The sequence below is a fragment of the Amblyraja radiata genome, chromosome 30, assembly GCF_010909765.2.
Source record: "Amblyraja radiata isolate CabotCenter1 chromosome 30, sAmbRad1.1.pri, whole genome shotgun sequence".
Classification (NCBI taxonomy): domain Eukaryota; kingdom Metazoa; phylum Chordata; class Chondrichthyes; order Rajiformes; family Rajidae; genus Amblyraja; species Amblyraja radiata.
This window is the reverse complement of record NC_045985.1, coordinates 9,930,399-10,002,487: the sequence shown is the minus strand read 5'-3', so window position 1 is coordinate 10,002,487 and position 72,089 is coordinate 9,930,399. Positions and strand designations below refer to the sequence as shown.

The following is a 72,089-nucleotide window of genomic DNA, read 5'->3' as shown; positions in this document are numbered from 1 at the left end:
CAAGCAGGGGCCATGTCCAGTCCTGAATCTATTCAACATCATCCACTGCTTCCTTGGGAGATTGGTGCCAGGGACCGGTAGGGTGGGGTCTGACGCCAGATGTTTATTTGGGACGTCCTTGGACTCCCATTCCTTTTTCCAAGCTGATTGGATGGTGAAATCAGCTGGTGGTGGGTTCTTCCAAATTGGTCGTCTAGATGGAAGTCGAGCAGTGGGTGGGTTGAAGATGTCCATGTGAATTGGCAGGTGAGGGGTGTTTTTGGTCTTTTGGAGCATCCTTTGAGTGAGGACTACTCGCCAGATGTGTGGAGGGGCTATGTTGGATAGGACAGGGAGCCAGGGGAGTAGTGTTGAGCGGATTGTTCCTGTGATGATCCTCATTGTTGAGTTCAATTGGGTGTCCACATGGTGTGTGTGGGATGACCTGGACCAAACAGGGGCACAATATTCGGCTGAAGAAAATGCAAAGGCTAGTGCTGAAATGCGCAGTGTGGGGGCTGCTGCCCCCCACTTTGAGCCAGCAAGCTTACTGAGGAGATTAAGAAGGAACTGCAGATGCTGGAAAATCGAAGGTAGACAAAAAATGCTGGAGAAACTCAGTGGGTGAGGCAGCATCTATGGAGCGAAGGGAATGGGCGACGTTTCGGATTGAAACCCTTCTTCGCTCCATAGATGCTGCCGCACCCGCTGAGTTTCTACAGCATTTTTGTCTACCTTCGATTTTCCAGCATCTGCAGTTCCTTCTTAAACATTGTTAGCTATGAACTAGGTGAAAACGAGTTACCATGAAACTCACCCAGAGCGTAAGAAGATTTAAAAAATGCACATATTTCCAACTCCTCCCCCTTCTGTCGTGGGGTAGACTGACTCCCCCCCCCCCCTTCCCCCCTCCCCCCCTCCCCCCTCCCCAATCTTTGTACACCCCCAATCCTTTCCACTGGTCACTTTAATTTCATGCTTCATGTATTTTGTGTTTTATGAATGTTGGGAGATCAATTTCCCTCCTGGGATAAAGAAAGTTCTATCATATATCTTATCGTAAATGTAGTCAGGGCCCTGTGCTCTCTTTGTATTGCCCTGGATGGTTACTCTAGAGAGGAGGAAACAAGGAACTGCAGATGCTGGTTAAACAAAAGAAAAGGGGACCAATTGCTGGAGTAACTCAGCAGGTCAGGCAGCATCTCTGTGAAACATGGATAGGTGAAGTTTCAGGTCATAGAAACATAGAAAATAGGTGCAGGAGTAGAGGCCATTCGGCCCTTCGAGCCTGCACCGCCATTCAATATGATCATGGCTGATCATCCAACTCAGTATCCCATCCCTGCCTTCTCTCCATACCCCCTGATCCCTTTAGCCACAAGGGCCACATCTAACTCCCTCTTAAATATAGCCAATGAACTGTGGCCTCGACTACCTTCTGTGGCAGAGAATTCCACAGATTCACCGCTCTCTGTGTAAAAAATGATTTCTCATCTCGGTCCTAAAAGATTTCCCTCTTATCCTTAAACTGTGTGACCCCTAGTTCTGGACTTCCCCAACATCGGGAATAATCTTCCTGCATCTAGCCTGTCCAACCAATTAAGAATTTTGTAAGTTTCTATAAGATCCCCCCTCAATCTTCTGAATTCCAGCGTGTACAAGCCGAGTCTATCCAGTCTTTCTTCATATGGAAGTCCTGCCATCCCAGGAATCAGTCTGGTGAACCTTCTCTGTACTCCCTCTATGGCAAGAATGTCTTTCCAAGAAGGTCGGGATCCTTCGTCAGACCCGGATTCGATCCTGACCTCGGGTGCTGTCTGTGAGGAGTTTGCACGTTCACCCCGTGACCGTGTGGGTTTTCCCAGGTGCTCCAGTTCCCACCCACCTCCCACAAGAAGTGTAGGTTTGTAGGTTAATTGGCCTCTGTAAATTGCCCCCTAGTGCATGCAGGGAGTGGGTGAGAAAGTTGGGTGAGTTAGAACTCGTTTAAACGGGTGATCGATGGCTGGTGAGGACTCGGTGGGACAAAGGGCCTGTTTCCAGGGATACAACCAGTTTCCCCAGCTGTATCTCCAAACTAAACTTTAAGCAAGTTTTCCTGAAGATAAAAACTTGGTTGACTTAGGGTGACACTGTGGCGCAGCGGTAGAGTTGCTGCCTTACAGCGCCAGAGACCCGGGTTCGATCCTGACCATGGGTGCTGTCTGTACGGATGTTTGCACGTTGTCCCACGGGAGCACCGGTTTCCTCCCACATCCCAAAGATGTACAGGTATGTAGGCTAATTAGCTTGGTGAAGTTGTAAATTGTCCCTAGTTAGAAAAAATGCTGGAGTAACTCAGCGGGACAGGCAGCATCTCTGGAGAGAAGGAAAGGGCGACGTTTCGGGTCAAGACCATTCTTCAGACTCCTCCTCTCTCCGACGATCAGTCTGAAGAAGGGTCTCGACCCGAAACGTCGCCCATTACTTCTCTCCAGAGATGCTGCCTCACCCGCTGAGTTACTCCAGCGTTTGGTGTCTACCTTTGATTTAAACCAGCATCTGCGGTTCTTTCTTACACATTGTAGATTTCTTTAGTGTGTGTGGGATAGCGTTAGTGTGCGGGGATCGCTGGTCGGCGCGGACTCGGTGGGCCGAAGGGCCCGTTTCCGCGGTGTATCTGAAAGACCTAATAGTCAGATCTAATAGTTAAGTCTAAAATGGAGTTGTTCTTCTACAAAAGCATGGACTAGTAGAACAAAAGAATGGCTCGGTGCCAAGTCTGAATTACTTTGTAAATTACGTGGAACACAATATGGAGGACAGGTTGTCTTTTTAATAAAGACATTAAGATGGAATCCTGCAGTAATAACATGTGCTTCTTCAAGGCCATAAAGAAGGCAAGATTGAAAAAAAATAGCTGACGCTCCAGAGATAAGGAATAATATTGGATGAGCTCGATTTGGACCCAGCTTTCCTATATTGTGAAAGGCTACAGAATCTTTCAGTCATGCCATATTCAGACTTGGTAGGAGTGTGTTACTGATAAGAAAAATGTATAATTGTGCAAACTCGCCTTTGTTCTGTGAGTGGAAGCACGAGAAGCACTGAGCAACGTTTGTGCTCATTGTAATCTCGCCACTTCCGTCTGACGAATCAATTAAGATTGCCATGGTCTACCTTCAACGTTTGTTGGTATCTGCTTTTTAAGAAACAAACTTTCACATATCTCTGAACTAAACTGGAGTGTCTATCATTATCTTTCCCCAGAGAAAGTGCATGTCATACTGTCGGGTTTGGGAATTCCAAGGAGGTAATGTTGTGGAACTAACTAAAGGACACGTGATATTAATAATCTCAGCCAGAAACACTGACAATTTCCCCTTCTTTCACAGATGGGGCCTGAATCAAAGGATGAGTGGACTTTCTGGAGACATGCAATGTTGACATTAGGCAATACAAGGGGTTGAAGTCACAGCCTCAACAGAGTCAGCAGCCCGAACATGTAACAAATGGCTCTTTACATTGGGAAATAAAAACAGCCGGATTTTCCAGAACAGTCACGCGATACTTTCACAACCGTTTGTTTCCCACTTCGTCAATGAATTGACCTATAAAACTCACACATTTCTTTGCATTCCTGAAGTTGGGTTACTCTACGGTTATGCAGCATTTTCAATGCAATAACCACACAGGAATTTAAAAAATCACAAGGCTATTTCAACAGAGTCATTCGCAGCTTGGCATTTATCCAACCTCTCCAACAGAACAAATCCCAAACAGCACTTTGCAGAAACCAGCTTCCATGTTGAGGCGAAGAAGAGAACACAAGAGTGGGGAAGTTTACTTTCAGAGATACAGCGCGGAAACATAGTCCCCCCCATTTCAGGGCACCATAATGTTTGGGACACGTGGCTTCACAGACATTTGTGATTGCTCAGGTGTGTTTAAATACCTCCTCGATGCAGGTATAAGAGAGCTCTCAGCACCTAGTCTTTCCTCCAGTCTTTCCATCACCTTTGGAAACTTTTATTGCTGTTTATCAACATGAGGACCAAAGTTGTGCCAATGAAAGTCAAAGAAGCCATTATGAGACTGAGAAACAAGAATAAAACTGTTAGAGACATCAGCCAAACCTTAGGCTTACCAAAATCAACTGTTTGGAACATCATTAAGAAGAAAGAGAGCACTGGTGAGCTTACTAATCGCAAAGGGACTGGCAAGCCAAGGAAGACCTCCGCAGTTGACAGAATTCTCTCTATTATAAAGAAACATCCCCAAATACCTGTCTGACAGATCAGAAACACTCTTCAGGAGTCAGGTGTGGATTTGTCAATGACCACTGTCCGCAGAAGACTTCATGAATAGAAATACAGAGGCTGCACTGCAGGATGCAAACCACTGGTTAGCCTCAAAAATAGGATGGCCAGGTTACAGTTTGCCAAGAAGTACTTAAAAGAGCAACCACAGTTCTGGAAAAAGGTCTTGTGAACAGATGAGATGAAGATTAACTTCTATCGGAGTGATGGCAAGAGCAAAGTATGGAGGAGAGAAGGAACTGCCCAAGATCCAAAGCATACCACCTCATCTGTGAAACACGGTGGTGGGGGTGTTATGGCCTGGGCATGTATGGCTGCTGAAGGAACTAACTCACTTATCTTCATTGATGATACATCTGCTGATGGTAGTAGCATAATGAATTCTGAAGTGTATAGACACATCCTGTCCGCTCAAGTTCAAACAAATGCCTCAAAATTCATTGGCCGGCGGTTCATTCTACAGCAAGACAATGATCCTAAACATACTGCTAAAGCAACAAAGGAGTTTTTCAAAGCTAAAAAATGGTCAATTCTTCAGTAGCCAAGTCAATCACCCGATCTGAACCCAATTGAGCATGCATTTTATATGCTGAAGAGAAAACTGAAGGGGACTAGTCCCCAAATCAAGCATAAGCTAAAGATGGCTGCAATACAGGCCTGGCAGAGCATCACCAGAGAAGACACTCAGCAACTGGTGATGTCCATGAATCACAGACCTCAAACAGTTGTTGCATGCAAAGGATATGTAACAAAATACTAAACATGACTACTTTATTTACATGACATTGCTGTGTCCCAAACATTATGGTGCCCTGAAATGGGGGGACTATGTATAAACACAGCTGTAATTTCTACATGGTGAAACCAAAATGTATAAAAATTTTAACCACACTTTAACCACATGTGCACTTTAACTACATGTGATTTTTTTTCTTTTACAAATCTCAAATTGTGGAGTACAGAGGCAAATAAATAAATGATGGGTCTTTGTCCCAAACATTATGGAGGGCACTGTAATACGCTGAGAGATTGGGAAGTGTTATGTTCTCAGGGACCTGGGTATCCTTGAAATTGTAGAAGGCAAATGATATGACACAGAGTGCTGGTGTAACTCAGCGGCTCAGGCAGCATCTCTGGAGAACATGGATAGGTGACGTTCAGGTCGGGATCCTTCTTCAGATTATCAGAGCCTATCATAGAAACAGAAAAACAGGTGCGGGAGTAGACCATTCGGCCCTTTCAGCCAGCACCGCCATTCAACATGATCATGGCTGATCATCTAAAATCAGTACCCCGTTCCTGCTTTTTCCCCCATATCCCTCGATTCCTTTAGCCCCAAGAGCTAAATCTAACTCTCTCTTGATCCATGTTCTTCTGACCCTTGACAGACACAAAAAGCTGGAGCAACTCAGCAAGACAGGCAGCATCTCTGGAGAGAAGGAATGGGTGACGTTTCGGGTCGAGACCCTTCCTCAGCAGTCTGAGTTACTCCAGCTTTTTGTATCTATCTGCGGTTTAAACCAGCATCTGCTGTTTAAACCTGAATCACACCCTCCTCAAGGAGGCTAAACCATGAACCCACCTCAACCTATTTACTCCCTCATCTCTCTCCTCACATTTAAACTCTGATCTCTCTCCTCAACATATTTAAACCCCGATTTCACCCTCCACACATTAATTAAACCCACCTCCTCAAGCTGTTTAAACCTGAATCACACCTTCCTCAAGGAGGCTAAACCATGAATCCACCTCATCAGCCCATTTACACCCTGATCTCTCTCCCCAACCTATTTAAACTCTGAACTCCCTCTCCTAACATTTAAACCCTGATCTCTCTCAACATATTTAAAACCTGATTTCATGCTCCATAGATTAATTAAACCCTGATCTCCCTCTCTCTCCTCACATTTAAACCCTGATCTCTCTTTTCACATTTAAAACCTGATTTCACCCTCCACAGATTAATTAAACCCTGATCTCGCTCTCCTCACATTTAAACCCTGATCTCTCTCAACACATTTAAACCCTGATCTCTCTCTACTCACATTTAAACCCTGATCTCTCTCTTCTCAACTTATTTAAACCCTGATCTCGCTTTCCACAACACATTTAAACCCTGATCTCTCTCCTCAACATATTTAAACCCCGATTTCACCCTCCACAGATTAATTAAACCCAAGGTACACAAAAATGCTGGAGAAACTCAGCGGGTGCAGCAGCATCTATGGAGCGAAGGAAATAGGCGGGGTTTCGGGCCGAAACCCTTCTTCAGACTGATGGGGGGTGGGGGGGGGGGGGAGAAGGAAGGAAAAAGGGAGGAGGAGGAGCCCGAGGGCGGGGGGATGGGAGGAGACAGCTAGAGGGGCGTAGACAGCAAGGGCTAGCAAAATTGGCAGAATTCAATGTTCATGCCATCCGGACGCAAGCAACCCAGGCGGAATATGAGGTGCTGTTCCTCCAATTTCCGGTGTCGCTCACTCTGGCAATGGAGGAGACCCAGGACAGAGAGGTCAGATTGGGAATGGGAGGGGGAGTTGAAGTGCTGAGCCACCGGGAGTTCAGGTAGGTTATTGCGGACTGAGTGGAGGTGTTCGGCGAAACGATCGCCCAACCTCCGCTAGTCTCCCCGATGTAAATCAGCTGACATCTAGAGCAGCGGATGCAGTAGATGAGGTTGGAGGAGATACAGGTGAACCTTTGTCGCACATGGAACGACTGCTTGGGTCCTTGAATGGAGTCGAGGGGGGAGGTAAAGGGATAGGTGTTGTATTTCTTGCGGTTGCAACGGAAAGTGCCCGGGGAGGGGGTGGTATGGGAGGGAAGGGAAGAATTGACAAGGGAGTTGCGGAGGGAGCGGTCTTTGCGGAAGGCAGACATGGGGGGAGATGGGAAGTTGTGGCGAGTGGTGGGGTCACGTTGGAGGTGGCGGAAATGGCGGAGGATTATGTGTTGTATTTGCCGGCTGGTGGGGTGAAAGGTGAGGACTAGGGGGACTCTGCCCTTGTTGCGAGTGCGGGGATGGGGAGAGAGAGCAGTGTTGCGGGGTATGGATGAGACCCTGGTGCGAGCCTCATCTATGGTGGCGGAGGGGAATCCCCGTTCCCTGAAGAACGAGGACATTTCCGTTGCCCTGGTGTGGAACGTCTCATCCTGGGAGCAGATGCGGCGTAGGCGGAGGAATTGGGAGTAGGGGATGGAGTCTTTACAGGGGGCAGGGTGGGAAGACGTGTAGTCCAGATAGCCATGTGAGTCAATTGGTTTGTAGTGTATGTCGGTCAGAAGTCTGTCCCCTGCGATGGAGATGGCGAGGTCAAGGAATGGTAGGGAAGAGTCGGAAATGGCACGATAATTAAACCCACCACCGCAAGCTGTTTAAACCTGAATCACACCCTCCTCAAGGAGGCTAAACCATGAACCCACCTCCTCAACCTATTTACTCCCTGATCTCTCTCCTCACATTTAAACCCTGATCTCCTTCTCCTCAACCTATTTAAACCCTGATCTCTCTCTCCTCAACACATTTAAACCCTGATCTCTCTCTCCTCAACCTATTTAAACCCTGATCTTTATCCTCAACACATTTAAACCCTGATCTCTCTAACATTTAAACTCTGATCTCTCTCCACGACCTATTTAAACCCTGATCTCTCTCTCCTCAACCTATTTAAACCCTGATCTCTCTCTCCACAACACATTTAAACCCTGATCTCGCTCTCCACAACACATTTAAACCCCGATTTCACCCTCCACAGATTAATTAAACCCACCTCCTCAAGCTGTTTAAACCTGAATCACACCTTCCTCAAGGAGGCTAAACCATGAACCCACCTCATCAGCCCATTTACACCCTGATCTCTCTCCCCAACCTATTTAAACTCTGAACTCCCTCTCCTAACATTTAAACCCTGATCTCTCTCAACATATTTAAACCCTGATTTCATGCTCCATAGATTAATTAAACCCTGATCTCCCTCTCTCTCCTCACATTTAAACCCTGATCTCTCTTTTCACATTTAAACCCTGATTTCACCCTCCACAGATTAATTAAACCCTGATCTCTCTCTCCTCACATTTAAACCCTGATCTCTCTCAACACATTTAAACCCTGATCTCTCAACACATTTAAACCCTGATCTCTCTCAACACATTTAAACCCTGATCTCTCTCCACAACCTATTTAAATCCCGATCTCTCTCTCCTCAACACATTTAAACCCTGATCTCCCTCTCTTCAACCTATTTAAACCCTGATCTCTCTCTCTTCACATTTAAACTCCGATCTCTCTCTACTCACATTTAAACCCTGATCTCTCTCTTCTCAACTTATTTAAACCCTGATCTCGCTTTCCACAACACATTTAAACCCTGATCTCTCTCCTCAACATATTTAAACCCCGATTTCACCCTCCACAGATTAATTAAACCCAAGGTACACAAAAATGCTGGAGAAACTCAGCGGGTGCAGCAGCATCTATGGAGCGAAGGAAATAGGCGGGGTTTCGGGCCAAAACCCTTCTTCAGACTGATGGGGGGTGGGGGAGGGGGGGAGAAGGAAGGAAAAAGGGAGGAGGAGGAGCCCGAGGGCGGGGGGATGGGAGGTGACAGCTCGAGGGTTAAGGAAGGGGAGGAGACAGCAAGGGCTAGCAAAATTGGGAGAATTCAATGTTTATGCCATCCGGACGCAAGCAACCCAGGCGGAATATGAGGTGCTGTTCCTCCAATTTCCGGTGTCGCTCACTCTGGCAATGGAGGAGACCCAGGACAGAGAGGTCGGATTGGGAATGGGAGGGGGAGTTGAAGTGCTGAGCCACCGGGAGTTCAGGTAGGTTATTGCAGACTGAGCGGAGGTGTTCGGCGAAACGATCGCTCAACCTCCGCTAGTCTCCCCGATGTAAATCAGCTGACATCTAGAGCAGCGGATGCAGTAGATGAGGTTGGAGGAGATACAGGTGAACCTTTGTCGCACCTGGAACGACTGCTTGGGTCCTTGAATGGAGTCGAGGGGGGAGGTAAAGGGACAGGTGTTGCATTTCTTGCGGTTGCAACGGAAAGTGCCCGGGGAGGGGGCGGTACGGGAAGAATTGACAAGGGAGTTGCGGAGGGAGCGGTCTTTGCGGAAGGCAGACATGGGGGGAGATGGGAAGATGTGGCGAGTGGTGGGGTCACGTTGGAGATGGCGGAAATGGCGGAGGATTATTTGTTGTATTTGCCGGCGGGTGGGGTGAAAGGTGAGGACTAGGGGGACTCTGCCCTTGTTGCGAGTGCGGGGATGGGGAGAGAGAGCAGTGTTGCGGGGTATGGATGAGACCCTGGTGCGAGCCTCATCTATGGTGGCGGAGGGGAATCCCCGTTCCCTGAAGAACGAGGACATTTCCGTTGCCCTGGTGTGGAACGTCTCATCCTGGGAGCAGGTGCGGCGTAGGCGGAGGAATTGGGAGTAGGGGATGGAGTCTTTACAGGGGGCAGGGTGGGAAGACGTGTAGTCCAGATAGCCATGTGAGTCAGTTGGTTTGTAGTGTATGTCGGTCAGAAGTCTGTCCCCTGCGATGGAGATGGCGAGGTCAACGAATGGTAGGGAAGTGTCGGAAATGGCACGATAATTAAACCCACCACTGCAAGCTGTTTAAACCTGAATCACACCCTCCTCAAGGAGGCTAAACCATGAACCCACCTCCTCAACCTATTTACTCCCTGATCTCTCTCCTCACATTTAAACCCTGATCTCCTTCTCCTCAACACATTTAAACCCTGATCTTTATCCTCAACACATTTAAACCCTGATCTCTCTCTCCTCAACCTATTTAAACCCTGATCTTTATCCTCAACACATTTAAACCCTGATCTCTCTAACATTTAAACTCTGATCTCTCTCCACGACCTATTTAAACCCTGATCTCTCTCTTCTCAACCTATTTAAACCCTGATCTCTCTCTCCTCAACCTATTTAAACCCTGATCTCTCTCTCCACAACACATTTAAACCCTGATCTCCCTCTCCTCAACCTATTTAAACCCCGATTTCACCCTCCACAGATTAATTAAACCCACCTCCTCAATCTGTTTAAACCTGAAACACACCTTCCTCAAGGAGGCTAAACCATGAACCCACCTCATCAGCCCATTTACACCCCGATCTCTCTCCCCAACCTATTTAAACTCTGAACTCCCTCTCCTAACATTTAAACCCTGATCTCTCTCAACATATTTAAACCCTGATTTCATGCTCCATAGATTAATTAAACCCTGATCTCCCTCTCTCTCCTCACATTTAAACCCTGATCTCTCTTTTCACATTTAAACCCTGATTTCACCCTCCACAGATTAATTAAACCCTGATCTCTCTCTCCTCACATTTAAACCCTGATCTCTCTCAACACATTTAAACCCTGATCTCTCTCAACACATTTAAACCCTGATCTCTCTCAACACATTTAAACTCTGATCTCTCTCCACAAACTATTTAAATCCCGATCACTCTCTCCTCAACACATTTAAACCCTGATCTCCCTCTCCTCAACACATTTAAACCCTGATCTCCCTCTCCTCAACACATTTAAACCCTGATCTCCCTCGCCTCAACACATTTAAACCCTGATCTCTCTCTCTACAACCTATTTAAACCCTGATCTCTCTCTCCACAACCTATTTAAACCCTGATCTCTCTCTCCTCAACCTATTTAAACCCTGATCTCCCTCTCCTCAACTTATTTAAACCCCGATTTCACCCTCAACGCGATACCATGCGTCATACGGGATCTGCCAACCCTTACCTCATTTACCAAACATCTAAAAACATGGTTACTGCAAAATCAAAATTGCAATCATAATCTACCTTAAAATTATCATATGGTACTCTTTTATTGCTACTTTTTTACTTTATTGTTTGTTTTGTTTTTGTTTTTGTCTTTTGTTTTTACCTTGTTTGGGATGTGTTTACCTTGTGTTGGGACTAAAGATGGAAATTAGCTACTGGCTACAATCTTGCATATTACATGCCATTGTTTATTAATATGCACTGTCCCTAATAAAATCAATTCAATTCAATTCAATTAAACCCACCTCCTCAAGCTGTTTAAACCTGAATCACACCTTCCTCAAGGAGGCTAAACCATGAACCCACCTCATCAGCCCATTTGCACCCTGATCTCTCTCCCCAACCTATTTAAACTCTGAACTCCCTCTCCTCACATTTAAACCCTGATCTCTCTCAACAACAAATTTAAACCCTGATCTCTCTCTCTCTCCTCAACCTATTTAAACCCTGATCTTTATCCCCTCAACACATTTAAACCCTGACCTCTCTAACATTTAAACTCTGATCTCTCTCTCCTCAACCTATTTAAACCCTGATCTTTATCCCCTCAACACATTTAAACCCTGATCTCTCTAACATTTAAACTCTGATCTCTCTCCACGACCTATTTAAACCCTGATCTCGCTCTCCACAACACATTTAAACCCTGATCTCTGTCCTCAATTTATTTAAACCCCGATTTCACCCTCCACAGATTAATTAAACCCACCTCCTCAAGCTGTTTAAACCTGAATCACACCTTCCTCAAGGAGGCTAAACCATGAACCCACCTCATCAGCCCATTTACACCCTGATCTCTCTCCCCAAACTATTTAAATTCTGAGCTCCCTCTCCTAACATTTAAACCCTGATCTCTCTTTTCACATTTAAACCCTGATCTCTCTCAACAACACATTTAATCTGTGATCTTTATCCCCTCAACAAATTTAAACTGTGATCTCTCTCCACAACCTATTTAAACTGTGATCTCTCTCCACAGATTAATTAAGGCCTGGTCTTGCTCCCCTTCAAGGGGTTTAATCGGTGAATCCCAGCCTGGCCGCTGGGCCCCGGACCCCGACCCTCTCCCCTCCTCCCCGCTGCTCCGCTGCTCCAGCTCCATCTCCAGCTCCATCCCCGGCTCCATCCCCGGGCCCGGCTCCCACTCATCCATCCACCCATCCACCCATCCACCCACCCACTCACTCTTCCACCCACCCACCCATCCACCCACCTGTCGCGGCCGCGTCGCTTCTCTCTGTCGGGGCCGCCTGTTTACTTCAGGCCGGAGACTCACGGACCCGCCCCGTCCAACCCCGCCCCACAGCGCCGCCCCAACCCACATGGCCGGGAGGAGTAATCACACCCCCAGTCCACAGCGCCCCCACATGGCCGGGAGGAGTAATCACACCCCCAGTCCACAGCGCCCCCCCAACCCACATGGCCGGGAGGAGTAATCACACCCCCAGTCCACAGCGCCCCCACATGGCCGGGAGGAGTAATAATATCCCCAGTCCACAGCTCCCCCCAACCCCCATGGATGGGAGGAGTAACTACACCCCCTGTCCACAGCGCCCCCCCATGGATGGGAGGAGTAATAACACAGGAGTAATAACACAGGACTAGGAGTAACAACACCCCCATGCCACAGCGCCCCCCATGGATGGGAGGAGTAACACCCACCCCCATGCCACAGCGCCCCCCATGGATGGGAGGAGTAATAACACCCCCAGTCCACAGCGCCCCCCAACCCCCATGGATGGGAGGAGTAACAACACCCCCAGTCCACAGCACCTCCCCAACCTCCCCCCCCTCATGACAGGGAGGAGTAATCACACCCCCAGTCCACAGCGCCCCCCAACCCCCATGGGAGGGAGGAGTAATAACACCCCCAGTCCACAGCGCCGCCCTAAGACAGGGAGGAGTAATAACAAGTGTTCAAGAAGGAACTGCAGATGCTGGAAAATCGAAGGTAGACAAAAATGCTGGAGAAACTCAGCGGGTGCAGCAGCATCTATGGAGCGAAGGAAATAGGCAGAAGGGTTTTCGGCCCGAAACGTTGCCTATTTCCTTCGCTCCATAGATGCTGCTGCACCCGCTGAGTTTCTCCAGCATTTTTGTGTACCTAGGAGTAATAACACCCCCAGTCCACAGCGCCGCCACCCCGCCGGGAGGAGTAACAATACCCCAGTCCACTGCGCTACCCCATGCAAGGGGTAGCCATGCCATGACTCTCAGTCTGAAGAAGGGTCTCGACCCGAAAAACGTCACCCATTCCTTCTCTTCAGAGATATTGCCTTTCCCGCTGAGTTACTCCAGCTTTTTGTGTCTATCTTAAACCAAAATACGTTGGCCCTCACATTCAGATGCCTGTGGGGCTGTTTCCTCCTAATCTGAGGATAGACATTCTTGCCATAGAGGGAGTACAGAGAAGGTTCACCAGACTGATTCCTGGGATGGCAGGACTTTCATATGAAGAAAGACTGGATAGACTCGGCTTGTACTCGCTAGAATTTAGAAGATTGAGGGGGGATCTTATAGAAACTTACAAAATTCTTAAGGGGTTGGACAGGCTAGATGCAGGAAGATTATTCCCGATGTTGGGGAAGTCCAGAACTAGGGGTCACAGTTTAAGGATAAGAGGGAAGTCTTTTAGGGCCGAGATGAGAAAAACATTTTTCACACAGAGAGTGGTGAATCTGTGGAATTCTCTGCCACAGAAGGTAGTTGAGGCCACAGTTCATTGGCTGGATTTAAGAGGGAGTTATATGTGGCCCTTGTGGCTAAAGGGATCAGGGGGTATGGAGAGAAGGCAGGTACGGGATACTGAGTTGGATGATCAGCCATGATCATATTGAATGGCGGTGCAGGCTCGAAGGGCCGAATGGCCTACTCCTGCACCTATTGTCTATGTTTCTATGTTTCTATTTTCTATGTTTCCTTTCCCGTGAGGTATGGTGGAACTTCCAAACAGGGTGCACCTTACATTTTGTGTTTAATGCGTTCCTGGATCCCCTGGAACTCATCAAACCGGTCCAGACGACTTCGGGTGTGGAAGCCAAATAGCCTCTTCACAGCTACGTCCAGCGGGAGGGTGGAAAATGTGTTTCCTGTTGTTTGGGTGTTGTCCGCTTGCCTGTAGGACGATGTCTGGGAAGGACTCTCTTAGTGGGACCCTTCAGAGTTGAACGCCTCTGCTCACTCCACCTAAACCGACCCGATCTCCCGGTTGCTAAACACTTCAACTCCCCCTCCCGTTCCCACACTTTCCTGACCTTTCTGTCCTGGGCCTCCTCCATTGTCAGAGTGAGGCCCAGCGCAAATTGGAGGAACAGCATCTCATATTTTGCTTGGGCAGCTTACACCCCAGCGGTATGAACTTTGATTTCTCTAACTCCAAGTAACCCTTGCTTTCCCCCTGCCCATCCCTCCCCCTCCCTAGTTCTGTACCAGTCTAGCGTGATCAATGGTCGGCCCGGACTCGTCGGCCCAAAGGTGTATCGCTGTGTCTCGAAACGAAACTAATTGTTAAAACAATTATGCGAAACCTTTGAACTTAAAATTATTAACGTTATCGAGAGGCTGTTAGTAAAATTGCAAGGAGAGTTATTTCCAAATTATCCTTTATTAAAATCTGTTCACAGAACATACTGAGAATGCAGCTTAAGCTTATTTAACGAGGTTACAATTAAGTGTTCAAAAGAGACCTGAACATTTTTGTTTTAACATTTATATTAAATTTCCGTCAATAAAATCACAAATTGCTTACACAGCAAGCAAATAAATAAGGCAATAGATAGATAAATAGGAATAGGATACCGTAAATAACATTTAAAATAACATTTGGACAGGTACATGGACAGGGTCTGGGTCAAACGCGGGCAGGTGGGGACTAGTGTAGATGGGGCAGCTGGGTCAGCATGGGCAGGTTGGGCTGAAGGGCCTCTTTCCATGCTGTATGAGTCTAAGGAGCTGGGTCGGCATGGGCAGGTTGGGCTGAAGGGCCTGTTTCCATGCTGTATGAGTCTAAGGAGCTGGGTTAGCATGGGCTTGTTGGGCCGAATGGCCTGTTTCCATGCTGTATTACTCTAAGTAAGATTAGTTGATTTAGAGCAGGGGTGGGAATTAATTTCTGCTGGGGGTGACGCTGAGGATGTAGACTGTTGACAGACACAGACGCAAGATGGTTGACATATATCAATGGTTTTCTCCATGCTCAAAGTCCTTGACAAAGTTCCCTCTGAACTTTATAGACCCAGTGCCTCTCAAGTCCAGGAAGAGAAGCAATGGATACTCGAGAGACCAGTTCTATGTAGTCAGAGATATTGGCTCATCTTGGCCAGCAGGGGGGGAGTTTGAGTCAAACTTCAGAGTTCCTCTGGTCCCCTTCATCTCCTCACTGGACGGGAGAAGTGAATTTTGGGGCAAACCCACTCTTGATGTCAAAGGTGATGCGCAGCGGATTGGGAAGCCCCCTGGCAAAGTCCTGGTTGGGGGAAGATCGGTTCCCCTTGGATAGTTGGCCAGCGACCTCCACGATTGTCCACTGTTGGCTTCGGACAGTTGGGTAGCAGTTGTCTGCTACGCTTGGCATCTGCAAGGCGGATCCGTTGGTGGGCAACAATGGCATGGCACACACTGGCACAGTTGGCAAGGCGAGAGACTTGTCCAAATCCTCGTTGTCCTCGGTGGCTTGGAGCACTTGGACAGCGACAATGGACAAGAGAATGAGGAGCATCCTCTTCACCCAGTCCTTCTTCTGAGGGGGGAGATACATGTGGACCTATAGATGGGCAAAGAACAGAGGATAGGTTAGCATTTCTGTTGCATTGTTCACAACTCAACAACATAAAAGTTCATTTCTGTCGCATGGCTCAACAATGGGTGACCTTTTGTCGTTTAGTTTAGTGCAGAGAAACAGCGTGGAAACAGGCCCTTCGGCCCACCGAGTTCGCACTGACCAACGATCTCCGCACACTAACACTGTACAAGGTAGAGTTGCTGCCTTACAGCGAATGCAGGAATGCAGCGCTGGAGACCCGGGTTCCATCCCGACTACGGGTGCTGTCTGTACGGAGTTTGCATGTTCTCTCCGTGACCACGTGACGTGATCTTCGGTTCCCTCCCACACTCCAAAGACCTGTTAATTGGCTTGGTAAAATGTAAAAAATGTCCCTCCTGGGTGTAGGATAGTCTTAATATGCGGGGATCGGCGCACACCTGGTGGGCCGAATGCGGCTAGGATACCCAAGGGAGCCTTTCCCACCTCGCAGGGGTTTGCTACTAGTATCTGAACACCACGACACAGGCAGACAGACAGGCAGGAACAAGGCTCTAAGATTCTAAATTACAAAGTACTGGAGCTCAAGCAGCAGCTCAGGCAGCATCTCTAGAACACAGAGAGCTGATGTTTCAGGTTGGGACCTTTCTTCAGACGTGAAATGTCAACTATCCATGTTCTCCAGAGATGCTGCCTGATCCGCTGAGATACTTCAGCACTTTGTGTCTATCTTCTCCAGAGATGCTGCCTGATTCTCTGAGATACTCCAGCATTTTAAACATAGAAACAAAGAAAATAGGTGCAGGAGTAGGCCATTCGGCCCTTTGAGCCTGCACCACCATTCAATATGATCATGACTGATCATCCAACTCAGTATCCTGTACCTGCCTTCTCTCCATACCCCCTGATCCCTTTAGCCACAAGGGCCACATCTAACTCCCTCTTAAATATAGCCAATGAACTGTGGCCTCAACTACCTTCTGTGGCAGAGAGTTGCACAGATTCACCACCCTCTGTGTGAAAAATGTTTTTTCTCATCTCGGTCCTAAAAGATTTCCCCTTTATCCTTAAACTGTGACCCCTTGTTCTGGACTTCCCCAACATCGGGAACAATCTTCCTGCATCTAGCCTGTCCAACCCCTTAAGTATTTTGTAAGTTTCTATAAGAAACTTGTGTCTATCTTCCTCAGAGATACTGCCTGATTCTCTGAGATACTTCAGCACTTTGAGTCTAACTTCTCCAGAGATGCTGCCTGATTCTCTGAGTTACTCCAGCGTTTTGAGTCTATCTTCTCCAGAGATGCTGCCTGATCTGCTGAGATATTCCAGCACTGAGTCTATCTTCTCCAGAGATGCTGCCTGATTATCTGAGATACTCCCGCATTTTGTGTCTATCTTCTCCAGAGATGCTACCTGATTCTCTGAGTTACTCCAGCATTTTGAGTCTATCTTCCTCAGAGATGCTGCCTGATCTGCTGAGATACTCTAGCATTGAGTCTATCTTCTCCAGAGATGCTGCCTGATTCTCTGAGATACTCCAGCATTTTGAGTCTATCTTCTCCAGAGATGCTGCCTGATTCTCTGAGTTACTCCAGCATTTTGAGTCTATCTTCCTCAGAGATGCTGCCTGATCTGCTGAAATACTCCAGCACTGAGTCTATCTTCTCCAGAGATGCTGCCTGATTCTCTGAGATACTCCAGCATTTTGTGTCTATCTTCTCCAGAGATGCTACCTGATCCGCTGAGTTACTCCAGCACTATGAGTCTATCTTCTGTACCTCTTGCCTGAGCAGGTGAAGGATGGACCGAACGGCCCTTTCCCTTTTCCCCCCCTTCCAAGAAAAGTGATGCTTTTTCTCTCACCTGCGCAGGGTAAAGGACTTTAACAGCCCGGCGGCGACTCGAGATACGCGCTTTGGCCGGAGACGAGCGCTTGACCAGTGCCAACTGCACGCCGCTCCCCTGCTGGTCCGGCAACAGCCTGCCCTTGTCGTCCCGTCTTGGGACCACAGACACAAGGCGAAAGTGGCGATTGCATCCCAGACACATGGCTCTGCTGGATTGAGAGAAGATAGACCAGGCGCTAGCAACAGGAAGAGTTCAAGAATCGTTCGTGTTCTGAGTTTGTTCCTGGGGAAGAGGCGATATTAATACACCGCCCGGGACTCCGCCTTCTCCAAACTCCCCCTCCCTCCTTGCATAGGCATCTTTGATCCAACTCCGCCTCTGGCTCTTCACAGAATGTGTTTCATTTCTTGCGACAGATTAAAAAGCAAGATCCCGCAGTGTTGGGACACGCCTTTAACAAAGAAAACTTTCCTGTTTATAAAGTCAATTGTCGACTTGACGAGACAAAAATGTTGCTGGCCCTCGCCCAATCTACAGACTCTTGATCCCAACATGTCTTAGTCCTGTGAGCGCAAGTTTTTAGCATTATTCTTGCTTTTTCTGTATGTTTTGGGAAACATTGCAGCAAACCTCGTCACCATAGCTTCCGAAGTCGGCCAGCACCCGATGGTAAAGGGCCTGTCCCACTTACGCGAGCGTTACAGGCGACTACCACCACCCGTGATAGGTCCCGCTGAGTTTTCAACATGTTGAAAACTCAGCGGCGACCAGAAAGACGACGCTATGACTCTCTGGAGACCTCTCACGACCATAGGAGACCGCTCACAACCACACAGGCGACCCCTCCTGGCGACATGTCGCGGGGGAACTCTCACGACCGTAGGAGACCTCTCGTGGCCTCTCATGGCCTATCACGGGTCGTGGCAGTTGCCTGTAAAGGTCGCGTAAGTGGGACAGGGGCTTAAGACCACAGGCTCTGCGACCGGAGCCCTCAAGGCCGATTCCAGTCGGAGCCCGCCAGCTCCTAGACTCTAGCAGCCCGGGACTAGCTGCAGTTCCCAGATCGGCTCACCTATCCCGGGACTAGCTGCAGTTCCCAGATCGGCTCACCTGTCCCGGGACTAGCTGCAGTTCCCAGATCGGCTCACCTGTCCCGGGACTAACTGCAGTTCCCAGATCGGCTCACTTGCTCCGGGACTAGCTGCAGTTCCCAGATCGGCTCGCTTGCTCCGGGACTAGCTGCAGTTCCCAGATCGGCTCGCTTGCTCCGGGACTAGCTGCAGTTCCCAGATCGGCTCGCTTGCTCCGGGACTAGCTGCAGTTCCCAGATCGGCTCGCTTGCTCCGGGACTAGCTGCAGTTCCCAGATCGGCTCGCTTGCTCCGGGACTAGCTGCAGTTCCCAGATCGGCTCGCTTGCTCCGGGACTAGCTGCAGTTCCCAGATCGGCTCGCTTGCTCCGGGACTAGCTGCAGTTCCCAGATCGGCTCGCTTGCTCCGGGACTAGCTGCAGTTCCCAGATCGGCTCACCTGTCCCGGGACTAGCTGCAGTTCCCAGATCGGCTCGCTTGCTCCGGGACTAGCTGCAGTTCCCAGATCGGCTCGCTTGCTCCGGGACTAGCTGCAGTTCCCAGATCGGCTCACCTGTCCCGGGACTAGCTGCAGTTCCCAGATCGGCTCGCTTGCTCCGGGACTAGCTGCAGTTCCCAGGTCGCGAAAACGAATTGGAAAAAAAAAACACACCCGGTTACGGGCCGTAGGTTGCCGACCCCTGGCCTAGATGTCAGACCTCATTGTGTGTCCCTCCCATGTTTTAACGCGATCTCCACCCATTATTAGTCTGAGAGTGATACGGCGTGGAAACAGGCCCTTCGGCCCAACTTGCCCATCATGTCCCAGCTACACTAATGAATGAATGAATAAATGTTTTATTAGCCAAGTATGTAGAATAGAATAGAATAGAATAGAATGCGTTTATTGCCATTGCACAATACTGTGCAACGAAATTCCATTGCATCTCCTTTGGCTTGAAAAGAACAAACACACCAGCCATTGACTCACATATACACAAATCAGTAAAAAATAATAAATAGGTATTAAAAATATTTTAAAAGAATATTTCGCATTATCTTGCACCCCAAATTATATTGTGCTTCCCCCAGTGTTCTCTGTTAGTGTTAAGTTCTTTTTTCGCACATGGGTAGAAACTATTTTTTAGTCTACATTTTTGAGCCTTCAGAGACCTGTATCGCCTCCCAGAGAGTAGCAGAGTGAAAAGGTGGTTGGCAGGGTGAGATGTGTCCTGCTTGATGTTTGTTGGCCCGGCGCAAGCATCGGGCCCTGTATATGTCATCCAGGGAGGGCAGTTGAGCGTTTGTAATGCTCTGTGCAGTTTTAATAACTCTCTGCAGCGCCCTCCTCTCAGCCACAGTGCAGCTAGCAAACCACACCAGGATGCCATAGGAGAGGATACTTTCCACATTTACATACATATGTATACATACAAGGAATTTGCCTTGGTGCTTTGCTCGCAAGGATAAAAACACAATGCACAGGAGACAATTAAAAATAAAATATTATTATTTAAACTTGTGAAGATAAAGTGGGTTTCAAAGGTCTTTTATGATCACGTGTACTAATTAAGGTGCATTGATATGCAAATTACCATATGAAAAAAGCCAACATCACAAGACACACACAACTACTTAAAAATTAACATAAACATCCACCACAGTGGATTCCCCACATTCCTCACTGTCCAAAAAAATTCAATCTTGTCCCTCTTTACCAGAGTTAAAAGAGGCCACTCTGAGGAGGATAGATAGATACAAAATGCTGGAGGAACTCAGAGAATCAGGCAGCATCTCTGAGATAGTGGCCGGCGTGGGCCGAAGAGCCTGTTTCCACCCTGTGTGACACAATGATTCAGTGACCTTCAGGGAGTTAACAAGTTGGCCAGCCTCCAGTTCCAGTGAATTTTCCTGGTGGCTTTTCCCATGCTCCTTTGTGAAGTTCCTGCGTCACAGTGGAATGTTTGCCGAAACACTTGACAAGTCTCGATCTGTTGATTCGGTTGGAAAAAAGCATCTCAGCACTTCAAGGGAATCCCACAAAGTGCTTTCAGATAATTCCAGAGTCCTCTCCCGCCCACCTGTCCACTTTAAACCAGGTTCCCTGGAAGGACAGAAGATCCCCCCCCCCCCCCCCCCCAGCCTGCCCCCACGCTCCTTCAATGTCTCAGATTCAGATTCAGATTCAACTTTAATTGTCATTGTCAGTGTACAGTACAGAGACAACGAAATGCAGTTAGCATCTCCCTGGAAGAGCGACATAGAATATGATTTCAATAAAGAAATCTATTTACATGCATGCAGTCATAGTGTTTTTCCTGTGGGAGGAATGTCGGGGGGGGGGAGGTGATTGGCAGTCACCGAGGTACAGTGTTGAGTAGTGTAACAGCCGCAGGGAAGAAACATAGAAACATAGAAAATAGGTGCAGGAGTAGGCCATTCGGCCCTTCGAGCCTGCACCACCATTCAATATGATCATGGCTGATCATCCAACTCAGTATCCCATCCCTGCCTTCTCTCCGTACCCCCTGATCCCTTTAGCCACAAGGGCCACATCTAACTCCCTTTTAAATATAGCCAATGAACTGTGGCCTCAACTACCTTCTGTGGCAGAGAATTCCAGAGATTCACCACTCTCTGCGTGAAAAATGTTTTCCTCATCTCGGTCCTAAAAGATTTCCCCCTTATCCTTAAACTGTGACCCCTTGTTCTGGGAGCTGTTGTTCTGGGAGGGTAAACAGTCTGTGGTTGGGGTGAGAGCAGTCCTTGGCGATGCTGAGCGCCCTCCGCAGACAACGCTTGCTTTGGACAGACCCAATGGAGGGGAGCGAGGAACCGGTGATGCGTTGGGCAATTTTCACCACCCTCTGCAGTGCTTTCCGGTCGGAGGCAGAGCAGTTGCCGTACCATACTGCGATACAGTTGGTAAGGATGCTCTCGATGGTGCAGCGGTAGAAGTTCACCAGAATCTGAGGAGACAGATGGACCTTCTTCAGTCTCCTCAGGAAGAAGCGACGCTGGTGAGCCTTCTTGACCAGAGTTGAGGTATTGTGGGTCCAAGAGAGGTCATCGGAGATGTTGACCCCCAGGAACCTGAAGCTGGAGACACGTTCCACCTCCGTCCCGTTAATGTGGATGGGGGTGTGCGTGCCGTCCCTAGACTTCTTGCGGAAAGATGCTGCAGATGTCCTACCAATCGGTGGCAGCCAGTGCCATCTTCCTCACAGCCGTGAGCCGGGCCAGTAGGGCGAAGGCCGCGGATGCCAACTGGATCAAAAAACTCATCGGGAAGGCCGTCTCCGTCCTGGGGGCGGAGTTGGAGTTGGAGTTGGATTCACGGGAGGTTGTTCTTGGAGGGGAGGATGCTCCTCAAACTGTGGAGCATCCTGTGGACAATACAGCTCACCCCCTCCGTGACACACTGGCCAACCTGAGGAGCACCTTCAGCAACAGACTGGTTCCACCAAGATGCAGCACAGAACGCCACCGGAGATCCTTCTTCCCTGTGGCTCTCAAGCTTTACAACTCCTCCCCCTTCTGTCGTGGGGTAGACTGACTCCCCTCAAACACCCCCTCCCCCCCCGCCCTCCCTCCTCTGAAGAAGGGTCTCGACCTGAAACATCACCGATTCCTTCTCTCCAGAGATGCTGCCTGTCCCACTGAGTTACTCCAGCATTTTGTGTCTATCTTCGGTTTAAACCAGCATCTGCAGTTCCTTCCCACACAATCCCTTCCACTTGTCACTTTAATTTCAAGTTTCATGTATCTTGTGTTTTATGACGGTTGGTTGATCAATCTCCCTCCTGGGATAACTAAAGTTCTATGTCAAATCCTGGCATCACATCACTCCAGTCCTCAAACAACTTCACTGGCTTCCCATCTCCCACCGGATCACCTACAAAATCCTGATCCTCACCTACAAAGCCCTCCACCATCTGCCCCCCCCCCCCCATATCTCACTGACCTCCTCTCCCCCTACCAATCCTCACGGTCCCTCAGATCCACATCAGCCGGTCTCCTCTCCATCCACAAGTCCAACCTCCGCAGTTTTGGGGACAGAGCCTTCTCCAGGGCAGCTCCCAGGCTCTGGAACTCCCTCCCACAACTGATCCGCAATTCCGTGTCCCTCACCATCTTCCAGTCCCGCCTCAAGACCCATCTCTTCACCTCTGCCTATCCTTAGCCCCACGTCCCCCTCCCTTTTCATCTGTTCATTAATTGCCTCATATTGTGTTTTGAATTGAATTCTGTCTTTACTTTGTGTACTAGTCATGTCTCTACTATTTATTTCATTCCCCTTACATGTTTTTCCTCTACCTGCTAAATTTTTGTATGGTGTCCTTGAGACTCTTGAAAGGCGGCCATAAAAATAAAAATAAATTTATTATAGGTTCTGAAGGGGACCAATGCTTGCTTGTGGCAGCACAAGAGATATGTAAACACAATGTTCAGTGCAGTGAAATTGCCCCCTAGTGCGTATGTAGGGTGTGGATGCGAAAGTGGGATAATGTGGAACAAGTGTGAATGGGTGATTTATAGTGGGTGGGACGAAGGGCCTATTTCCATCTTGTATCTCTAAACTAAATTGAAAACATCTCAGCGCCACTGCATTCAGTGTGAACAAGTGTCTCGACCCTTCCCACTAGTTCTAGGGAATATCCAAACTAAACATTGCCGATCGGAATCAGGAAGCGAATTGTGGCTGTGTTTGCTGAAAGATAAGCAGTAGAACAAAATAGAATACTTTATTGTCCCATGTTTAGTTTAGTTTAGAGACACAGCGTGGAAACAGGCCCACCGGGTCAACACCGGCCAACCAACCCCGCACACTAACATGCCTACACCCACTAGAAACAATTTTTACATATACATAGAAACAGAAACATAGAAAGTAGGTGCAGGAGTAGAGGCCATTCAGCTCTTCGAGCCTGCACCGCCATTCAATATGATCATGGCTGATCATCCAACTCAGTATCCCATCCCTGCCTTCTCTCCATACCCCCTGATCCCTTTAGCCACAAGGGCCACATCTAACTCCCTCTTAAATAAAGCCAATGAACTGTGGCCTCAACTACCTTCTGTGGCAGAGAATTCCACAGATTCACCACTCTCTGTGTAAAGAATGTTTTTCTCATCTCGGTCCTAAACGATTTCCCCCTTATCCTTAAACTGTGACCCCTTGTTCTGGACTTCCCCAACATCAGGAATAATCTTCCTGCATCTAGCCTGTCCAACCCCTTAAGAATTTTGTAAGTTTCTATAAGATCCCCTCTCAGTCTTCTAAATTCTAGCGACTACAAGCCGAGTCTATCCAGTCTTTCTTCATATGAAAGTCCTGACATCCCAGAAATACCAAACCAATTAATCTACAAAGCTGTACCTCAAACCCGCATGTTCACAGGGAGAACGTGCAAACTCCGTACAGACAGCGCCCGTAGTCAGGATCGAACCCTGGTCTCTGGCGCTGTGAGGCAGCAACTCTTCCTCTGCGCTCTACACTGTCCTAATCTATCCACGTTCCTGTCCATGCACCTGTCCAAATGCTTTTTAAATGCTGCTATAGTACCTGCCTTTTACCCTCTTAGTGAAACCACTCTCTGATCTATGAGTATTTTTTATTTTATTTAATACTTCAACAAACGACTTCTTTCTCATCAGCTGCTGGGCCTTTAAAATGTTTGTGTCATCGGGCTTACTAGCAAATCCCCGTGCAATCCCCTGTGTGGGGGGGCATGGTGGCCTAGCGGTAGAGTTGTTGTCTTACAGTGCCAGAGACAACAGTTTGATTCTGTCTGTACGGAGTTTGCAAGTTCTCCCTGTGCCAGCGTTGGTTTTCTCCGGGCGCTCCAGTCTCCTCCCACACTCCAAAGACGTGCGGGTTTGTAGGCTAATTGGCTTCTGTAAATTGTCCTAGGGTGTAGAATTGAACTAGTGTAGAAGGGTCTCTAGTGTAGAAAGTAGACTATTATCTGAATGGTGGCCAATTAGGAAAAGGGGAGATGCAACGAGACCTGGGTTATTGAAAGTAGGCATGCAGGTGCAGCAGGCAGTGAAGAAAACGAATGGTATGTTAGCATTCATAGGATTTGAGCATACATAAAGGATTTGAGTATAAGAGCAGGGAGGTTCTACTGCAGTTGTACAGGGTCTTGGTGAGACCACACCTGGAGTATTGCGTACAGCTTTGGTCTCCTAATCTGAGGAAAGACATTATTGCCATAGAGGGAGTACAGAGAAGGTTCACCAGACTGATTCCTGGGATGTCAGGACTTTCATATGAAGAAAGACTGGATAGACTCGGCTTGCACTCGCTAGAATTTAGAAGATTTGAGGGGGGATCTTATAGAAACTTACAAAATTCTTAAGGGGTTGGACAGGCTAGATACAGGAAGATTGTTCCCGATGTTGGGGAAGTCCAGATGTTGGGGAGGTCACAGTTTAAGGATAAGGGGGAAATCTTTTAGGACCGAAATGAGAAAATCATTTTTCACACAGAGAGTGGTGAATCTGTGGAATTGTCTGCCACAGAAAGTAGTTGAGGCCACAGTTCATTGGCTATATTTAAGAGGGAGTTAGATGTGGCCCTTGTGGCTAAAGGGATCAGGGAGTATGGAGAGAAGGCAGGTACAGGATACTGAGTTGGATGATCAGCCATGATCATATTGAATGGCAGTGCAGGCTCGAAGGGCCGAATGGCCTACTCATGCACCTAATTTCTATGTTTCTATGTGGCCCTTCGAGGCTGCACCGCCATTCAATATGATCATGGCTGATCATCCACAATCAGTAACCCGTGCCTGCCTTATCCCCATATCCCTTGATTCCACTAACCTCTAGAGCTCTATCTAACTCTCTTTTAAATGCATCCAGTGACTTGGCCTCCACTGCTTTCTGTGGCAGAGAATTCCACAAATTCACAACTCTCCAGAGATGCTGCCTGCCCGCTGAGTTACTCCAGCTTTTTGTGTCTATCTACCGGGGGATCGATCGCTGGTCGGCGCGGACTCGGTGGGACAAAGGGGCCTGTTTCCACGCGATATATCTAAATTAAACTAAACATCCTTGAGGAGCCGAGGATTTCAACTTCAGCCAATGAATCATCAAATATTTCATTTTCTTCCATGCACTAGAATTACAATGCAAATAATTTGTGTTTTATTGGCTTACTCACAGATACCGAGACATGTCAATGCGAATCAGGGCATGTCGGAATTCCCAGGAAAAGTGAGAAGTCGTGGCCCAGTCAATAAAACACAAATTATTTTCATTGTAATTATAGTGCATGGAAGAAAATGAAAGGCTTGATGACAGACGGCAACTAAACGGTGGCAATAATTCCAGCTGATTAAATTTCACAACCTTTCTCGAGAATTTTGACTCCAGTCGGTGTCACCTTTGGTCATGGTGAAAGATATTTGGACAGGTACATGGATAGGAAACGGCCGACCCCTTATTCTTAAACTGTGTGTGGCCCCTGATTCTGGACTCCTCCAACACCGGGAACACGCTTCCGGCCTCAAGAAGGTCCAATCCCTTAAGATACTGTCCCACTTACGCGATTCTTTTTTCGGCGACTGCCGGCACCCTTCATAGTCGCGGCAGGTCGCCGAAAATTTTCAACATCTGAGGAAAGACATTCTTGCCATAGAGGGAGTACATAGAAGGTTCACCAGACTGATTCCTGGGATGTCAGCACTTCCATATGAAGAAAGACTGGATAGACTCGGCTTGCACTCGCTAGAATTTAGAAGATTGAGGGGGGATCTTACAGAAATTTACAAAATTCTTAAGGGGTTGGACAAGCTAGATACAGGAAGATTGTTCCCGATGTTGGGGAAGTCCAGATGTTGGGGAGGTCACAGTTTAAGGATAAGGGGGAAATCCTTTAGGACCGAAATGAGAAAATCATTTTTCACACAGAGAGTGGTGAATCTGTGGAATTGTCTGCCACAGAAAGTAGTTGAGGCCACAGTTCATTGGCTATATTTAAGAGGGAGTTAGATGTGGCCCTTGTGGCTAAAGGGATCAGGGAGTATGGAGAGAAGGCAGGTACAGGATACTGAGTTGGATGATCAGCTATGATCATATTGAATGGCGGTGCAGCCTCGAAGGGCCGAATGGCCTACTCCTGCACCTAATTTCTATATTTCTATGTGGCCCTTCGAGGCTGCACTGCCATTCAATATGATCATGGCTGATCATCCACAATCAGTAACCCGTGCCTGCCTTATCCCCATATCCCTTGATTCCACTAACCTCTAGAGCTCTATCTAACTCTCTTTTAAATGCATCCAGTGACTTGGCCTCCACTGCTTTCTGTGGCAGAGAATTCCACAAATTCACAACTCTCCAGAGATGCTGCCTGTCCGCTGAGTTACTCCAGCTTTTTGTGTCTATCTACCGGGGGATCGATCGCTGGTCGGCACGGACTCGGTGGGACAAAGGGGCCTGTTTCCGCGCGATATATCTAAATTAAACTAAACATCCTTGAGGAGCCGAGGATTTCAACTTCAGCTAACGAATCATCAAATATTTCATTTTCTTCCATGCACTAGAATTACAATGCAAATCATTTGTGTTTTATTGACTTGCTCACAGATACCGAGACATGTCAATGCGAATCAGGGCATGTCGGAATTCCCAGGAAAAGTGAGAAGTCGTGGCCCAGTCAATAAAACACAAATTATTTTAATTGTAATTATAGTGCATGGAAGAAAATGAAAGGCTTGATGACAGATGCCAACTATAAGGTGGCAATAATTCCAGCTGATTAAATTTCACAACCTTTCTAGAGAATTTTGACTCCTGTCGGTGTCACCTTTGGTGAAAGATATTTGGACAGGTACATGGATAGGAAACGGCCGACCCCTTATTCTTAAACTGTGTGTGACCCCTGATTCTGGACTCCTCCAACATCGGGAACACGTTTCCTGCCTCAATAATAATAATAATAATAATAATAATATATCTTTTATTGTCATTGCACGTCAGTGCAACGAGATTTAGTGTGCAGCTCCACTGATGTACAAGAAAGGTAAATAAATACAATACATAAATAGACAAGCTGAATTGATTGACGTGGTGAATCTGTGGAATTCTCTGCCACAGAAGGTAGTTGAGGCCAGTTCATTGGCTATATTTAAGAGGGAGTTAGATGTGGCCCTTGTGGCTAAAGGGATCAGGGGGTATGGAGAGAAGGCAGGTACAGGATACTGAGTTGGATGATCAGCCATGATCATATCGAATGGCGGTGCAGGCTCGAAGGGCCGAATGGCCTCTACTCCTGCACCTATTGTCTATGTTTCTATGTAACGTTGAAAATCCAGCAGCGACCAGAACAAGGTACGACTCTTTGGGCGAATACTCACGACAATAGAGCCGTCACCCCGTGACATGTCACCTGTATGGTCAACGCTGGATTTAGGTGCAGGAGGAGGCCATTCGGCCCTTCGAGCCAGCACCGCCATTCATTGTGATCATGGCTGATCATCCCCATTCAATAACCCGTGCCTGCCTTATCCCCATATCCCTTGACTCCACTAGTCCCTAGAGCTCTATCTAACTCTCTCTTAAACCATCCAGTGACTTGGCCTCCACTGCCCTCTGTGGCAGGGAATTCCACAAATTCACAACTCTCTGGGTGAAAACGTTTTTTCTCACCTCAGTCTTAAACGACCTCCCCTTTAATCTAAGACTGTGTGGCCCCTGGTTCTGGACTCGCCCAACTTTGGAACATTTTCCTGCATCTAGCTTGTCCAGTCCTTTTATAATTTTAAGAAGGAACTGCAGATGCTGGAAAATCGAAGGTACACAAAAATGCTGGAGAAACTCAGCGGGTGCAGCAGCATCTATGGAGCGAAGGAAATAGGCAACGTTTCGGGCCGAAACGTTGCCTATTTCCTTCGCTCCATAGATGCTGCTGCACCCGCTGAGTTTCTCCAGCATTTTTGTGTACCTTTTATAATTTTATAGGTTTCTATAAGATACCCCCTCATCCTTCTAAACTCCAGTGAATACAAGCCTAGTCTTTTCAATCTTTCCTCATATGACAGTCCCGCCATCCCAGGGATCAATCTCGTGAACCTACGCTGCACTGCCTCAATCACAAGGATGTCCTTCCTCAAATTATGAGACCAAAACTGTACACAATACTCCAGGTGTGGTCTCACCAGAGCCCTATACAACTGCAGTAGAACCTGTTTACTCCTATACTGAAATCCTCTTGTTATGAAGGCCAACATTCCATTAGCTGAAGAAGGGTTTCGGCCCGAAACGTCGCCTATTTCCTTCGCTCCATAGATGCTGCTGCACCCGCTGAGTTCCTCCAGCAATTTTGTGTACCTTCCATTAGCTTTCTTCACTGCCTGCTGTACCTGTGCTTTGTGCTATGTTGGTGGGTCTGCTGGTATTGTGTTGTATTGTACATATTATTCTTGTATATAATTGATTTAAATTATTTTTGTTTAAAAAAAGGGGTGCAGAAGTTCGAAAATGCCTACCTCCAGATTCAAGGACAGCTTCGTCCCAGCTGGTATTAGCCAACTGAACAGCCCTCTCATCAGCTAGAGGCCGGGCCTGCCCTCCCATTGGGACGACAGATGGCACAATGGGCTAAGTGTTCGGCTGGCGACCGGAAGGTAGCCGGTTCGAATCCCGCTTGGAGTGCATACTGTCGTTGTGTCCTTGGGCAAGACACTTCACCCACCTTTGCCTGTGTGTGAATGTGTGTGAATGTGTGTGAGTGATTGGTGGTGGTCGGAGGGGCCGTAGGCGCAGATTGGCAGCCACGCTTCCGTCAGTCTGCCCCAGGGCAGCTGTGGCTACAGAAGTAGCTTACCACCACCGAGTGTGACTGAGGAGTGAATGAATAATGCGATGTAAAGCGCCTTGAGTATTAGAAAGGCGCTATATAAATCCCATCCATTATTATTATTATTATCTAGCAGGCTGGGGACTTTTGCACTATCTTTAATCGGACTTGATCGGAATTTATCTTGCAGTAAACACTATTTCCTGTATCCCATCTGTGTCTGATGGTGATCATGCATGGCCTTCCCGCTGATGAGATAACACGCAACAAAAAACCTTTTCACGGAACGGAACTAAACTATTTATGTACAGTCTTATCTTTGACTGAATATCACTCAACCCCAAGCTATTCATCGTACCTCAGTAAACCAATCTAAACTGAAGGCTCGCACAGGACACTATTCCAACGTGGGCCGGAGGACACTATTCCAACGATGTACTGTTTCAGAAGGAGCTGCAGATGCTGGAAAATCGAAGGGAGACAAAAGTGCTGGAGGAACTCAGCGGGTGAGGCAGCATCCATGGAGCGAAGGAAATAGCAACGTTTGGGCCGAAACCCTTCTTCAGCCCGTGAACCGACTCAAAAGTTATTACACACCACCGGTCCGTTGCAACACTCATCCACCACAGGTCCCCAATTTAAAGGGGGCAACTCCCTTGTAGATAGACCACCCACATGGGGACCTCCCGACTTTCAGGTGGTAACACGGACTGCCACAAGGTGTGTCGGGAAGGAAGACGAAGGCAAGGAGTGCGAAGAATGTCAACACCCTGCTTCTCGCCGCTGGCGATCAGATCGAGAGGCGCGCGGCTGCGGGAGCCCACACGCGAGCCGCACGGCGGGAACCGAGCGAGAGAAGCGCGACGAGAGAGGAGGAAGCGCAGCACTGAGAGCACGAGCGCGAGAGGACACCAAACGAGGGAGAGGGAGAGCAGGCTAGGAGAGCAGAGAGAGCGCGAGAGCGAGACGACGAAGAGGGGAACGAGACAACGCGGAGACGAGAGAAGCGGGAAAGCGGACAGCCGAGGAGGCTGAAGAGGGAGATGAAGGGAGAGCGGCGCGAGCTAGAATCGAAAGCATAAGAGTCCGAGAGGCGATAGATAGAGCTAGAGCTATCTCTCTCTCTCTCTCTCTCTCTCTCTCTCTCTCTCTCTCTCTCTCTCTCTCTCTCTCTTTCTCCCTCTTTCTCTATCTCTCCTCAATAAGCAACAGATATGATTTCAATGCAATTTCACGAGATACGAGCTAAATAAGGAAATGAAACGTAGGGAAGACAGGGGAGTGAATCAGATTGTACAGCTCAACAGGGCTGTGCACAGAGTAGCATGTTGGGCAACGTGGCTCAAAATGATTCTCTGAACACTCATTTAGGAAAATCTATTTCATAAAATTAACCTCGGGAGAATGCAATGTGTCATTTCCTGTCTCAAAGGGTAAGACTTTCCCCTCGAGAGCCACATCCCATGTTTGGTGCTTCTCACCTGCGGTCTTGACTATTGTCCCCTGGGGATTCACCGACACTGGCCACCCCTCAGGGGTCATTGAATTCCAAACCCTGGGCTTGTACTCGCTGGAGTTTGGAAGAATGAAATGGGGACCTCATTGAAACTTACCAAACAGTGAAAGGCCCGGATAGAGTGGATGTGGAGAGGATGTTTCCACTAGTGGGAGAGTCTAGGACCAGAGGGCACAGCCTCAGGATTAAAGGACGTTCCTTTCGGAAGGAGATGAGGAGGAATTTCTTTAATCAGAGGGTGGTGAATCTGTGGAATTCTTTAAGAATAAGGGGTAAGCCATTTAGAACGGAGACGAGGAAATGCTTTTTCACACAGAGAGTTGTGAGTCTGTGGAATTCTGAGACCAATGAACTGTGGCCTCAACTACCTTCTGTGGCAGAGAATTCCACAGATTCACCGCTCTCTGTGTGAAAAATGTTTTTCTCATCTCGGTCCTAAAAGATTTCCCCCCTTATCCTTAAACTGCGACCCCTTGTCCTGGACTTCCCCAACATCGGGAACAGAGACGAGGAAACACTTTTTCACACAGAGTTGTGATTCTTTGGAATTCTCTGCCTCAGAGGGCGGTGGAGGCAGGTTCTGTGGATATTTTCAAGAGAGAGCTAGATAGGGCTCTTAAAGATAGCGGCGTCAAGGGATATGGGGAGAAGGCAGGAACGAGGTACTGATTGTGGATGATCAGCCATGATCACATTGAATGGCGGTGCTGGCTCGAAGGGCCAAATGGCCTCCTCCTGCACCTATTGTCTATTGTCTATTGTCTTTGCCACAGAAGGCTGTGGAGGCCAAGTCAGTGGATGTTTTTAAGGCAGAGATAGATGGATTCTTGATTAGTACGGGTGTCAGAGGTTATGGGGAGAAGGCAGGAGAATGAGGTTGGGAGGGAGAGATAGATGATTGAATGACGGAGTGGACTTGATGGGCCAAATGGCCTAATTCTGCTCTTATCACTTATGACGTTATAATGTGGCGTGGCCAGCATGGTGCGGGTCTTTGATGATGTTGGCTGTCTTTTTGTTTAAACCTCCAGTTTAAATTCCATTTGGAATATTTTGGAGGACCAAGAAACCAAGAAACCAAGAACCAAGAACCTCCAGCTATTTCTGCTTCCACTTGGGGGTTGAAAAAAAAAAAGAATTGATGTTTAAAGCTGCCACAGGTGAGAATTAAAAGCTTCTGAAGGATGTATTCTCTGACAGTGAGAGGAGGATACAAGGCTTAAGGCCGTGGGAACAAGGGGAGGGACGTCAGAGCTGGGCTTTGAGTAGCAAGCGGGAGAGATGGGGAATGGGAGACTGGCACCAGATTGTGTTGGTGAGTGGGTGACTGTCCCGAGACAACATTGCAATGCTGGGTAATTGTAAGGCAGAGAATGACACATAGTTGATTGGTAAGGGTGTCAAGGGTTATTGGGGAGAAGGCAGGAGAATGGGGGTTGAGAGGGAAAGATAGATCAGCCATGATTGAATGGCAGAGTTGACTCGATGGGCCGAATGGCCTACTTCTGCTCCTATGACATGACCTTATGATCTGAGCCCCTGACTCACAAAGAACCAGTTAGAGGTCTGTGGGGCTAAGCCAAGGTTAAAATTGAGCCCAGGGTAAGTTCTTTGGTTTGATGTGGTTTAGATATACAGCGTGATTATATCATAGAAACATAGAAACATAGACAATAGGTGCAGGAGTAGGCCATTCAGCCCTCCGAGCCTGCACCGCCATTCAATATGATCATGGCTGATCATCCAACTCAGTATCCTGTACCTGCCTTCTCTCCATACCCCCTGATCCCTTTAGCCACAAGGGCCACATCTAACTCCCTCTTAAATATGGCCAATGAACTGTGGCCTCAACTACCTTCTGTGGCAGAGAATTCCACAGATTCACCACTCTCTGTGTGTGAAAAATGTTTTCCTCATCTCGGTCATAAAAGATTTCCCCCTTATCCTTAAACTGTGACCCCTTGTTCTGGACTTCCCCAACATCGGGAACAATCTTCCTGCATCTAGCCTGTCCAACCCCTTAAGAATTTTGTAAGTTTCTATAAGATCCCCCCTCAATCTTCTGAATTCTAGCGTGTAGAAGCCGAGTCTATCCAGACTATGAAGAAAACCAGCGCCTGCCACTAAAAATTATTGATGTTTAAAACGACAACCTATTTTTAGTCGAGGCTGGCTTTAATTACGATGAAAAAATAGCAGCACCCTAGATGAAGCCTAGACCACACGGAAACCACTTCCGACCATTAGGGAGAGTGACCCAAAATCTCATGGAAACCTTGGGTGGCGGGCAAGGTCACCAGAGGTTGCTGTTCAGGTTTCCTAAGTGGGACAGGGGCTTAAGGGCGAGCAGGATTCTAATGTTGCAACAATCTATTTCAATCAAGCATTTCTTGGCTCACATCGCAGGCTGAGTTGTGTAATTCCAAACGTGTAAAAATAACTCTGAAAACAAGGAAATAATTCATTTTAATTACCTGTCATTAAAATTCCGTCAGACAAGGAAGAAGTGTACAGGTTCCCGGAGACGACAACATTAATATCCAGTCTTGAAAGAATTTGCCAATTATAGTGATCATGTTTTCTACTTTGTTAAGATGCTTTATTGAGATGAATACCGGGGTATGCGAATAGCTGCCACATAAAGGGCGCTTACAGAGTTACATAGTATCCCATGCCAGGTCTACCTTTGTGGTCCCCCCACGCCAGTCCTCCATTGTCCACTGTTCTTCCCCCTCCCCTCGCGACGGTCCCCCCCCACGCAGGGTCCTCGTTTGTTCCTTCTCTCGGTAGCGGCTGGGCTTGTACACTCTGGAGTTTAGAAGGACGAGAGGGAATCTTATTGAAACATATAAGATTATTAAGGGTTTGGACACGCTAGAGGCAGGAAACGTGTTCCCGATGTCGGGGGAGTCCAGAACCAGGGGCCACACACACAGTTTAAGAATAAGGGGTAAGCCATGTAGAACGGAGACGAGGAAACACTTCAAGGGTTGAAGAGAGTTTATTGTCATGTCTCCCAGATAGGAGAATGAAATTCTTGCTTTGCTTCAGCACAACAGAATATTGTAGGCATAAATAAATACAGAACAGATCAGTGTGACCATATACCATTGAATATATATATATATATATATATATATACACACATAAATAAGCAAATAAAGTGCAATTGGCTCTACTGTTTTTCACACAGAGTTGTGAGTCCGTGGAATTCTCTGCCTCAGAGGGCGGTGGAGGCCGGTTCTCTGGATGCTTTCAAGAGAGAGCTAGATCGGGCTCTTAAAGATAGCGGGGTCAGGGGATATGGGGAGAAGGCAGGAACGGGGTACTGATTGGGGACGATCAGCCGTGATCACATCGAAGGGCCGAATGGGCTACTCCTGCACCTATTGTCTATTGTCTATTGTCTGTTGTCTGTAACTCAGCGGGACAGGCAGCATCTCTGTATAGAAGGATGTCGTCTCGGGTCGAGACCCTTCTTCAGGCAACCTCTGATGATCCAGATTAACTTGAAATTTGTGTCAGTGGATCAGTGGCCAGGGTCGGGTACTTTTCGACGTTGCAGATTCGGCACCGCTGTTTCAGCTCCTCCGTTTTGGTGCTGCCCATAGTTAAGGCTTATCACCTAGTTCATCTTTAATTCATCTACATTTTGGCAAGCTGTTATTTACTTATCACCTAGTTCATGTTAATTCCTATAGTCTTCAATAGTTTTGGGAGCCTTTATTAAATAAAGAACAGGTGAATTAAAATTTGGTTAAAATAAGTTAATATAAAATAAATTCAATAACTTAATAGAAACATAGAAAATAGGTGCAGGAGTAGGCCATTCGGCCCTTCGAGCCTGCACCGCCATTCAATATGATCATGGCTGATCATCCAACTCAGTATCCCATCCCTGCCTTCTCTCCATACCCCCTGATCCCTTTAGCCACAAGGGCCACATCTAACTCCCTCTTAAATATAGCCAATGAACTGTGGCTTCAACTACCTTCTGTGGCAGAGAATTCCACAGATTCACCACTCTCTGTGTGAAAAATGTTTTCCTCATCTCGGTCCTAAAAGATTTCCCCCTTATCCTTAAACTGTGTGACCCCTAGTTCTGGACTTCCCCAACATCGGGAACAATCTTCCTGCATCTAGCCTGTCCAACCCCTTAAGAATTTCATAGTTATGGGATAAACCACGCAAGTATTCAAGTCGATCCCTTGTACCAAACTGTTGTACAATTTAGGTACAGGATACTGAGTTGGATGATCAGCCATGATCATATTGAATGGCGGTGCAGGCTCGAAGGGCCGAATGGCCTACTCCTGCACCTATTGTCTATGTTTCTATGTTTCTAATATTTAAAATGCGCTCATCAGCTCTTTTGTGTTTAAGGAGTTTTTGTTTTGGCAAATTAACTGATTACTATTGTCCAAACCAGTGTTTCCCAACCCTTTTTAGCTCATGGCCCCCTTGGGATCTTTTAATTTTTCTGTGGCCCCCCCCACCCCCCTGACATTATTAGCGGAAAAAAAGTACTTCAATATTATAATACCTTCCATAAAAATATCAGTGTCTATTAATTGCGCATATATTCTCTTTTATTCTATTCCACAAACATCAATAGATTTAAATTTATTAGAACTGAAATTTAGGAGACAACAGGGTGGTCCCCTTCGTTGAACCTGTGGCCCCCCCTAAATCCCAAAAGTTTTATGTGGCCCCCCTGAAATATGCCATGGGCCATATGGCCCCAGGTTGGGAATCACTGGTCTAAACAACTAATTAAGAAGAACTAGGTGATAAGTATATAACAGCTTTCCAAAATTTAGATGAATTAGATGAAATAGCTAAAGATTGGCGTCTCCAAAACGGAGGCGAGGAAACGGCGGTGTCAAATGCAAAGGGGGCGCTGTCCTGTGTGGTATGGCTACCCAGCCTGCAGCTGTTCGTTTTTCATTCTTTTTTTAACTTTTAGTTAGTTAAAATGTTTTTTTTCTGGAGTTCTAGTCTTTTTTATGTGGGGGGGAAGGGGGAAAGTACCTTTCTAGGGTCCCTACCTGGTCGGAGAGGCAGCTTTTCTCCGGGATGCACTTTCGACCCGTCCTCGCGGCCCACCAGCGGGCCTGGAGCGGCGTTTCCTGTCGGGGACCGCCCAGAACCTCGGCTTCGGCGGCGGCGGCACAGCGCTGGAGCGCTATCGTGGAGCGGAGCGGGAGATGCCTTGCCCGGGTCGCCGTGCTGGAGCTGAAGACCGCCGAGAAAAACATCGCGGAGCTGCGGGTCTGCGGAGCGGCCAGCTGTGGGCGGTGGCGCTGAACTTTTCATCGGGAGCCTGGGATCTCTTGCTGAGATCGCCAGTGGTGGAGCTCCATCCAGCGCGACCTTGTTGGCTTCGGAAGCCGCGGTCTCCGGTAAGGGAAGTGGCCGTTCCAGGTGTCCCAAGCCGCTGAGAGGGAGCACCATCATCCGGCGGGAACGGCCTGGAACATCGGGCCTCCGTAGAGGCGACTGCGGAGGCCTCAATAGGCCTGACTATGGGTGGACATGGGGATGGGACTGGACTTTGTGCCTTCCTTCATAATGGAAACCATTGTGGGGGGATGTTTTTTAAGTTCTTTACTATTGTCATGTCTGTATTCAATAATTTATGTGCTGCATTGTCAACAAGTATTTCACTACACCTAGGCGTATGTGACTAGTAAAATAACCTTTGAAACCTTTGAAGGTACCATTCCGTAGAGGCCATACATATAATCAATTTTCAATCAACTTCCTTAATTCAAAGTTCTGCAGTATCCTATAATTACATGGTTACAGGTGATCTTGCCGAAGCTCAAAGAAGAAAGGAACTTGGCAATGGGATACTAACTTAATTATTATCAGTAGAGGCACAGCGCGGCAGCAGGCCCTGCGGCCCACCGGGTCCGTGCCGACCAGCGATCCCCGCACGCTAACACTACCCTACACACACTGGCGACAGCTTACAGTTATACCAGGCCAACTAACCCTGTACGTCTATGGAGTGTGGGAAGAAACTGGAGATCCCTGAGAAAGGTCACGGGGAGAATGTACAAACTCCGTACAGGCAGCACCCGTAGTCGGGATCGAACCCGGGTGGCCAGCACTGCAGGCACTGTAAGACAGCAACTCTACCGCTGCTCGCCCTATGTGCCGTGCCGAGTCATAGAGTGATACAGCATGGAAACAGGCCCTTCAGCCCAACTTGCCCACACCGGCCAACATGTCCCAGCTACACTGGTCATAGAGTGATACAGTGTGGAAACAGGCCCTTCAGCCCAACTTGCCCACACCGGCCAACATGTCCCAGCTACACTAGTCATAGAGTGATACAGTGTGGAAACAGGCCCTTCGGCCCAACTTACCCACACTGGTCAACACGTCCCAGCTACACTAGTCATAGAGTGATACAGTGTGGAAACAGGCCCTTCGGCCCAGCTTGCCCAAACTGACCAACATGTCCCAGCTACACTAGTCATAGAGTGATACAGTGTGGAAACAGGCCCTTCGGCCCAACTTGCCCACAATGGCCAACATGTCCCAGCTACACTAGTCCCACCTGCCTATGTTTGGCCCATATCCCTCCAAACCTGTCCTATCCATGTGCCTGTCTAACTGTTTATTAAATGTTGGGATAGTCCCTGCCTCTAGTACCTCCTCTGGCAGCTTGTTCCAGCACAACCGATTTGTAAATTCAATACTCAATGGATAAAATGATAATAGAGTCATAGAGTGATACAGTGTGGAAACAGGCCCTTCGGCCCAACTTGCCCATACTGGTCAACATGTCCCAGCTACACTAGCCATAGAGTGATACAGTGTGGAAACAGGCCCTTCTGCCCAACTTGCCCACACCGGCCAACAATGTCCCAGCTACACTAGTCATAGAGTGATACAGTGTGGAAACAGGCCCTTCGGCCCAACTTGCCCACACTGGCCAACATGTCCCAGCTACACTCATCCCACCTGCCCACATTTGGTCCATATCCTGTCCTATCCATGTAATGGATAAGTTGTTACACCTTACTACACCCACTGGTTCTAGATTATGTGAGGGGTGGGGGTGGGAGGGGGGACACACACCCCCACCTTGATAATTGAACGGCCCCTTCCACGGCCAGTGGGGTGTAGAATAGATCCAACTGCCCAATATGTATCCTGTGCATTTAATTCCACATCTGGACCACTGGGTCTGCGTAGGTCTGACTCCTCCTCTAACTTCAGCGTTTTTTGTCTACCTTCGATTTTCCAGCATCTGCAGTTCCTTCTAGAACACTAAGTGACTCTTGCTTGCTTCCCCTTGTTCAACTTCAAAGACATCAGTTGTGCCATCATAGAAGCACAGAAAACAGGGGCAGGAGTAGGCCATTCGGCCCTTCGAGCCAGCACCGCTATTCACTGCGATCATGGCTGATCATCCAGAATCCAGTGCCCCGTTCCTGCTTTCTCCCCATATCCCCTGATTCCGTTAGGCCTAAGAGCTCTGTCCAACTCTCTCTTAAATTCATCCAGTGAACCGGCCTCCGCTGCCTCCTGTGGCAGAGAATTCCGCAGATTCACAACTCTCTGGGTGGAAAGGTGTTTCCTCATCTCTGTCCTAAATGGCCGGCCCCTTATTCTAAATCGATGGGAAGGCGCTCTTTTAGAGGGCCGGTGAGGAAGGAACTTCTTTAGTCAGAGGGTGGTGAATCTGTGGAGCTCATTGCCACAGATTCACAGGCTGTGGAGGCCAAGTCAGTGGATAGAAACATAGAAACATAGAAAATAGGTGCAGGAGTAGAGGCCATTCGGCCCTTCGAGCCTGCACCGCCATTCAATATGATCATGGCTGATCATCCAACTCAGTATCCCGTACCTGCCTTCTCTCCATACCCCCTGAACCCCTTAGCCACAAGGGCCACATCTAACTCCCTCTTAAATGTAGCAAAATATAGATATTTTTAAGGCAGAGATAGGCAAATTCTTGATTAGAACGGGTGTCAAGGGTTAAGGGGGGGAAGGCAGGAAAATGGGATTAGGATACAGAGATCAGCCATGATCGAATGGCAGTGTAGACTCGATGGGCCGAATGGCCTAATTCTACTCCTATAACTTATGAAGAAAGTGGAGGTGATGGAGTTCAACTGAGAAACAAAGAGCAAGAAATCGAACACCGGGGCACACTAAAGTACACCTCATTACACACATTGAAGAGTGCTCTAATCTTCCTACAGTCGGCCTCTACAATTATCGTCTGATTTACTTCCCGTTCTGTATAATTGCTGTTCTGTTCTCTGTGGCCAAAGCTGCCAACACGGAAGACAGACATAAAATGCTGGAGTAACTCAGCAGGACATCAGATTCCTGGGATGTCAGCACTTTCATATGAAGAAAGACTGGATAGACTCGGCTTGTACTCGCTAGAATTTAGAAGACTGAGGGGGGATCTTATAGAAACTTACAAAATTCTTAAGGGGTTGGACAGGCTAGATGCAGGAAGATTGTTCCCGATGTTGGGGAAGTCCAGGACAAGGGGTCACAGCTTAAGGATAAGAGGGAAGTCTTTTAGGACCGAGATGAGAAAAACATTTTTCACACAGAGAGTGGTGAATCTGTGGAATTCTCTGCCACAGAAGGTAGTTGAGGTCACAGTTCATTGGCTATATTTAAGAGGGAGTTAGATGTGGCCCTTGTGGCTAAAGGGATCAGGGGGTATGGAGAGAAGGCAGGTACAGGATACTGAGTTGGATGATCAGCCATGATCATATTGAATGGCGGTGCAGGCTCGAAGGGCCGAATGGCCTACTCCTGCACCTATTTTCTATGTTTCTATTCCTATTTCATCTTTTCCCCTTCACCTTAAACCCATGTCCTTTGGTGCTGCATTCACCTACTCTGGGCAAGAGACTGTGTACATCTACCCAATCTATTCCTCACATGATTTTATGCACCTCAGCCCAACATGCCCACACCAGCCAACATGTCCCAGCTACACTAGTCCCACCTGCCTGCGCTTGGCCCATATCCCTCCAAACCTGTCCTATCCATGTACCTGTCTAACTGTTTCTTAAACATTGGGATAGTCCCAGCCTCAACTACCTCCTCTGGCAGCTCGTTCCATACACCCACCACCCTCTGTGTGAAAAAGTTACCCCTCAGATTCCTATTTCATCTTTTCCCCTCACCTTGAACCTGTGTCCTCTGGTCCTCGATTCCCCTACTCTGGGCAAGAGACTCTGTGCATCTACCCGATCTATTCCTCTCATGATTTTGTACACCTCTATAAGATCTCCCCTCATCCTCCTGCCCTCTAGGGAGTAGAGTCCCAGCCTACTCAACCTCTCCCTGTAGCTCACACCCTCTAGTCCTGGCAACATCCTCGTAAATCTTCTCTGAACCCTTTCAAGCTTGACAATATCTTTCCTGTAACACGGTGCCCAGAACTGAGCACAATATTCTAAATGCGGTCTCACCAACGTCTTGTACAACTGCAACATGACCTCCTGACTTTTGTACTCAAGAAGGGTTTCGGCCCGAAACGTTGCCCATTTCCTTCGCTCCATAGATGCTGCTGCACCCGCTGAGTTTCTCCAGCATTTTTGTGTACCTTCTATACTCAATACTCTGACTGATGAAGGAAATATTGGTTGAGTTCCAGCCTACTCAACCTCTCCCTGTAGCTCACACCCTCTAGTCCTGGCAATGTCCTTGTAAATCTTCTCTGAACCCAGCCTCAACTACCTCCTCTGGCAGGTAGGGGAGAAGAGGTGAGACTGGTCCTTGGAGGATGCTACTGGCCTTGCCGAGGCAGCATGAAGTGTGGATGAAGTCCATGGAAGGGAGGGTGGTTCGCGTAATGGTCTGGGTTGCGTCCACAACTCTCTGCATTAATACAATCAAGTCAACCTCAAGTACGATCGAGAAAAACATAGAAACATAGACAATAGGCACAGGAGTAGGCCATTCGGCCATTCGAGCCTGCACCGCCATTCGATATGATCATGGCTGATCATCCAACTCAGTATCCCATCCCTGCCTTCTCTCCATACCCCCTGATCCCTTTAGCCACAAGGGCCACATCTAACTCCCTCTTAAATATAGCCAATGAACTGTGGCCTCAACTACCTTCTGTGGAAGAGAATTCCACAGATTCACCACTCTCTGTGGAAAAAAATGATTTTCTCATCTCGGTCCTAAAAGACTTCCCTCTTATCCTTAAACTGTGACCCATAGTTCTGGACTTCCCCAACATCGGGAATAATCTTCCTGCATCTAGCCTGTCCAACCCCTTAAGAATTTTGTACGTTTCTATAAGACCCCCCTCAATCTTCTAAATTCTAAAACATGGAGGGGGTTAGGTAAGATAGGTCAGCCACTCAGGCAGCATCTCTGGAGTAAAAGGATGAGTGGTGTTTCCCCTTCTTCTGAAACTAATTGTGGTCGGGTTGAGAAAGCTCGAACAGAGGTGGGGGCAAATCAGAGTCCGGTGAGCGATAGGTGGATACAGGTGAGGGGGGGGGGGGGAGTTCTATTGGCAGAAGGATGGACAGTCTTTGTCCCACCCATCCACCTCTCTTCCAGCTTTCACCCCCCCCCCCCTCCTAAACTGCAATCAGTCTGACGAAGGGTCCAGACCAGAAATGTCACCTATCCACGTTATGCAGAGATGCTGCCTGACCCTCTGAGTGACTCCAGCACTCTGTGTCTATCTTTGGTGTAAAGCAGCATCTGCAGTTCCTTTTGATTACATCGATTTAAAATTTGCTGCCTACTCTTCGGGTTATATTTAACCTGTGAGTCATCTATACTTGCAATTTTTAGAGCAAGGCTAATTAAGGCTTTAAGTAGTCTTGCTATTTTTGTGTTTCTGTAACACTGCAGAGCCGTGGGTTGTTGCGGCTGTCGCTTCTAGGCAGGTGAGAGCAGGGCTGTGAGCGAGGCGCCCAGCACGTGTTCACGTGTCTAAACCCCAGGTTCAGCTTCTGTTCGTTAGTTTCCTGTTCACATGCCTGGCTGGGCCTGGGAATTCCCCCCCCCCCCCCCATCAATGATATTGTGCAGGCAATTCCTGGATTACAAATACCCGATTCATGGCCAAACCGAGTTCAAGTTCACTTTTATTGTCACTTGCACCAATTGGGACAGTGAAATTTGAGTCTCCATACAGCCATGCAAATAAAAAAAGTACAGAATGCACAATAGAATCTACCATAAACATCCCCATGAAGCAGAATCAACGTTTACCACTGTTGAGGGAAGGTCTTGGCTCTTGGTTCTTGGTTCTTGGTTTCTTGGTCCTCCAAAATATTCCAAATGGAATTTAAACTGGAGGTGGTGAAGGGAGGGCTTAAGCCAGAAAGGGTTATTGGGAAGAAAGAGCTACTTTAAATTTAGTTGCATCTGGTTGGGTAACTATAGTTGGGTGGAGATTATTCCATGCTTTAATTGTGCGGGGGAAGAACGAATTGCTGTACACATCTGTCTTTGTAGCTGGGATCACAAATTGGATCGAATGCCCTTGTCTGCTCCTAATTGGTTTGGGTTTGGTGTAGGTCTTGTAGTCTATGTCGAGCTGACCATTTAACATTTTGTAAAAACAGGTCAAACGGTGAGCTTCACGTCTGTCTTGGAGAGGGTTCCTTCCACCCCAGAGAATTCAGAAGTTTGGTGACACTCGCTTCTCTCTCATAGGTGTTAGTAACAAATCGAGCTGCCTGTCTTTGGACACGTTCGATGGAAGAAATGTTTTTATTTGCGTATGGGTCCCATGCTGCAACTGCGCAGTCCAAATGAGGTCCAACGAGGGTGAAGTATAGCTTCTCCTTGACAGAAGTTGAACAATGAAGTAGTGTCACCATACATATGGATGCCCTACATACAAGTCCTTAGGATGGCACGGTGGGTGCAGCAGTAGGGTTTCGACATGTAACATTGTCCCTCGAGTGTGTGGGACTATGTGTGTGGGAGTGTGTGTTAATATGTGTGTGGGAGTGTGTGTTAATATGCGGGGATCGCTGGTCGGCACAGACTCGGTGGGCCGAAGGGCCTGTTTCTGCGTTGTATCTCTATACTAAAAACTAAACTAAATGCGGACTGGGGCAGAGCTGTTCCAGAAAGCTAGCTGAGATACGACCTGGCAGTACAATATATTTAAGGTACACAAAAATGCTGGAGAAACTCAGCGGGTGCAGCAGCATCTATGGAGCGAAGGAAATAGGCGACGTTTCGGGCCGAAACCCTTCTTCAGACTGATGGGGGGTGGGGGGGAGAAGGAAGGAAAAAGAGAGGAGGAGCAGCCCGAGGGCGGGGGGATGGGAGGAGACGGCTCGAGGGTTAAGGAAGGGGAGGAGACAGCAAGGGCTAGCAGAATTGGGAGAATTCAACGTTCATGCCATCCGGACGCAAGCAACCCAGGCGGAATATGAGGTGCTGTTCCTCCAATTTCCGGTGTTGCTCACTCTGTCAATGGAGGAGACCCAGGACAGAGAGGTCGGATTGGGAATGGGAGTGGAGCCGAACACCTCCGCTCAGTCCGCAATAACCTACCTGAACTCCCGGTGGCTCAGCACTTCAACTCCCCCTCCCATTCCCAATCCGACCTCTCTGCCCTGGGTCTCCTCCATTGCCAGAGTGAGCAACACCGGAAATTGGAGGAACAGCACCTCATATTCCGCCTGGGTTGCTTGCGTCCGGATGGCATGAACGTTGAATTCTCCCAATTTTGCTAGCCCTTGCTGTCTCCTCCCCTTCCTTAACCCTCGAGCTGTCTCCTCCCACCCCCCGCCCTCGGGCTCCTCCTCCTCCCTTTTTCCTTCCTTCTCCCCCCCACCCCCCATCAGTCTGAAGAAGGGTTTCGGCCCGAAACGTCGCCTATTTCCTTCGCTCCATAGATGCTGCTGCACCCGCTGAGTTTCTCCAACATTTTTGTGTACCTTCGATCTTCCAGCATCTGCAGTTCCTTCTTGAGTACAATATATTTAGTTTGGTTTAGTTCAGTTTAGAGATTACAGCGTGGAAACAGGCCCTTCGGCCCACCGAGTCCGCACTGACCAGCGATCCCAGCACAAGGCTATTTTACAAGCACCCTGGGGATTATTTACATTTATGCCAGGCAAATTAATCTTTTGGAGTGTGGGAGGAAACCGAAGATCTCGGAGAAAACCCACGCAGGTCACGGGGAGAACGTGCAAACTCCGTACGGCCCGCACCCGTAGTCTGGATGGAACCCGGGTCTCCGGCGCTGCATTCGCTGTAAGGCAGCAACTCTACCGCTGCGCCACCGTGACTGCCCTTTGTAGAAGATTGTAAGAGTCGGTGGAGACAAGGGAAATATTCCTCATTCTCCTTGGACTCTGACATAGAAACATAGAAACATAGAAACATAGAAACATAGAATATAGGTGCAGGAGTAGGCCATTCGGCCCTTCGAGCCTGCACCGCCATTCAATATGATCATGGCTGATCATCCAACTCAGTGTCCTGTACCTGCCTTCTCTCCATACCCCCTGATCCCTTTAGCCACAAGGGCCACATCTAACTCCCTCTTAAATATAGCCAATGAACTGTGTCCTCAACTACTTTCTGTGGCAGAGAATTCCACAGATTCACCACTCTCTGTGTGAAAAATGTTTTTCTCATCTCGGTCCTAAAGGATTTCCCCCTTATCCTTAAACTGTGTGACCCCTTGTTCTGGACTTCCCCAACATCGGGAATAATCTTCCTGCATCTAGCCTGTCCAACCCCTTTTCAGAATGGAGCGGCTGGGGTTGCACACTCTGGAATTTAGAAGGATGAGAGGGAATCACATTGAGGATTTCCCCCTTATCCTTAAACTGTGTGACCCCTTGTCCTGGACTGGTCATGAGATCAGCCATGATTGAATGGCAGAGTAGAGTCGATGGGCCGAATGGCCTAATTCTACCCTAGGAACCTACGAACATCTTCTCCAAGGTGATTATTGTTCCCCTTGGGGGGTGCCTGACCGACGATGGGATGGGACAGCATCCCAGGATGTCATGGCCATCTCCATGGTGTTCCTGGCTGCTTCATGCCCCAGCTGATCCCTGCTCCCCTTCAGCCGCCTGACCAGTGATGGGATGGGCTTGCAGCCCTGCTGGGCGTAGAGGCGATGCCTGGCCTTGTAGTAGCTCAGGCCGTCCACCATGGTCTCTGCCCGGGGGTCCCGGGGGTAGAAGCCCCTGCGATCCATCAGCAGCCGGGCGCACTGCGCCACGTGCGGCCGGTCCAAGGGGAAGAGGGGGATGAAGTTCACCTCCCTCCAGACCGGGTGCCGCCTGGTGGTCAGTCGGGCCAGCTTCTCGCTGACCCTCCGCGCCCGGGTGGTCTCTCCGTGGACCGAGGGGCGGAGGGTGGAACGGGAGATCACCTCTCGGCCGATGCTGCTGAGGAGGATGTAGACGGCTCCGGTGGGGTCAGTGGATGCCAACAGGCTCCCCAACAAGTCCAGGATCTCGGGCGAGGCATGCTCGACATGGTCTAGGAGGACCACCGGGACCTGGTGGGACAGCTGAGCCCGGGAGAGAGTATCTGACACCAGGGTGCTGAGATCCAACAAGGATTGGTGCTTGAGTGAGCACTGGAGGACCAGTTGAGGATCTAGGGCGGACCTGAAGTGCTTGGCGATCAGCCTTCCCATGTAGGTCTTGCCTACCCCTGTGGGACCATTGACGGAAAGGGCCAGGGGCTTGGGGTGGACGTACGTGGCCAAATAACGTCTCAGTAGCTTGGTCAACCTGTTGATGGCCAAGGTCTGTCCCACCAGCTCCTGGTGAAGGGTCTTCTCGAGGTGGGCGATGTCGTAGGTCAGGAGGTTCTGCTCCAGGCTCTTGTCCTGGTACACCTGGAAGGCAACCACCCCGCAGAGGAGGTAGAGGGCGCACATGACCGTTGTGTCCGACACGTGCCACCCCACGCGGCCCCGCCTCCGCTTCTTGCCGCCCGCAGGCTTCTTCTTGGCGGGACGCCGGAGGGCAGCCACCTTGGGCTGGCGTCTGCCGCGCCCCAGGCGCACCACCAGCCGCAATCTCGACGCCGCGCCCCACGGGCGTAGCCTCTTCTCCGCCTCCATCTTGCTCCGTCTCCTGACGGGAAGAAGAGGAAAAGTCGCGTGGGTTAAAACGATAACAAACGCCTGTGGTACAGCGGTAGCGTTGCCACCTTGCTAGCGTTCACCGTGCCAGAGACCCGGGTTCCATCCCAGCCACGGGTGCCTGTCCATACAGAGTTTGTACTTTCACCCCGTCACCTGCTGGTGATAGAACGTTCACTTGCCTGAAAACACCTGGGAAGAAACTGTGTTCAAGAAGGAACTGTGCAGATGCTGGAAAATCGAAGGTACACAAAAAAGCTGGAGAAACTCAGCGGGTGCAGCAGCATCTATGGAGCGAAGGAAATAGGCAACGTTTCGGCCCGAGCTTCAACTGAGTTTCTACAGCTTTTTTGTGTACCTGGGAAGAAACTGTCCCTGAATCTGGAGGTGGTGTGCGTTTTCACACTTCTGTACCTCTTTTAAGATTAGACAATTGACAATAGACAATAGACAATAGGTGCAGGAGTAGAGGCCATTCGGCCCTTCGAACCATTCAATGTGATCTTGGCTGATCATCCCCAATCAGTAGCCCGTTCCTGCCTTCTCTCCATATTCCCTGACTCCGCTATCTTTAAGAGCCCTATCTTGCTCTCTCTTGAAAGTATCCAGAGAACTGGCCTTCACCAGTTTAAGAATAAGGGGTAAGCCATTTATGGAGATGAGGAAAAACTTTTTCTCACAGAGTGTTGTGAGTCTGTGGAATTATCTATGAAATTCTCTGTGAAATTCTCCTCTCAGATGTGAAAACGAGGGTGTGAGCTATAGGGAGAGGTTGAGTAGGCTGGGTCTCTATTCCATGGAGTGCATGGAGCAACATTTAAAAGATAGGTATATGGGTAGGAAAGGTTTAGAGCAGGGGTCGGCAAACTTGTTCTGCATAGGGGCCGGGACACGTCTGTGAGCGGATGGCGGGCCACATCTATCACGTGTACACATGGATCCCGCATGAGAAACTCAGCGGGTGAGGCAGCCTCATGCAATCCTTGTGTGTCTCACCCGCTGAGTTTCTCCAGTATTTTTTGTCTACCTTCGATTTTTACCGGATCATTACGGGAAAATATATCCGCCTGCGGGCGACGGGCCGCATTCGGCCCGGGGGCCGAAGGTTGCCAACCCCAGGTTTAGACAGACAGGGTGTTGGAGTAGCTCAGCGAGTCAGGCAGCATCTCAGGCGAACATTTCCTCTCGTCCCTAAAACATATTCACACGATCGGGGAACTTGTTGCTGGTTTTGGAAGCAGGATCATTGCGCTAGGGAGTTGGGAGGGGGGGTATCTGTGGGAGAGACACACAAAATGCCGCAGTAACTCAGCGGGACAGGCAGCATCTCTGGCGAGAAGGAACGGGTGAACTTTCAGGTCGAGAGACTTCTTCAGACTGAGAGTCAGGGGAGAAGTGAGACTAGTGATATATGGAAGGGTAAGATGTGAAAACGAGAGATCAAAGCAGACGATGCTCAAGGGGAATGCAAAGTGGTTCATTGTTGGCTGAGGGGAAGGTGACAAGGGGGGGGGGTACAATCAGTAACATTTGATCAGGGGGACAGTGAAACTGGTAAGAAAAGTTCAAGTTCAAGTCTCGCTAGAATTCAGAAGATTGAGGGGTATATCTTATAGAAACGTACAAAATTCTTAAGGGGTTGGACAGACTAGATGCAGGAAGATTGTTCCCGATGTTGGGGAAGTCCAGAACAAGGGGTCACAGTTTAAGGATAAGGGGGAAATCTTTTAGGACCGAGATGAGAAAAAACATTTTTCAGACACAGAGAGTGGTGAATCTGTGGAATTCTCTGCCACAGAAGGTAGTTGAGGCCGCAGTTCATTGGCTATATTTAAGAGGGAGTTAGATGTGGCCCTTGTGGCTAAAGGGATCAGGGGGTATGGAGAGAAGGCAGGTACAGGATACTGAGTTGGATGATCAGCCATGATCATATTGAATGACGGTGAAGGCTCGAAGGGAGAGAAGGCAGGTACAGGATACTGAGTTGGATGATCAGCCATGATCATATTGAATGGCGGTGCAGGCTCGAAGGGTCGAATGGCCTACTCCTGCACCTATTTTCTATGTTTCTATGTTTATTGTCATGTGTCCCTGATAGGACAATGACATTCTTGCTTTGCTTCAGCACAGGGTGGGGGAGGGATGGAGAGAGAGGGAAAGCCAGGGCTACTTGAAGTTAGAGACGTCAATGTTCATACCGCTGGGGTGTAAGTTGCCCAAGCCAAATATCAGGTGCTGTTCCTCCAACTTGCGTTGGGCCTCACTCACTCCGACAGTGGAGGAGGTCCAGGGCAGAAAGGTCAGTGTGGGGATGCGAGGGGGGGGGGGGGGTAAAGCGTTTACAACCAGGAGAAAACATCGGCTGAGCGGAGGGGTTCAGCTCAACGATCGGCGAGCCTGCGCTTGGTCTTGCAGAGGAGAGGGAACGATGGGATTGCTGGGGACTGGGCGTGAGCTAGCACGGGCTGGATGGGCTGAGTGGCCTCGCTGGTTGAGGTTCTCACCTGTGGCTGGACATGCGTCTGACTGCCTCCATCTTCAATTGACTGTGCACTGGTTTGGCACCAGCGAATCTCGGGTCTCCCTCTGGTCACCCTCCACCCCCCCCTCCAGCAGAAGGTCTTAGATCCCACCCTGAGATCTGTCTATCCCTGGACCCCACAGCTCCACCTTTAACTTTAGACCTTGGATTTAGAGATACAGAGCGGAAACAGGCCCTTCGGCCCACCCCGCCCGTGCCGACCAGCCCACACACTAACCCATACACACACTAGAGACAATGTTACATCTTACCGAAGCCAATTATCCTGCAAGCCTGTATGTCTTTGAAGCCTTTTTCAATAATGAAGCCTTAGTTCCTTCTTTCAATTGAAGCAATTTCCTCTGTTGCCTTGCCGGGTTCCTGTTCCGCGGGCGAACAAATAACTTAAGGGGCGGCACGATGGTGACAGCACAAGAGACCCATGATCGATCCTGACAACGGGTGCTGGCTGTAGAGGTTGCGGAGGCTGGGACTCTACTCTTTAGAACGCAGGGCGATGAGGGGGTGATCTTGTACAGGTGTATGAAATCACGAGGGGAATAGATCGGGTAGAGTCCCTTGCCCAGACTAGGTGAATCGAGGACCAGAGGACATAGGTTCAAGGTGAAGGGGAAAAGATCGAATAGGAATCCGAGGGGTAACTTTTTCACACAAAGGGTGGTGGGTGTATGGAACAGGCTGCCAGAGGAGGTAACCATATAACCATATAACAATTACAGCACGGAAACAGGCCATCTCGGCCCTACAAGTCCGTGCCGAACAACTTTTTTCCCTTAGTCCCACCTGCCTGCACTCATACCATAACCCTCCATTCCCTTCTCATCCATATGCCTATCCAATTTATTTTTAAATGATACCAACGAACCTGCCTCCACCACTTCCACTGGAAGCTCATTCCACACCGCTACCACTCTCTGAGTAAAGAAGTTCCCCCTCATGTTACCTCTAAACTTCTGTCCCTTAATTCTGAAGTCATGTCCTCTTGTTTGAATCTTCCCTATTCTCAAAGGGAAAAGCTTATCCACGTCAACTCTGTCTATCCCTCTCATCATTTTAAAGACCTCTATCAAGTCCCCCCTTAACCTTCTGCGCTCCAGAGAATAAAGACCTAACTTATTCAACCTTTCTCTGTAACTTAGTTGTTGAAACCCAGGCAACATTCTAGTAAATCTCCTCTGTACTCTCTCTATTTGTTGACATCCTTCCTATAATTGGGCGACCAAAATTGTACACCATACTCCAGATTTGGTCTCACCAATGCCTTGTACAATTTTAACATTACATCCCAGCTTCTATACTCAATGCTCTGATTTATAAAGGTTAGCATACCAAAAGCTTTCTTTACCACCCTATCTATATGAGATTCCACCTTCAAGGAACTATGCACGGTTATTCCCAGATCCCTCTGTTCAACTGTATTCTTCAATTCCCTACCATTTACCATGTACGTCCTATTTTGATTTGTCCTGCCAAGGTGTAGCACCTCACATTTATCAGCATTAAATCCATCTGCCATCTTTCAGCCCATTCTTCCAAATGGCCTAAATCACTCTGTAGACTTTGGAAATCCTCTTCATTATCCACAACACCCCCTATCTTGGTATCATCTGCATACTTACTAATCCAATTTACCACCCCTTCATCCAGATCATTGATGTACATGACAAACAACAAAGGACCCAACACAGATCCCTGAGGCACCCCACTAGTCACCTGCCTCCAACCCGACAAACAGCCATCCACCATTACCCTCTGGATTCTCCCATTCAGCCACTGTTGAATCCATCTTGCTACTCCTGCATTTATACCCAACAGTTGAACCTTCTTAACCAACCTTCCATGAGGAACCTTGTCAAATACCTTACTAAAGTCCATAAAGACAACATCCACTGCTTTACCCTCGTCAATTTCCCTAGTAATCTCTTCAAAAAATTCAAGAAGATTAGTCAAACATGACCTTCCAGGCACAAATCCATGCTGACTGTTCCTAATCAGACCCTGTTTATCCAGATGCTTATATATATTATCTCTAAGTATCTTTTCCATTAATTTGCCCACCACTGAAGTCAAACTAACAGGTCTATAATTGCTAGGTTTATTCTTAGAACCCTTTTTAAACAATGGAACAACATGCGCAGTACGCCAATCCTCCGGCACAATTCCCGTTCTAATGACATTTGAAATATTTCTGTCACAGCCCCGGCTATTTCTACACTAACTTCCCTCAATGTCCTAGGGAATATCCTGTCAGGACCTGGAGACTTATCCACATTAATATAGCTGTAGAAACCCTTTGGATTTACTTTCACCTTACTTGCCAAAGCAACCTCATATCTTCTTTTAGCTTTTCTAATTTCTTTCTTAAGATTCTTTTTACATTCCTTATACTCCTCAAGCACCTCATTTACTTCATGCTGCCTATAATTATTGTAGATCTCCCTCTTTTTCCGAACAAGATGTCCAATTTCCCTTGAAAACCAGGGCTCTTTCCAATTTTTACTATTTCCTTTCAACCGAACAGGAACATAAAGATTCTGTACTCTTAAATTTTCCCCTTTAAATGTACTCCATTTCTCTTCTACATCCTTCCCATAAAACAAAATGTCCCAGTTCACTCCTTTTAAATAATTTCGCATCTCATCAAAGTTAGCCTTTCTCCAATCAAAAATCTCAACCCTAGGTCCAGTTCTGACCCTCTCCATAATTATATTGAAACTAATGGTATTGTGATCACTGGACCCGAAGTGCTCCCCAACGCATACCTCCGCCACCTGTCCCGTCTCATTTCCTAACAGGAGGTCCAGCACTGCCCCTCCTCTAGTAGGTACCTCTATGTATTGCTGCAAAAACTATCCTGCACACATTTTACAAACTCCAAACCATCCAGCCGATTTACCGAATGTGTTTCCCAGTCTATGTGTGGAAAGTTGAAATCTCCCACAATCACTACTTTGTGCTTACTACTAATATCTGCTATCTCCTTATATATTTCCTCTTCCAATTCTTGATCCCCATTTGGCGGTCTATAATACACCCCTATAAGTGTTGCTACCCCTTTACCACTTCTCAGTTCCACCCAAATAGCCTCCCTAGACGAGCCCTCTAATCTATCCTGCCAAAGCACTGCTGTAATATCTTCCCTGACAAGCAATGCAACACCTCCACCTCTTGCCCCTCCAATTCTATCACACCTGAAGCAACGAAATCCTGGAATATTTAGTTTCCAATCACAGCCCTCCTGCAACCATGTTTCACTGATCGCCACAACATCATACTTCCCGGTGTCTATCCAGACTCTAAGCTCATCCACCTTTCTTACAATGCTCCTAGCATTAAAATATGCACATTTAAGAAACCCCCCGCCACTTATTCTCTGTTTATTTCCTTTTTTTTCTTCCTCCTCTTGTGCCCGAGTGCTTCCCTTTTCTGCTTCCTGCCTCCCATTCTGTCTACTAGCTTTCTCTATTTGAGTCCCTCGCCCCAACCATTCTAGTTTAAAGTCTCCCCAGTAGCCTTTGCAAATTTCCCCGCCAGGATATTGGTCCCCCTCGGGTTCAAGTGCAACCCATCCTTTCTGTACAGGTCCCACCTTCCCCAAAAGAAGTCCCAATGATCCAGAAACTTGAATCCCTGCCCTCTGCACCAGCCTTTCAGCCACGCATTTATCCTCCACCTCGCTCCATTCCTACTTTCACTGTCCCGTGGCACAGGCAGTAATCCTGAGATTGTTACCTTTTTGGTCCTTTTCATTAACTCTCCTCCCAACTCCCTAAATCCTCCCTTCAGGACCTCTTCCCTTTTTTTACCTATGTCATTGTACCTATATGTACCACAACCTCAGGCTCCTCTCCCTCTGATTTCAGGATATCTTGGACGCGTTGAGACACGTCCGAGACCTTGGCACCAGGGAGGCAGACCACCATCCTGGTCTCCCGACTGCGTCCACAGAATCGCCTATCCGACCCCCTAACAATAGAGTCCCCAATTACTATTGCCCTCTTCTTTTTGTCCCTACCTTCAGGAGTAACAGGGCCGGTCTCTGTGCTGGAGGCCCGTCCGCTCTCGCTACCCCCGGGTAGGCTGTCACCCCCATCCGTACTCAAACAGGAGTACTTATTTGCAAGGTGTACCGACATTGGAGTACTCACTCGTCCCTGCCTCTGCCCCTTGCCCTTCCTTAGCGTGACCCACATGTCTCTCTCCCGTGGTTTTGGAGTGACCACCTCCCTATAACTCCCCTCTATGACCTCCTCACTCTCCCTGACCAGACAGAGGTCATCGAGCTGCTGCTCCAGGATCCTAATACGGTCCCTTAGGAGCCCCATCTCGCTGCACCTGCTGCAGATGTGGACGTCTGGAGGGCCATCCGACACCATGACCTCCCACATCTGACATCCAGAACAGTACACTGCTCTGACTGTCATTCTCTCGCCTTACCCTGGATCCGATACCAGTATAATACAATAGAAACTGCTGGGAGAACTCAGCAGGTATCTGACTCACAACAGCTGCTCCCTCTTGACCTTTAAACTGCACCTTAATTATATAAACAAAAAGCTCTGTACCCTTAGCCCACTGTACCTTTACTAAAGCACTGTACCTTTAGCCCACTGTAACTTTAACCAGAAAGCAGAAATGCTAACCTGAGGTTGCACCCAATCAGCTGCTTCCTCTAGTCTGCTTCCACCAAACAGCGGCTTCCACCAGAACCCTCCCTGACCCTCCTCCACTCGCTCCAACGGTCCCGGGCCTCTGTAAAAGCAAGCCCAGCGCTCGATTTATATACTCACCGCCCTGACCCTCCTCCACTCTCTCCAACGGTCCCGGGCCTCTGGGACTGGAACTGTCCCAACGTTTAAGAAAAAGTTAGACAGGTACATGGATAGGACAGGTTTGGAGGGATATGGACCAAGCGCAGGCAAGTGGGACTAGTGTAGCTGGGACATTGTTGGCCGGTGTGGGCAAGTTGGGCCGAAGGGCCTGTTTCCACACTATTTCACTCAAGGACTCTTGTGTGTGTGTGTATATATATACTCAAACTGAACTTTGTTTTTACATAGAAACATAGAAAATAGGTGCTGGAGGAGGCCATTCGGCCCTTCGAGCCAGCACCGCCTTTTATTATGATCATGGTTGATCGTCCCCTATCAATAACCCGTGCCTGCCTTCTCCCCATATCCCTTGACTCCACTAGCCCCTAGAGCTCTATCTAACTCTCTTTTAAATTCATCCAGTGATTTGGCCTCCACTGCCCTCTGTGGCAGGGAATTCCACAAATTCACCACTCTCTGGATGAAAAAGTTTTTTCTCATCTCACAGTCTTAAATGGCCTCCCCTTTATTCTTAGACTGTACGGCCCCTGGTTCTGGACTCCCCCAACATTGGGAACATTTTTTCTGCCCCTAGCTTGTCCTGTCCTTTTATGATTTTGTACATTTCTATAAGATCACCCTCTTATCCTTCTAAACTCCAGCGAATACAAGCCCAGTCTTTCCCGATCTTTCCTCAGGTGACAGTCCCGCCAACCCGGGGATTAACCTGGTGAACTGCCTCAAGAGCAAGGATGTCCTTCCTCAAATTCATTTATTATATGTGAAGCAGTGAAGAAAGCAAATGGTATGTTAGCATTCATAGCAAAAGGATTTGAGTATAAGATCAGGGAGGTTCTACTGCAGTTGTACAGGGTCTTGGTGAGACCACACCTGGAGTATTGCGTACAGTTTTGGTCTCCTAATCTGAGGAAGGACATTCTTGCCATAGAGGGAGTACAGAGAAGGTTCACCAGACTGATTCCTGGGATGTCAGGACTTTCATATGAAGAAAGACTGGATAGACTCGGCTTGTACACGCTAGAATTTAGAAGATACTGGGGGGATCTTATAGAAACTTACAAAATTCTTAAGGGGTGGGACAGGCTAGATGCAGGAAGATTATTCCCGATGTTGGGGAAGTCCAGAACTAGGGGTCACAGTTTAAGGATAAGAGGGAAGTCTTTTAGGACCGAGATGAGAAAATCATTTTTTACTCAGAGACTGGTGAATCTGTGGAATTCTCTGCCACAGAAGGTAGTTGAGGCCAGTTCATTGGCTGGATTTAAGAGGGAGTTAGATGTGGCCCTTGTGGCTAAAGGGATCAGGGGGTATGGAGAGAAGGCAGGGATGGGATACTGAGTTGGATGATCAGCCATGATCATATTGAATGGCGGTGCAGGCTCGAAGGGCCGAATGGCCTACTCCTGCACCTATTGTCTATGTTTCTATGTTTCTATATTGTTTACAATGTACTATGTTTACATATTCTGTTGTGCTGCTGCAAGTAAGAATTTCATTGTGCTATCTGGAACATATGAGAATAAAACACTGGAGTCTGTGTTTAAGAAGGAACTGCAGATGCTGGAAAAATCGAAGGTAGACAAAAATGCTGGAGAAACTCAGCGGGTGCAGCAGCATCTATGGAGCGAAGGAAATAGGTCTCGACCCGAAACGTTGCCTATTCCTTCGCTCCATAGATTCTGGACTCTTGTGCGATGGATTGGGGACACACACTGCCCTCTGGTGGTCAGGCAGCACTCCACAAGATTTCTTGTTCCTTGTGAACCTCCCCTTCACCATTTTCGGGTAAACTGTTTCCTCCTGCATTCTCCTTTGCAAATATCTGTACCGTGTAGGTTATAGCTTCTGCAAACCTGACTCTCACTTTTAATTTTTAATATTGAAGAAGGGTCTCGACCCGAAACGTCGCCCATTCATAGAAACATAAAAACATAGACAATAAGTGCAGGAGTAGGCCATTCGGCCCTTCGAGCCTGCACTGCCATTCAATATGATCATGGCTGATCATCCAACACAGTATCCCGTACCTGCCTTCTCTCCATACCCCCTGATCCCTTTAGCCACAAGGGCCACATCTAACTCCCTCATAAATATAGCCAATGAACTGTGGCCTCAACTACCTTCTGTGGCAGAGAATTCCACAGATTCACCACTCTCTGTGTGAAAAATGTTTTCCTCATCTCGGTCCTAAAAGACTTCCCCCTTATCCTTAAACTGTGTGACCCCTAGTTCTGGACTTCCCCAACATCGGGAACAATCTTCCTGCATCTAGCCTGTCCAACCTCTTTTCAGAATGGAGCGGCTGGGCTTGTACACTCTGGAATTTAGAAGGATGAGAGGATATCTCATTGAAATGTATATGATTATTAAGGGTTCCTGATGTTGGGGGAGTCCAGAACCAGGGGCCACAGTTTAAGAATAAGGGATAAGCCATTTAGAACAGAGATGAGGAAACACTTTTTCTCATAGAGAGTTGTGAGTCTGTGGAATTCTCTGCCTCAGAGGGCGGTGGAGGCCGGTTCTCTGGATGCTTTCAAGAGAGAGCTAGATAGGGCTCTTAAAGATAGCGGAGTCAGGGGATATGGGGAGAAGGCAGGAACGGGGTACTGATTGGGGATGATCAGCCGTGATCACATTGAATGGCGGTGCTGACTCGAGTGGCCCAGCCCGAGGGTGGAACGGCACTCCCGTCGGAGCGGCCCAGCTCGAGGGAGGAACGGCACTCACGTGAGGGCGATCCGGCTTGAGGCTGGAACGGTGCTCGGGTGGCTGGGACGGCGTTCTGGCGGCGGTGGCCTGAGTCCGGGGTTTAGCCGCGGGCCAGCGGCTGCGTCCGTTGGACTGGAGGGCGGCAGCTTCGACCACCCCGGGCCGCGGTGTTTGAGCCGGCCCGTTTGCGGGGTTCGGTGAGCCGCGGGGCTGTTTGTACCATCGCCCGGTGGGGAATCGCCTCAGCACAGAGGGAGAAGAGGAGGGAAGAGACAGTAACCCTAAGATTTTTGCCTCCACCACAGTGAGGAGGTGCTTGGAGGACTCACTGTGGTGGTGTTAATTTGTGTTTATTGTTGTTATTATTGTATTATTGTATTATTGTATGTATGACTGCAGGCACGAAATTTCGTTCAGACCGTAAGGTCTGAATGACAATAAAGGCATTCAATTCAATTCAATTCAATTCAAATAGCCTACTCCTGCACCTATTGTCTATTGTCTATTGTCTAATCTTAAAGGAGGTACAGAAGTGTGAAAACGCACACCTCCAGATTCAGGGACAGTTTCTTCCCAGCTGTTATCAGGCAACTGAACATTCTATCACTAACTAGAGAGCGGTCCTGAACTACCAACTACCTCATTAGAGACCCTCGGACTATCTTTAATCTGACATTACTGAACTTTATCTTGCACTAAATGTCATTCCCTTTATCCTGTATCTGTACACTTTGTACAGCTTGATTGTAATTAGAGGCACACAGCACGGAAACAGGCCCTTCGACCCAACTTGCCCACGCCAACCAACATGCCCCCATCTACACTACTCCCACCTACCTGCATTTGGCCCATATCCCTCTAAACTTATCCTATCCATGTACCTGTCTATATGTTTCTGAAACGTTATGATACTAGCTGCCTTAACTACCTCCTCCGAGCAGCTCGTTCCATACACCCGCCAACCTTTATGTTAAAAAAATATATGTACAGTTTTTTCGCTGAATGGATATTTCACACAGATAGTGGTGAATCTCTGGAATTCTCTGCCACAGAAGGTAGTTGAGGCCTGTTTATTGGCTATATTTAAGAGGGAGTTAGATGTGGCCCTTGTGGTTAAAGGGATCACGGGGTATAGGGAGAAGGCACATACAGGATACTGAGTTGGATGATCAGCCATGATCATATTGAATGGCGGTGCTGGCTCGAAGGGCCGAATGGCCTACTCCTGCACCTAATTTCTATGTTTCTGTGTTTCTATGACAAAAAGAGAGACACAAAGAGAGAGATGGAGACAGACAGACAGACAGGGAGACAGACAGACAGGGAGACGGAGACAGACAGACAGGGAGAGGGAGACAGACAGGGAGACAGACAGACAGGGAGAGGGAGACGGACAGGCAGGGAGAGACAGACACAGACAGGGAGACAGACAGACAGGGAGAGGGAGACGGAGACAGACAGGGAGACAGACAGACAGGGAGAGGCAGATGGAGTCAGACAGAGAGACAGACAGACAGGGAGACGGAGACGGAGACAGACAGGGAGACAGACAGAGAGGGAGAGGGAGACGGACACAGACGGAGACAGACAGACAGGGAGAGGGAGGCGGAGACAGACAGGGAGACAGACCCCCAGGGAGAGGGAGACAGACAGACAGGGAGACAGACAGACAGGGAGAGGGAGACGGAGACAGACAGGGAGAGGGAGACGGAGACAGACAGACAGACAGGGAGAGGGAGACGGAGGCAGACGGGGAGATAGACAGGGGGACAATCATATAGAGACTTAGAGATGACGAGAGAGATTGTAATTGGTGTGATAGAGCATTGAAACAGGCCCTACGGTGTCACGGTGGCGCCGCGGTAGAGTTGCTGCCTTACAGCGCTTGCAGCGCCGGAGACCCGGGTTCCATCCCGACTACGGGTGCTGTCTGTACGGAGTTTGCACGTTCTCCCCGTGACCGCCTGTGTTTTCGCCGAGATATAGTCATAGAGTGATACAGTGTGGAAACAGGCCCTTCGGCCCAACTCACCCACACCGGCCAACAATGTCCCAGCTACACTAATCCCACTTGCCTGCGCTTGGTCCATATCCCTCCAAACCTGTCCTATCCACTGTTTCTTAAACGATGTGATAGTCCCAGCCTCAACTACCTCCTCTGCCAGCTTGTTCCATGCACCCACCACCCTCTGTGTGAAAAGGTTACCCCTCGGATTCCTATTAAATCTTTTCCCCTTCACCTTGAACCTATGTCCTCTGGTCCTCGATTCACCTACTCTGGGCAAGAGACTCTGTGCATCTTCCCGATCTATTCCTCTCATGATTGTGTACACCTCTATAAGATCACCCCTCATCCTCCTATGCTCTAAAGAATAGAGTCCCAACCTGCTCAACCTCTCCCTATAGCTCAGACCATCTAGTCCTGGTATCATCCTCGCAAATCTGCTCTGTACCCTTAGACAGACACAAAATGCTGGAGTAACTCAGCGGGACAGGCAGCATCTCTGGAGAGAAGGAATGGGTGACGTTTCGGGTCGAGACCCTTCTTCACTCAACTTCTCTCCAGAGATGCTGCCTGTCCCGCTGAGTTACTCCAGCATTGTCTATCTTTGGTGCGAACTGGCATCTGCAGTTCCTTCATACACACTTCTCTGTGCCCTTTCCTCCTTGACAACATCATTCCTCTAACATGGTGTGCAAAACTGAACACAATGCTCTAATTGCGGCCTCACCAACGTCTTATTCAACGGCAGCGTCAGCTCCCAACCTCCACACTCAATACTCTGACTGATGAAGGCCAGTGGGATAGCTACAGACTCGTACAGCACCAAAACAGGCCATTCGGCCCATTGTGGCCATGCCAACAATCTCATGCCCTTCACCAGCTCCTTAGCCATGGTCTAAGTTGCTTTACAGTCAATGAGGTGCCCATAGAAATATGGTGACTGCTGTATTAGAAACATAGAAACATAGAAATTAGGTGCAGGAGTAGGCCATTCGGCCCTTCGAGCCTGCACCGCCATTCTATATGATCATGACTGATCATCCAACTCAGTATCCTGTACCTGCCTTCTCTCCATACCCCCTGATCCCTTTAGCCACAAGGGCCACATCTAACTCCCTCTTAAATATAGCCAATGAACTGGCCTCAACTACCTTCTGTGGCAGAGAATTCCACAGATTCACCACTCTCTGTGTGAAAAATGTTTTCCTCATCTCGGTCCTAAAAGACTTCCCCCTTTATCCTTAAACTGTGACCCCTTGTTCTGGACTTCCCCAACATCGGGAACAATCTTCCTGCATCTAGCCTGTCCAACCCCTTAAGAATTTTGTACGTTTCTATAAGATCCCCCCTCAATCTTCTAAATTCTAGCGAGTACAAGCCGAGTCTATCCAGTCTTTCTTCATATGAAAGTCCCAACATCCCAGGAATCAGTCTGGTGAACCTTCTCTATACTCCCTCTATGGCAAGAATGTCTTTTCTCAGATTAGGAGACCAAAACTGTACGCAATACTCCAGGTGTGGTCTCACCAAGACCCTGTACAACTGCAGTAGAACCTCCCTGCTCCTATACTCAAATCCTTTTGCTATGAATGCTAACATACCATTCACTTTCTTCACTGCCTGCTGCACCTGCATGCCTTCTTTCAATGACTGGTGTACCATTAAATGCATTTCGTTGTCTCTGTACTGTACACTGACAATGACAATTAAAATTGAATCTGAATCTGAATGACACCCAGGTCTCGTTGCATCTCCCCTTTTCCTAATCGGCCACCATTCCGATAATAAGTAAGTATTGTAAGAAAATCAGCAGAATATTCATCTTGAAGAAGGCTGAACCATGTCCCTTAACGCATAGCTGCGGGGAGCTCACTTTCTTTAGTAACTTGTCAGTTTCTTTGTTGAACTAAATTAAGGCGCATGTTGCAATCAAAAGCGCTTGAACAATTGGTTGGGAAGAAAGCCAAACTGTAAGGTAGGTTTATTCACTGCTGGACTGGTGCCTGAAGTTTTTAAAGTGTTACGTGCGAATTATCATCTTTTTCCTGGCCTTAGAAACATAGAAAATAGGTGCAGGAGGAGGCCATTCGGCCCTTCGAGTTTATGAACTCAAGGCCACACCGAGACACCCTAATCTTACTCCAAAGATAAAGAAGCCTGTTTCTCAGTGGAAAGTTACTGAATGCTGGATCACATTAGTTAGCCCACTAAAAACCCTTGGGCAGTCACGGTCAAAGATCTTATACACGGTGGCGCAGCGGTAGAGTTGCTGCCTTACAGCGAATGCAGAGCCGGGGACCCAGGTTCAATCCTGACTACGGGTGCTGTCTGTACGGAGTTTGCACGCTATCCCCGTGACCTGCGTGGGTTTTCTCCGAGATCTTCGGTTTCCTCCCACACTCCAAAGACGTGTAGGTTTGCAGGTTAATTGGCTTTGGTGTAAATGTAAGAATTGTCCCCAGTGTGTGTAGGATAGTGTTAGTGTGCGGGGATCGCTGGTCGGCGCGGCGCCGGTGGGCCTGTTTCCGCGCTGTATCTCTAAAACTAAACTAAACAAGTGTACGTGACTAACCTTGCCCTCCCACCCCCCATCAGTCTGAAGAAGGGTTTCGGCCCGAAACGTCGCCTATTTCCTTCGCTCCATGGATGCTGCTGCACCCACTGAGTTTCCCCAGCAATTTTGTGCACCTTCTGCTATGAATGCTTTGTCCTCCTTGTCTGACAGGGTTATTGCTTATAAAGTAGCCACAAGCTAGATATTCACTCACGTATAGTGAAAATTATTCCAACACTCCGTACTCCATTTTCCTCCCACCTTCTTCCTGTTGTTCTGTCCTCTGGTCCGCTAAAATCTGGAGAGAGCATTCCTGGTTTGCAGTCAGGTGATCGTCCTTTGATAGTCGGTAGAATGTGTCCCCACCCTGGCTCCAGGCACATTCCAGCTCCTCAGTGGAAGAAGCCAACTGCTGGAGAAATCCTGCAGTGTGTGTGTGGGTGTGTGTGTGTGTGTGTGTGTGTGTGTGTGTGTGTGTGTGTGTGTGTGTGTGTGTGCGGTCGAGGCATCCAGAGAGAGGAGCTGGGTTTTAAAAAAATATTATACAAATGCTTTTATTCAAAAAAATAAAAAACCTACGTACAAATTAGCGCAATCAAAGATGGCCGATGTTGACAATTTTACAAACAAACGGTCATCAAATTAATATAACGGCAATTTTATCAGCAAGACACTCGGCCTCCAGCGGCGATCAGCATTGACGGAAGGGAACCAGGGTCCCCGTGGACACTGCGTGTGTGTTCCCCCCGCACGGAGGCGCAGGCAGCTGACAACAGCGTGGCTGTCGACTGCCCGCTGCCTGGACCTGAGAATGGCCGTCTTGACCAGGCCCAGGAGCAGACAGACAGGGAGATCCCCCCCTCCAGCATTTTTGTCTACCTTCGATTTTTCCAGCATCTGCAGTTCTTTCTTAAACAGTGTTTTATTGTCATATGTTCCAGATAGCACAATGAAATTCTTACTTGCAGCAGCACAACAGAATATGTAAACATAGTACACTGTAAACAATATAGAAACATAGAAAATAGGTGCAGGAGTAGGCCATTCGGCCTTTCGAGCCTGCACCGCAATTCAATATGATCATGGCTCATCATCCAACTCAGTATACCATCCCTGCCTTCTCTCCATACCCCCTGATCCCTTTAGCCACAAGGGCCACATCCAACTCCCTCTTAAATATAGCCAATGAACTTTGGCCTCAACTACCTTCTGTGGCAGAGAATTCCACAGATTCACCACTCTCTGTGTAAAAAATGTTTTCCTCATCTCGGTCCTGAAAGATTTCCCCCTTATCCTTAAACTGTGACCCCTAGTTCACCATTGGAAGGGGAGACTCACAAGACTGTGCTGTCTGGGCGGAGACTTAATTCATCAAGGCAAATGCGATCTCCTGGTGGCTCAGCACTTCAACTCCCCCTCCCGTTCCCACACTGACCTTTCTGTCCTGGGCCTCCTCCATTGTCAGTGAGGCCCAGCGCAAATTGGAGGAACATCACCTCATATTTGGCTTGTGCAGCTTACACCCCAGCAGTATGAACATTGACTTCTCTAACTTCAAGTAACCCTTGCTTCCCCTCTCTCTCCATCCCTCCCCCCACCCTAGTTCTCGACTAGTTTCATTGTCCACCTGATTGTATGCTCATTGTCACTTTCCCCACAGCTAACAATGTACTATTCTCCATTTATGTCAGAAGGAGCAGCAGATGCTGGTTAAAATCGAAGGTAGACACAAAATGCTGGAGTAACTCAGCGGGTGAGGCAGCATCTCTGGAGAGAAGGAATTGGCGACGTTTTGGGTCGAGACCCTTCTTCAGACACCGGAAGGTTCTCGACCTGAAACGTCTCCCATTCCTTCTCTCCAGAGATGCTGCCTCACCCGCAGTATTTTGTGTCTACTATTCTAAATTTCCTGATCATCGTCCCCTTTGATCTGTTGTTTTTACACCCTACCCTTCCTTATCTTTATGTCTCCCTCTCCCCTGACTCAGTCTGAAGAAGGGTCTCCATCTGAAACATCACCCATTCCTCCCCGGAGATGCTGCCTGTCCCGCTGAGTTACTCCAGCATTTTGTGTCTAACTACCTTCATGTATGGCACAGTGGCGCAGCGGTAGAGTTGCTGCCTTACAGCGCCAGAGACCCGGGTTCGATCCTGACCACGTGTGCTGTCCGTCCCGAGTTTGTACGTTCTCCCCGTGACCTGCGTGGGTTTTCCCCGAGATCTTCGGTTTCCTCCCACACTCCAGGTTTGTAGGTTAATTGGCTTGGTGTAGTTACAAATTGTCCCTAATGTGTGTAGGACAGTGTTAGTGTGCGGGGATCGCTGGTCGGCGCGGACTCGGTCAGTTTCCGCGCTGTATCTCTAAACTAAACTAAACTAAACTAAACTGGTTCCTTCATTTGCCCCAGGGTCTGCAGTGACCATCTGTCAGGAAGTTGGGACACAAACTCTCGGGAAGTGAAAGAGAGAAGGGGAAACTTACGCAAGGGTCGGGGAACTGGAAACAGGTTGGTAATATAACCACAACATCACGCGACACTTCCTCTGACCAACACCCCTTCTGAGTTATTCCAGCTTTTTGTGTCTGACTTCTGACAGTTTTGTTTAGTTTTCTTTAGAGATACAGCGCGGAAACAGGCCCTTCGGCCCACCGAGTCCGCATCGACCAGCGATCCCCGCACACTAACACTATCCTACACACACACACTAGGGACAATTCACACTTACACCAAGCCAATTAACCTACAAACCTGTACGTCTTTGGAGTGTGGGAGGAAACCAAAGATATCGGAGATAACCCACTCAACATTCTTAACTCTTGACTCAAGATATGTTCCACCCATTTCCTTTGTTCAAAGCTTGAAACAAGATCACAAGTTGTAGGAGTAGAATTAGGCCATTCTGCCCATCGAGTCTACTCCGCCATTCAATCATGGCTGATCTCTGCCTCCTAATCCCATTCTCCTGCCTTCTCCCCATAACCCTTGACACCCGTTCTAATCGAGAATGTGTCTATCTCTGCCTTTGAAATATCCTCTGTCTTGGCCTCCAGAGCCCTCTGTGGCAATGAGTTCCACAGATTAACTAAATAAGTTCCTCCTCACCTCTTTTCTAGAAGAGCGCCCTGTAATTCTGAGGCTCTGACATCTTTTCCTAGACTCTTCCACCAGTGGAAACATCCTCTCCACATCCGCTCCATCTACTGGATGCCTTTCATTATTCTGTAAGTTTCAATGAGGTCACCCTTCAACCTTCTAAACTCCAGCGAGTGGAGGCCCAGGGTTGCCAAGCGCTCATCATAGGCTGTTACGACTCCCGAATGCAGGTACTTCAGAGCCGCGTAACATAATTCAAAAACCAGATTTAAGTTCAAAAATATTTTAATTATTCAATGGAACACAAAACCCAAACCTGATTTAAGTCAAGTCAAGTCAAGTCAAGTTTATTTGTCACATACACATACGAGATGTGCAGTGAAATGAAAGCGGCAATGCTCGCGGACTTTTGTGCAAAAAGACAAACAACCAAACAAACTATAAACACAATCATAACACACATATACCTTTACATAATAAATAATGGAAGGAAAAACGTTCAGTAGAGTTAGTCCCTGGCGAGATAGGCGTTTACAGTCCGAATGGCCTCTGGAAAGAAACTCCTTCTCAACCTCTCTGTTCTCACCGCATGGCAACGGAGGGGTGGAAGGGGTCTCTCATGATATTGTTGGCTCTGGAATTACACCTCCTGATATATAGTTCCTGCAGGGGGGCAAGTGAAGTTCCCATAGTGCGTTCGGCCGAACGCATTACTCTCTGCAGAGCCTTCTTGTCCTTGGCAGAGCAATTCCCAAACCAGATGGTAATGTTCCCGGACAAGATGCTTTCCACCGCCGCTGCGTAGAAGCACTGGAGGATCCTCGGAGACACTCTGAATTTCCTCAATTGCCTGAGGTGGTAAAGGCGCTGCCTTGCCTTACTCACGAGTGCTGAGGCGTGTGATGCCCATGTCACATCCTCGGAGATGTGGACTCCCAGATATTTAAAACAGTTCACCCTATCCACAGCATCTCCATTTATCCTCAATGGAGTGTACGTCCTCGGATGATGTGCCCTCCTAAAGTCCATGATCAGCTCCTTCGTTTTTTTGATGTTCAAGAGGAGGCTGTTATCCTGGCAGCAGAGTGCTAGATCAGCCACCTCCTCCCGGTAGGCCTTCTCGTCGTTGTCTGAGATCAGGCCCACCACCACAGTGTCATCAGCAAACTTAATTATTGAGTTGGAGCTGAACCTAGCCACACAGTATGTGTGTACAGGGAGCACAGTAGGGGGCTGAGGACGCAACCCTGGGGCGATCCTGTGCTCAGGGTGAGGGACTTCGATGTATTTCCTCCCATCTTGACTACCTGGGGCCTGGCGGTGAGAAAGCCCAGGACCCAGGCACACAGGGAGGTGTTGAGCCCCAATTCCATTAGCTTCCCGGCCAGTCTGGTGGGGACTATCGTGTTGAAGGCTGAACTGTAGTCTATGAACAGCATCCTCACGTAGCCCCCCTTCTGGCTGTCCAGATGGGGGAGAGCGGTGTGCAAGACCTGGGAGACCGCATCGTCCGTGGATCTGTTCGGACGGTATGCGAACTGCAACAGGTCCATGTTCCGAGGGAGGAAGGCGCAGATGTGTTTCTTCACCAGCCTCTCAAAGCATTTCATGACTACCGAGGTAAGGGCCACCGGACGGTAGTCATTCAGACAGGCTGGGGAGGCATTTTTTGGTACCGGTACAATGATGGATTTTTTGAAGCAGGCAGGGACCACGGACTTGTCCAGGGAGAGGTTGAATAATGTAGTGAGCACTGGAGCTAGCTGCGTAGCACAGGACTTGAGTACTCGCCCCGAGATGCCATCGGGGCCTGCAGCTTTTCTTGTGTTCACCCGTGTCAGAGCCCTCCTCACGTCGTGCTTGGACAGCGAGAATGTGTGCACATTCCTCCCTTCAGCTTCGGTAGCCAACCCACTGGCGGTATTGTCGATAGTCGGCAAACCTGGAGTGGTGTTGCCCCTCTCGAAACGAGCGTAAAAGGAGTTCAGGTCATCAGCTAGGGAGGTGCCGGCACTTGCGGATGAGGGAGGGGTGCACCGGTAGTTGGTTACAGTCCGTAACCCCTGCCACAGACTTCTTAAACAACCCAGTCAGGGATATGGATGGACTAACAAACAATTAAACAGTGCTCCAGCCAGCCACGTAATGGGCCGTCGAACTGGAGACTCTAAAACCTGCCTAAAGAGATATAACCCTGAAACAAAATACCCGAAAACACTAAGGTCAGCCCTTATCCGTTCCAATTCAATATTTGTTAACAAGTAATGGTGAAAGTACACAAAGATCTATGCCATGTGGCCAGGCCTTCCTCAGCTCACACCAGCAGGCTGCTCACAAGTCAGGGTCTACGAAGAAGAGAGAGAATCCTGGGAAACTCTGGTATTTAAACTTCAGATGAATCACCCGTCACCTGACGCAGCTTGGCCAATCGGGTACAGGAGCCTTTTAACCCCTTGATTCCAGACTCACAGCCACGAGGCCTGTACTCGGGAGAGAAACAGAGAAAGGTAAGTACATAGCATTCACCAGGAGGGGGGGGGGGGGGGGGGGGGGGGGGGAGCGCCTAACACCCCCACCCAAAGATACTGAATAAGTTTCGGAAGAAGAGAGAAAAAGCACCACCAAATCCCAGAAACAATTCAGGAGCTAAAACATTACTGGCGCGACAAGGCGTCAGCCAAGACATTATCCTTGCCACGGATATGCCTGATCTCCAAGTTGTAGTCTTGCAGCTGCAAACTCCAGCTCATTAACCGCCGGTTCTTATTCTTCATACTCTGCAAAAATACCAACGGATTATGATCCGTGAATACGATGACAGGGACATTCGAGGAGCCAACATAAACCTCAAAATGATTCAGAGACATTAAAACAGCAAGGGCTTCTTTCTCAATGGTGGAGTACCACTTCTGATGACGATTAAACTTCTTAGAGAAGTACGAAACTGGATGCTCCACCCTATCTGAATCATCCTGTAGAAGAACTCCACCAACCCCAAGATCACTAGCATCCACTGCCAGCTTAAATGAACGCTCAAAATCAGATGCCGCAAGCACAGGTGCGCGCACCAGAAGACTTTTAGTATGATCAAAGGCTTGTTGACACTCTGCGGACCACACAAAAGCTACCTTCGGACTCAGCAAATCCGTCAAAGGGGCAGCCACCGCAGAGAAGTTTGGACAGAATCCTCTATAGTACCCAACCATAGCCAGATATCTACGGAGTTCAGTCCTAGAGGTTGGAGCAGGAAATGCAACAATATGCGGCTAACTCACAGATTCTTGGTTCTTGGTTCTTGGTTACTTGGTCCTCCAAAATATTCCAACTGGGATTTAAACTGGAGGTGGTGAAGGGAGGGATTAAGCCAGAAAGGGTATAAAGAACACACACTATAGGGTTTAACATAAAACATCCCCACACAGCAGAATCAAAGTTTCCCACTGTGTGTGTCAGTCTCTTCCTCCACTGTTCCCCGTGGTCAGGGCCTCCCCAAGCCCTCCGCAGTTGCCGCTACGGGCGGCCCGATGTCCAGGACCGCTCGCCGGGGTGATATAAGTCCGACGTCGGGGCTGCGGGACGTCCTCAGCGGCGTGGACACCAGAGTCGGCCCCCTCCTACCGGAGTCGGCGGCTTCCAAAGTCCGTAGGCCGCGCCGGGTAGAGACTGCTGCTGTAGACCCTCTGCAAGGCGCCCCAGGACTCCACGATGTTGTTCAGCGCCGCCCGCGTTGGAAGCTCTCCGCACCAGAGCTCCACGATGTTGGAGCAACGGCCCAACACTCCGGAGCTCCAAACGGCGACCCAGGTAGGCATCGCCTGCTCCGCGGTGACTCCAGCGCTGCGCCGCCGCTGTAGCAGCCCTGGTCCGGTTCCCGGTCCCCGGCAGGAAAGGCCGCTCCGATCCAGCTGGTAGGCCGCGAGGTGGGGGGCGAGGACGCGACTCGGAGAAATAGTCGCGTCCCCGCCAGGAAGAGTCTGGGAAACGGTTTCCCCCCTTACCCTGCCCCCCTCCCCCACATAGAAAAGTTAACGTTTCCCCAACACAACACTTTAGACTAACTAAAAATAAAAAAAGATTGAAATAACAGACAGGCTGTAGGTAGAGGCTGCTGCCAGTGCAGCGCCCCCTCCTGATCATCACGCTAAACCAACCTCCCTTCCACTGACTCCATCTACACCTCACGCTGCCTGGCCATATTCCTGGAATCGTTCTTGTAAACCTTCTCTGGGCCCTGTCCAGAGCCAACACGTCCTTCCTCAGATACGGGGCCCAAATAAGAAACACAGTAAGAACTATAGTGCCTAATTCGGTGACTTTGGCCAACTCAGAGGAGGGGAAGGAACGAAAGGGAGAGGTTGGGCAGTGTAAGTTATTGGGGCCAATCCGGACTTGGATAAGGACATGGATATTTTAAAAGACAAATTTGCTGGCTGCAACGGAAAACCCCCCCCAATCCACAGAAAGAATCAAACCCGTCTGGCCTGTGGACTTGGACATCACACAACGGTGTGAACAGGAAAGGCTGAGACGGAGATAACGAGATTCTCTTGGATACACAAAGGAAGGAACCAAGCCTCAGCAGACGGTGGTAAACAGGCCAGCACAAGCACAATCACCATCGGGGATGATAACGATCAGGCTGAGGGATCATGACATCAGCAAACCCCTTATCATCGGAAGCCTATTGTTCATGCCAGATCGAAACTGGGAAACATCAAAAGAACCCCTTTTATCCAGAGGACCACCTGGGGGTTTCAAAGGAAGCTCAGGTATAAAAGTCGAAGTCAAGCCAGAACTCTCTCTCTCTTCCTGCTCTTCCTGCTCTTCCTGCTCTGCTGGACAGCTCGTGGGCCTGCATCGACTTAGCTGTGAGTATCCTGGTGACCTGGTGAAAATTCCCCAAATAGGATAGGAGGTTGAGGGGAGAAAGGTCAAGATAAAAGTATGCTTGCAAATAAAATTGTGTTAAAGTAAGTTTCACGACGTGCCCGTTAGTTTTCCGTTCATAGTCTTAGTTTAAAGCATAAGTTTAGCCAACAATTATGTAGTGTTGGTGAGATTCGATTTCTCATTGTTTAATAAAGCCTGTAATTTAGACTTGCTTTGAGTCCATCTTGGTTTCTGTTTTCTCTCATCAGCACACTCTGGTCAATTCAACCTTTTTATCATATCCCACCATAATTCCGAGGTCTAGAACCTAGGGGAATCCCTTTTGTGGAGTAAAGGGAAACACAAAACCCCTACAGAATGGCGACCATGGCAGGACCTCGGTGGTTTGGGATATGTGATTTGCCAGAGGGGGTGAGAGAACGTAGCAAGATGGAGGAGAGAATCTCCTCTTATCTGTTTAAAAAGATCAATCTCACCAAACAATGGGTGATAGCACTGTTGAGAGCAGAGCAGCCTGCAGAAGCTGCAGCTCAATGGATGGAAAGCAAAGCGTATAGTAAAGGGCAGGAAAAGGCAGTTTGGCTAGCGTGCCTATCACAGCAGGTAGCAAAAATGCAGAGACAGGTAGATAGACTGGAAGAGCAACTGAGAGAAGCTAGGGCCAGTGCTGAAGAAAGCGCTAGAGAAGGGGAAGGGCTATATGAGGAACTCAGTGAAAGCCAGGCAGTGTATCTTGCAGGCGAGGGAGTCCCACAGAAATGCCCAGGAATTCCTCCAATGCCAGGTGGTAGAGGCAAAGGAGAGGGAACGGAACGCCCAGGAACTCCTGGCTCAGAGTACACAGAAGTGCAGGGAGCTGGAGGGAAAGTTCCAAGATATCCAAGCAGCATACAGGGTGGCCCGTAGCGAGCTAGGCGATAGTGATCACGGGCCTTGCCAGGGCAGGATAGCGCAGCTGGAGGAGACTCTGTCCAAGACTAGGGGACGGGTTCACCTGGTAGGACCAGGGGGGTCCCCCGGGGGCAGAGGGCTTCCCTCAGCAGATGATTCCCTAGGGGCAAAGGGGAATAGACCGCCTCCTGAGGCGCCGGGGATAGGTCCGGGTCGGCAGGTGGGGTTCGGGTTGTCCGGGGAGGGACAGGCCCAAGGAGGGGCGGGAGAGCACCCTCAGTTAGCGGCTTCCGCGCCATGTGTAGCACACCACGAGGTGGTGGGGTTACCGATCATGGTGGGAGAGCCGGGGGTAAAGGGGCAACGGCAAAGGAAGATGTGTCCGCCGCAAGGAATAGGGCCCGTAGGCAGATAGGGGGCCCATAGAGAGTGATATCATCATTCCCCATGGGGCACATGTGCTGAGGGGGATGGTGGCTCACGTTCCCAAGTTAACCAGGGCGGGAGACCCGTCATTGCATTTTATGGAGGTGCAGCAGGCAGCCGACATAAACGATTGCGATGAGGTAGAACGGGTAAAGCTGCTACTGATGACCCTAGATTCATACCTATGCAAGGCGGTGACCTCCAGGGAAGGGGGAAGACCTGAAACATGGGTAGCGGCACAGACAGCGGTTCTGGAGGCCATGGGGTTGAATCAGGGTAGTCCTTTCACCAGGGTGGGGGAGACGAAGCAGCAGGTAGCTGAGTCCCCGGACATGTTCGCAGACAGGCTGTGGGCAGTGTATGAGGGAGCAGTGTGGGATGCCTTTAGATAGGCAGAATTTAGATGAGAGAACAGCTCACTGGCTGAAGACTCTGGTGGCGAATTGCCTCCCGCGAGTTAGGGCAAAGGCCGAGCACTGGTTCGACCCAGCGGACCCAAACCTTAATGAGGCGGAGGTGATCAGGAAGCTCACCCTTGCATACCGCAATGGGAGAGAGAAGTGAGGAGAAGCCCTTTAAGGGCAAGGTGCACGAAATAGTACCGGCACCCCCCAAAAGGAGGCAGTGGAAACAGGAAGGCAGCCAGACCTCTTCCGAGATGAGGCTGGTGTGCTACGGGTGTGGGAAGCCCGGGCACTACAAGAGGGAGTGCAGAAACCCAAGTAGAGCAGTGGGGGATAGGACCCCGGTAACGGCCAACCCAGCCCCGGAGGTAACAATAGATGTAAGAGATCTAATTACCTATTTGCAGTCAAAGGCGGGAGGGTCCGGACAGGTAGCCATGGCAACAGGCCAGGGCGCGCCCGTATCCGCACCCCCGGCACCTTTATGACTGCCAGCGAAACAGCCCACATTCCTATGCCCATTAGAGTAGTGGCCCATGTGGGAGACCCTGGGTCAAGATGGAGGTCCAGGATGTGGTCGGGAGTTACCTGCTGGACACAGGTGCTTCCAGTACTATTGTCCACATGGACAATCCCCGTACATCCCCTCTATCTAGTGGGGTACCCTATAGTCTTGTCGGTTTTACGGGAAACGAGAAGAGGGGGTTTTTCTCTGTTCCCTTGTCCATTCAATTAGGAGCACTCCAGGCGCAGTGGAAATGCGTCCTGATGAGTTGGGAGCAGGAGGGAAAGGGGATACTAGGCGCCGACTTTATAGTGGCCCACCAGGTCCTGGTGGACCTGAGGAACCACTGTTTGTGGGGCATAGCAGGAGAAGGGGCTGAGAGAGAGAAGGAGGTAATGGTCATCGAGAGGGCATCAGAGAGAGGGGCTCTGTGTGTCGTGAAGCCCAGAGAGGGGTACGATCTAGAGGTCCTAGTGAGGCAGACCCCGACAGAGTATCGAGGCCATGTTAAGCGAAATTTGGCCGCATTCGCTACTCACAAGCACGACTGTGGAAGGGTCACAGGAACAGAGGTCAGGATAGACGGGGATCCCATGTCCCGACCGCAGAAACAGTATAGTTTTCCCCGAGAAGCGGAGGCTGACTTAGAAGTCGCCCTGAGTTCACTGGTTAAGCAAGGCGTTTTGAGGCCCATAGCCACCCACGTGAACTCACCGCTCTGGCCCGTACGGAAGCCAGACAATTCCTGGAGGGCCACGGTAGATTATAGGGTCCTGAATAAGAATATTCCGGCTTGCGCACCAACTGTGGCAGCTGTAGCAGACCTATTAGCGGAAATTCCAGCGTCTGCATCTGTATTTACAGTGCTAGACATCTCGAACGGTTTCTGGTCTATCCCGGTCAGGAAGGAAGACCAGTACAAATTTGCTTTCACATTCAAGGGGCAGCAGTACACGTGGAACTGTCTTCCCCAAGGGTTCCACAATAGCCCCAGTATTTTCCACCAATGTATGGCAGAATGTTTAAAGGAATTTAGTGAGCCCCACAAG

At 48.7% G+C, this 72,089-nt stretch overlaps 2 protein-coding genes across 2 annotated transcripts in view; both read right to left on the bottom strand.

The window, feature by feature from the left end:
• Positions 1-12,374, bottom strand: part of LOC116989954 (flotillin-1-like) — a 30,164-nt gene extending 17,790 nt beyond the window's left edge. The window contains exon 1 of the mRNA XM_033047510.1: positions 12,313-12,374. The gene's annotated coding sequence lies outside the window, so the exon portion shown is untranslated. The remainder of the gene's footprint in view (positions 1-12,312) is intronic.
• Positions 12,375-44,917: 32,543 nt separating this feature from the next.
• LOC116989856 (torsin-4A-like) lies at positions 44,918-61,145 on the bottom strand. The gene is made up of 2 exons (XM_033047425.1): positions 61,044-61,145; positions 44,918-46,179 (listed from the first exon to the last, which is right to left on the bottom strand). The coding sequence occupies exon 2, from the start codon at positions 46,164-46,166 to the stop codon at positions 45,033-45,035; it is 1,134 nt and encodes a 377-aa protein (XP_032903316.1). The 5' UTR covers positions 46,167-46,179; positions 61,044-61,145; the 3' UTR covers positions 44,918-45,032.
• Positions 61,146-72,089: the final 10,944 nt, after the last annotated feature.

What these genes read in the sequence shown, in the direction of transcription:
- LOC116989856 (XM_033047425.1), bottom strand. Translation starts at nt 46,166, where the DNA reads ATGGAGGCGGAGAAGAGGCTACGCCCGTGGGGCGCGGCGTCGAGATTG.